Source organism: Saccopteryx bilineata, chromosome 4 (genome assembly GCF_036850765.1).
Source record: "Saccopteryx bilineata isolate mSacBil1 chromosome 4, mSacBil1_pri_phased_curated, whole genome shotgun sequence".
Classification (NCBI taxonomy): Eukaryota; Metazoa; Chordata; class Mammalia; order Chiroptera; family Emballonuridae; genus Saccopteryx; species Saccopteryx bilineata.
The window spans coordinates 107,299,182-107,360,129 of NC_089493.1; the positions used below are offsets into that span (position 1 = coordinate 107,299,182).

A 60,948-nucleotide genomic window follows, 5' to 3' on the forward strand; every position below is an offset into this window, starting at 1 on the left:
CCTATGGACGGAATGAACATAACTACGAGCACTTAGAATACACTGTTGCACAGATGAACGTTAAAAAAGAGTAAGGAATGTAAATTTGTGATTTCCACATTGGGCAGCTGCCCAGGCACCCACCTTAGAGAGAACCCTGATTACAAATGCCATTTTAATAACCGGTTTGCCAAACTCAACAAAAAATTAGGTATTGGTTCTCCCAAACTGGTTCAATGCAGGTGAATCCCACCACTGGTTAAAGCCAATGATTTAAGAAAATCTTAAAACCAATCAGAAGAAAAACATACATTTTATACCAAGAAACAAATATAAGAATGTACACTTCTCTCATCAAACAACATAATCAAGAAGTCAGTGGGGCAATATCTTTAAATAAATGAAAGCAAAAAAAAAACAAAAAAAAACCCCTGTCAACCTTAAATTCTGCAATTAGCAAAAATATCACTTAGTAACAGAGTTTTGAAATATATGAAGCAAAAACTGATACAACTATAATGAGAAATAAATCTATAATTATAGTAAGAAGTTTCAACATCTCTCTCAATAATTGATAGAACAGCCTGACCAGGCAGTGGTGCAGTGGATAGAGTGTTGGACTGGGATGTGGAGGACCCAGGTTTGAAACCCCGAGGTCGCCAACTTGTTTATGGGATCATAGACATGACCCCATGGTCACTGGCTTGTGCCTGAGGTTGCTGGACTTGTGCCCTAAGGTTATGGGCCTGAAGCCCAAGGTCGCTGGCCTGAGCCCAAGGTCACTGGCTTGAGCAAGGGGTCACTCACTCTGCTGTAGCTGGTCCAGGCATATATGAGAAAGCAATTAATGAACAACTAAGAAGCCACAATGAAGAATTGATGCTTCTCATCTCTCTCCCTTCCTGTCTGTCTGTTCTTATTTGTCCCTCTCTTTATCTCTCTCTCTTGGTCTCTGTCACAAAAAAAAATGAAAAACAATAATTATGGAACAAGTAGATAAAAAGCATGAAGACAATGAAGGACTTGAACAACACTGTTATCAATGAAACCCAGTTCACACTTATAGAACAGTCTACCCAACCAAAGCACAGTACACATCCTGTCTTAAGGACACACAGAACATTTATTAAAATAGGCCATATTCTGGGACATAAAACAAGTCTCAGTATATTTTAGGTAATACAAGGTATGTCCAATGACCACAATATAATTAAATTAGTAGTCAACAACAGAAAAATAATTGGAAAACTTCCCAATATTTAGAAACCAATCAACACACTTCTAAATAACTCATGAGTCAAAGAAGAAATTAGAAACTATAACATGCAGCTCTGTAATCTACATTTTAATTTAGTAGAATAAATTTACCCCTCAAATGCTAATTTATTACACTTCTTCAAATCCCTTCTATTTTTTCTGTCCAATCATTTTTTCTTTTTTTTAAAATTATTTTTATTTATTTATTCATTTTAAAGGAGAGAGAGAGAGAGAGAGAGAGAGAGAGAGAGAGAGAAGGGGGGAGGAGCAGGAAGCATCAACTCCCATATGTGCCTTGACAGGGCAAGCCCATGGATTTGAACCAGCAACCTCAGCATTCCAGGTCGAAGCTTGATCCACTGTGCCACCACAGGTCAGGCTGTCCAATCATTATGTAGAAGCAATGTTGTCATGATACCTTTAAGATTTAACATATGTATTTTATTTCTGAAAATCTATTTTCTGTTTCTAGTGAGGAATACTGTTTTATGATGAGTTGTCTTTGTAAATTGAGTTGTAGGATACCAAAACTCAACTTAAACTAGATTAAGTAAAAAAAAGAATTTGTCTAGAAGGATGCTGGAATAGCTCACAGAATTGAGGCATGCCATGTATGATATATTTGTTTCCTAATGCTGCTGTACCAAATTACCACAAACAGGTCAGAAGTGAAAAAGGATCTCATGTGGCTAAAATCAAGATGTCCCAGGGCTCTGTTCCTTCTAGAGGCTTTAGGGAAGAATATGTTTTCTTACCTTTTCCAGCTTCTAGAAACTAGCCACATTCCTTGGCTTGTGGCTCACTTCTCTCTTCAAAGCCAGCAATGTTGGGCTGAGTCTTTCTCATGCAATTAATAACAATCACCTCATCGCATAATTAACTGATTAGCAAACTCAATCCCATTTGCAAATTTAAGGCCATGTGAAGTAACATACTAACAGGTTCCAGGGATTAGGGCACAGATCTCTTTGAGGGCCCATTATTCTGCCTACCACACTATCTAGATTTGAAATCCTCAGGGTATTTTTTTTTTTAAAGAGTTTAAAATGAAAGAGTTTATTGGTGAAGCAGTGAGACAGAAAGTGGGCTACTCCAGAGGTAGAGCAGCCTCATCAGAGTGTCTTTAAAAAAAAGAGAAAGAGGTCCTGGCCGGTTGGCTCAGCGGTAGAGCGTCGGCCTGGCGTGCGGGGGACCCGGGTTCGATTCCCGGCCAGGGCACATAGGAGAAGCGCCCATTTGCTTCTCCACACCCCCCTCCTTCCTCTCTGTCTTTCTCTTCCCCTCCCGCAGCCAAGGCTCCATTGGAGCAAAGATGGCCCGGGTGCTGGGGATGGCTACTCGGCCTCTGCCCTAGGCGCTAGAGTGGCTCTGGTCGCAACAGAGCGACGCCCCGGAGGGGCAGAGCATCGCCCCCTGGTGGGCAGAGCATCGCCCCTGGTGGGCGTGCCGGGTGGATCCCGGTCGGACGCATGCGGGAGTCTGTCTGACTGTCTCACCCTGTTTCCAGCTTCAGAAAAATACAAAAAAAAAAAAGAGAAAGAAGAAGGAGGAGGAGGAGAAGGAGGAGGAGAAGAAGAAGAAGAAGGAGGAGGAGAGAAGGAGGAGGAGAAGAAGAAGAAGGAGGAGGAGGAAGAGGAGGAGGAGAAGAGGAAGAAGAACCAGCAACCTGACCAGGTGATGGTGCAGTGGATGGAGCGTCAGACTGAGATGTGGAGGACCCAGGTTTGAAACTTGGAGGTCGCCAGCTTGAGCATGGGCTCCTCTGGTTTGAGCAAGGCTCACCAGCTTGAGCCCAAGGTCGCTGGCTCGAGCAAGGTCACTCAGTCTGCTGTAGACTCCCCCCCCATCTAGGCACATATGAGAAAGCAATCAATGAACAACTAAGGTACCGCAAAGAAAAATTGATGCTTCTCATCTCTCTCCCTTCCTGTCTTCTGTCCTCCACTCTGTCTCTGTCTCTGTCACACACAAAAAATTACTGATTGATTGATTTGATAGAGAGAGAAACATTAATTTGTTGTTCCACTTATTTATGCATTCATTGGTTGATTCCAGCATGTGACCTGACCGGGGATCAAACCCCGTAATCTTGGCATATTGGGACAATATTCTAACCAACTGAGCTACCTGGCCAAGGCCTCAGGGTGTCTTTAAAGCTGCAGAAAGAAGTATATGAGCACTTTTATATCCTTTTTAGGAGCACTCAAACAAAAGGTTCAATTTTCCTAGAATTGTCTTGATATCAGCAAACTTAAGTTCTACAAAGGACATGCAGAATACTCAAGCTATTTCTTGTCCCTTTAAAATTTATGAAACAATGAAATGAAATAATTGGTACAAAAGCAATTATCAAATAAATGTGCTAGTGGAAGATATTTTCTCATTTGCATTTAATTTGGGCCTTGTTGAGGTACCCAACCAGTGCCATAGTTCTTTGGTGCACTCAGCAGAAACTTCAGTCTAGTCTCATGACATACATAATCACAACACTATAGTAGGCTGACTGATGGTCCCCAAAGATGTCCAAGTCTAAATCTCCTATGAATGTTATCTTATGTTGCAAAAGGGATTTTGCAGATGTAATTAAATTATAGGTCTTGAGATGGGGAGATTATCCTGGATCATCTAGGTGGGATCTAAATGTGATCACCAGAGTTTTTATATAAGCAGAAGGCAAGAAGGTGAAAGGAAGAAGTAAGCAAAAGCCTGACCTGGCTGTGGCACAGTGGATAGAGCATAGGATTGGGATGTGGAGGACTCAGGTTCAAGACCCGGGGGTCGCTGGCTTCAGCAAGGGGTCACTCGCTCCACTGTAGCCACCCCCCCCCGTCAAGGCACATATGAGAAAGCAATCAATGAACAACTAAGGTGCTGCAACGAAGAATTGATGCTTCTCATCTCTCTCCCTTCCTCTCTGTCTCTGTCACATACTCACACACAAAAGTAAGTAGGAGATGTGGAGATTAAAGATGGTGGAGTTATGTGAGGAAGGAGTCATGAACCATTGAATTCAGGTGGCCTCCAGGAACAAAAACAGGCAAGGAAATGGATTTCCCACTGGTGTATCCAGAAGGAGCCAGCCCCGATAACACCCTAATGACCTCTAGAAGTAAGAAAATTGTGTTGTTTTAAGTGACTGAGTTTGTGGTCATTTGTTGCAGAAGCAATAGGAAAGTAATGCAATTACATAAGAGGTTTTTCACCCACATCCCACTGAACTTAGCCACACAGCCACTCCTACCTCTATGGGGACTGGGGATGTAGTCTCTCTGAATGGCAAGGGAAAAAAGGAGGGTGTGTGGCGGTTGGTGACTGTCTGACCACTCTCTTCTACAACCCTTCATGGGAGCTCCCAAACCATAAATCCCACTAGCCAAAAAGAACCTCTTTTAGCACCACAAGAGTGCCAAGCTCCTGCCCCACACCAGGCCTTTACTGTTACTGCAGTCTAAGTCTTGCAGTGAATCCTGTAGCAGGTAATGGTAGTTTTCGCCCAAATTTCTGAGACCATCCCATATCAAGTTTATACAAGGTCCCCATTCAGTTAAAGGAGGGGGAAAATATCTTTAATAATTTAGAATTTAATGTATGCTGCCAAGAGGCCTTTAAAATGAAAATGCATGTCCTGGCCTGATGTTCAGTTGGCAAGAGCATCATCCCAAAGCACAGAGGTTGCCGGTTTAATCCCCTGTCAGGGCACAGATCAATATTCCTGTCTCTCTCTCTTCCTCTCTCACTAAAAAAAATCAATAAAATTAAATTAAAATTAAAAAAATAAATAAAATAAATATACACATGTTCTGACTTTCCTTTTTAGAAACTGCAAGGCAAAGGATATTGTGTAAATAGCAAGGTCAGAGAAGTAACTAAAAAATGTGGTTGTACATAATTGAACGACAAGATAACCTGGACTTGTTATCTTTGAATATATGTATCCTGATTTATTGATGTCACCCCATTAAAAAAATAAAATTATTAAAAAAAATGTGGTTGTAGAATATAAAAGAGTAAATAATTCAGTACATTCTCTTTTTCTTTAAAAAGCTACTTAACACAATTTAAGGATGTATTTCTATTAAGTGTTTTAATATTTATAAAAACAAGTCCTATTTCACTAAGTAGCAAAACCTGGACTCAAATGCAGTTGTCTGACTCAAGTCTTTGCACTTGAAAAAGTCATTCTTTAACTATTCTGCTCAAAGTCAACCTTGCTTTATCTTTTTCAGCTTTAAAATTCAATTTTATTGCAACTTAGTTAAAACTTTGTTGAAGATTCCTTAAGGACTCTTTACTATTCTCCTGCTATGGTGGATTTATCCCTGCTTGCAAGAAGATTTAAATCCTTTGGGAGTTTTGCTGGCCTGGATTCTGTGGGCCCTAGTCCTGAGTTATCTCTACCATCAACTTGGGACGTTTTCTCTAGTAAATGAACCCTCTTCAAATCTCTTCCTTTGAGTGTGATAGGAAGTATGTGATTCAGCTGTTTGAATTCATGTGGCAGATGCAGAGGTGGATTAAGGTTGGTTAAGGTCCTGGGTGCAGAAGAAAATATTGAGCCCCTTAAAAAAAAAGAGAGACAGGGAAAATAAAAATAAATATTATCCATATTTTTAAATAAGTAAAAAATATTATGTACCATTAATGTTTTATTTCTAATAAAATTTGAATATATAATATAATATAACACTGGGGAACAATTTTTTTTTCTTTTTCTGTTGCACAAGGTTTTAGAACTGTTTCTATATATTTCTGCATCACTAATTCCAAATCTGAAATCTGTTTTTTGGTGCATGCTCTAGTTTTTATGCAATTTAAATTTCTTTTTGTTACAGTAATGGCATGCATTGGTTTTTAAATTGGAGTTAAAGGGCAACGACTCTTGGATTGAACATAACCACAAGGCAAATAATGTTTTACAAACATCACTTTTACATAATTGTAGTTGTTTTTAAATGTAAAATATTATATTATCGGATAAAAACATCCTCTTATTTTGTTTTAAGATTGAATCATGGCTTCTTTGAGTAGACGTAAATGTAAGAATAGTCCTGACACCTTCTGTTATATATGTGGCTGTTACACACTTCAACATCAAAGGTGCAATATTTCATCATTTGTGACACATGCATATATTGCCTATTTTCAAGTTCCCCTTGGCTATCAAGACAAGAATTGGGCTCTTTATATTGTGTGTCATAATTGTGAGAAAATGCTTTGTGACTGGACAAAACAAAAATGCAAAGGAATGCCTTTTGGTATTTTCATGGTTTGGCGTGAACCTAAGGACCACAGCAGTGATTGTTATTTCTGTCTGATCCATACAAAGGGCATCGGCAAGAAAAAACAACATATGATCGCATATCCTAATATTCCTTCAGCAAAACGACCTATCCCACACTCTGAGACACTCCCGGTTCCAGTTTTCAATGGTTTTATTTCTTCTGAGGATGAAGAAAGTGAACATGGTGATCAAGTGTATTTTGATAAGATACATGAGGAAATGGTTGTAGAATCTGAAGGGTCTTCTTCTGATTCCAAGCAGTCATTAACCCCTCAGCAGTTTAGCCAACCCGAATTGAATGACTTAGTAAGAATGACATAAAAATTGTCTTTGACTTTCTGAAGTATGAGGAGCATAACTGGATCATTTGTGTGGATCTTAAAATGGGAAATTTCCTTCTAGGACAACAGAGAGATTTCACAAACTATCCTTACTTTCTGTGTTTGTGGGACAGCTGAGCTCAGGAGAAACTGGACACAGAAGGAGTGGCTGAAACTTGAAGCTCTGGAAGTAGGGATGTAAAATATTGTAAATGAACCTGTAGTTAATCGAGACAGGAGGATCATTTTCCCCCCACTTCACATCAAACTTAGCTTACTGAAGCAATTTGTTCAGGCTTTGAATAGAGAAAGTGAATGCTTTCAACATATTATTTCTGCTTTTCCCGCCTTGTCTTTCAAGAGGATAAAAGCAGGTGTATTCAGTGGACCTCAAATTTGAACCCTCATACGTGACGAAGAATTTGCCAGGGAGATGAATAAGGAGGAGAAAGCAGCATGGCAGTCTTTTGTGGCAGTTACAAAAAACTTCCTTGGCAACAAAAAAGCAGAAAACTATGAACTTCTGGTTCAAAGGATGCTGTTGGCTTTCCGCGACATTGGATGTAACATGGGCATTAAGATTCACTTCCTGAACAGTCACCTTGATAACTTTCCCGAAAATCTTGGAACTGTTGGTGATGAGCAGACTACTGCTGCAGCATCAAATGAGATTGTCCTCAACAAGTACACAAACGCAAGAGCTACAAATGCAAATTTTTGCCTGAATAGAATTTAAATAAGTTTTGCGCAAATTTTACGATTAAAATAAGTGTGTCGCCTGACCAGGCAGTGGCGCAGTGGATAGAGCGTCAGACTGGGATGCAGAGGACCCAGGTTCGAGACCCCGAGGTCGCCAGCTTGAGCGCGGGCTCATCTGGTTTGAGGAAAAGCCCACCAGCTTGAACCCAAGGTCGCTGGCTCCAGCAAGGGGTTATTCGGTCTGCTGAAGGCCCGCAGTCAAGGCACGTATGAGAGAGCAATCAATGAACAACTAAGGTGTTGCAATGTGCAATGAAAAACTAATGATTGATGCTTCTTATCTCTCTTCGTTCCTGTCTGTCTGTCCCTGTCTATCCCTCTCTCTGACTCTCTCTCTGTCTCTGTAAAAAAAAAAAAAAAAGTGTGTCAATATTTTGAAATTGTAGGCAAATTTTGATGCAATCATATCTTTTAGTGTATTAGTGTATTTACTGCATTATATAAAGATGATACCCAAGAAGACATTCTACTTCATTATGTTAAACTAAATGTTGAAAATTTTACAATAAGATGAAAACCTAAAATCTTGAATTGCAAAAAAACTGTAGCTTAGAGAAAAACTAATGTCAGATTTGAGATCATCACACTCGAATTAGGTAAGAACAAGTGTTTTTGTGGATGTAACAAAAATTTTATTCCCCAGTGTAATTAATAACAGCATAATAATCACAAAGTTTTGAACTAATAGTTGAACATATGTAAAAGTATAATTATAATTAATGATAGTATTCACATAATAGGAGTAACAATCAGAAATTTGAATAAAAAATCATAGAATTTTTCTTGAAATTAAAATTACAAATGGCTTGACCAGTGGTGGCGCAGTGGATAAAGCATTGACCTGGAATGCTGAGGTTGCTGGTTCAAAACCCTGGGCTTGCCCAGTCAAGGCACATATGAGAGTTGATGCTTTCTGCTCCTCCCATTTGCCCTCTCTCTCTTCTCTAAAATGAATACATAAAGTTTTAAAATTACAAATGTGAAAATATTTAAATAAACTTTTTCTTGCTTTTCGTTTTGCAAATTTATTAACTATCTCATCACAATCAATAATTTTAAGTAAATCGCTCTCTCTATATAAAATAGCCATATTATTTACATATTATTTAGTCTTTCCTCTGACATTGAATTTCTTAGATAATTTTTTACTCTTTTTAGACAAGAAAATGAGTCTTCCTCCAATGTGTTTGAAATGGGCATGGTTAACAAAATTTTCAAAATAATTTCCACATTTGAAAAGTTGCTTTCATATCTAAAGCTTTTTTGTATATATTATTAATTGATCACTTGTCTTCTTCATTTAAAGAGATAAAAAACTGTTCCAACTCATCTTTAAAATTACTTGAATCAATGTCATCTTTATACATTTCTATTAAATTATTAACGCATTTTTCTTCTACACACAATGAAAACACGGAAAACCTCTAAAATTACTTATAACATTTTTATAGATTTTTCCACGTCTGTTTAGTTCTGTTATTAAATGACTGCATATTATGTAGACTACATTGTGTAAAAAAAATTCCTTTGGATTTTCTGTACATGTTCACTTGCGATCATCTTCAAATGTTTTACTGTTAGTTCTTTAACTTCTGATCTGATTTTGTTAAAATTACGTCTTATGTTCTTATGTTTTCATTAATAAAAATTTCTAGATTTTTAATAATGATGCACCTTTAACAATTGTGCAGTCAATAGATTGTAAAGATTTACTTGTTGCATTGATCCTTTCCAAAATCTTATTCCATAGGACTGTCATTACAGCAGTTTCATAATAATTTATTTCTTTAAGTAATGATTTTGCTTCAATAACAATTTTTTTCTTTTGTGGAATTGCATATCTCATCTGATGCCTCTTTTATATTTTTGTAGCCACATTTTTTTTAAAATTTTTTTATTTTTCTGAAGCTGGAAACAGGGAGAGACAGTCAGAGAGACTCCCACATGCGCCGGACTGGAATCCACCTGGCACGCCCACCAGGGGGCAACGCTCTGCCCACCAGGGGGCGATGCTCTGCCCCTCCGGGGCGTTGCTCTGTTGCAACCAGAGCCACTCTAGCACCTGGGGCAGAGGCCAAGGAGCCATCCCCAGCGCCCGGGCCATCTTTGCTCCAATGGAGCCTTGGCTGCGGGAGGGGAAGAGAGAGACAGAGAGGAAGGAGAGGGGGAGGGGTGGAGAAGCAGATGGGCGCTTCTCCTGTGTGCCCTGGCTGGGAATCGAACCCGGGACTTCTGCACGCCAGGCCGATGCTCTACCACTGAGCCAACCGGCCAGGGCTGTAGCCACATTTTAACACTAAAACTGCATCAGTCCTGGCAGACCACCTTGAATCTGACAATTTCTTTAATGTGTAAGAACCTTTACCCAATTTATTGCATAACATGTTCCATCGAAACGTTGTTGCAGAGAAAAAAATAAACAAATATTGCACAAATAAAAAATATCTGGAAGCATTACTACAACTCTGCAGCAACATTATCCACTGAATTAAGTGAATGACTAGAGCATGAAATAAATGTTGCTGATGGAGCACGTTGTCTCATTCTTGCTTGCAGACCATTGTACTACCCAACATATTTGCTGCATTGTCATACGATTGTCCATCGCAATATTTTCTATCTATTGGCAAATTTTGTAAGGTAGATAAACCTGTCTCTTCTAGATACTCTGAATCATGTCTTTCTGTAGGGAAGAACTTTAAAAATCTTTCTTTAACATCTTCATTTGCTGATAAATAGCACACTATAAAAGTAAGTTGATCTGCCTGACTGGGCAGTGGCACAGTGGATAGAGCACGGGACTGGGACGTGGAGGACCCAGGTTTGAAACCCCGAGGTCACCAACTTGAGGGCTGGCTCACCAGCTTGAGCACGGGGTAGCTGGCTTGAGCATGGGATCATAGGCGTGACCCCATCATCGCTGGCTTGAGCCCAAGGTCGCTGGCTTGAACAAGGGGTCACTTGCTCTGCTGTAGCGCCCCCTCCCCCTCACTAAAGGCACATTTGAGAAAGCAAACAATGAATAACTAAGGAGACTATGGACCCGCAATAAAGAATTGATACTTCTCATCTCTCTCCTTTCCTGCCTGTCTGTCCCTCTCTCTGTCTTGCTCTCTCTCTCTCTCTCTCTCTCACACACACACACACACAGTAAGTTGATCCACATGCACATTGAGTGTAGAATCTGAAATACTGCTATAATATTTTGCGCATTTTATTTCTTCCACAATGTGTGCCATAAGAGAATCGGCAATTATTTGCAAAAGTTCATCACAAGTCTGATGCGATAAGTAATTTACATGTCAGCTACCTTGATTTCCATACTTTCGTAAGTGGCAACTTAAAAAAATCGTCATATTGCCCTGGCTGGTTGGCTCAGCGGTAGAGCGTCGGCCTAGCGTGCGGAGGACCCAGGTTTGATTCCTGGCCAGGGCACACAGGAGAAGCGCCCATTTGCTTCTCCACCCCTCCATCGCGCCTTCCTCTCTGTCTCTCTCCCCCTTCTGCAGCCAAGGCTCCATTGGAGCAAAGATGGCCCTGGCACTGGGGATGGCTCTGTGGCCTCTGCCTCAGGCGCTAGAGTGGCTCTGGTGGCAACATGGCAACGCCCAGGATGGGCAGAGCATCGCCCCCTGGTGGGCAAAGCGTCTCCGCATGGTGGGCATGCCGGGTGGATCCCGGTCGGGCGCATGCGGGAGTCTGTCTGACTGTCTCTCCCTGTTTCCAGCTTCAGAAAAATGCAAAAAAAAAAAAAAAAAAAAATCGTCATATTATCTCAAATACCCTAATCTCATCAAGTAATTGCCTTTTCTCGAAGATATTGCACTCTCATTATGGCCTCTAAAAGCAATGCCCAAATTTGCGAAAAATTTCATTGTAGATAACAATTCTTCACAGAATCTCGAGTAATTTTCTTCTTGCAATGTAATTTGCAGATTTTGAACATCGATGTGATTTAACGTAGAGGAGTGCTTGTATAATGTACACATGGAGCGATGTGTTCTGACATTTCATGCTTGGACAAAGTTATTCCAATAATTTTCCAATTTTGGAACCCTGTAGTCAACTTAGACTTTGAGCCTGAAAATATTTTGCATGGGTAACAATAAATTGATTTGGATGTTTTGGAAAAAATTAGCCACGTCCTTTCTTCTTTTCCACCACTTGAAAATTTTTTGTAATAAGGTCTTTACACAATCCTCTGTCGTAAATGCGATCACCGTGTTTATAGACCGATTTAAGTATAGTTATATCACCTATATTTTTTGGCTTATTTGAAATTAGAGATTCAACGATTTCATTAGATAAAATGTTAGGCGAGAAAGCGATATATTTTAGTGTAACTTTGAATGAAATATTTTCCGTTTGTGTTTAAATATTTTCTAATGAACTTTCTTTTAGATTTCTTTCTACTGGTTTTTCACTGGTTCTTGTTGCTTTCTTCTATACCTTGGTTTTCAACTTCAACTAACTCTTTGTTGACTGATGGAAGCTCCTTGTTCTTCATCTTAATTGTTGCTCAAATTATGATGGCCTGAATGACCAGGGTCAGTTATAAATTTGTCCAATGCTCCTTTCTGTTGGTTGGCAAATATATGCTGATAGAAAATAATTTGACTTTTGGTGATGGGCACACAACACAAGAGTTCAAATGCTATAGAAATGTTTACCTGAAATCTATGTACTTTTTTTTTTTTTTTGACAGAGACAGAGAGAGAGTCAGAGAGAGGGACAGATAGGGACAGACAGGAAAGGAGAGAGATGAGAAGTATCAATTCTTTGTTGCAGCTCCTTAGTTGTTCAGTGATTGCTTTCTCATATGTACCTTGACTGGGGGGCTATAGCAGAGCTAGTGACCCCTTGCTCAAGCCAGTGGCCTTGGGCTCAAGCCAGCAACCTTGGGCTTCAAGCCAGTGACATTTCGGCTCAAGCCAGCGACCATGAGGTCACATCTATGATCCCACGCTCAAGCCAGCAATCCCTTGCTCAAGCTGGTGAGCCTCTGTGCAAGTTGTATGAGCCCACACTCAAGCTGGCTAAGACCTAGGGGTTTTGAACCTGGGTCCTCCTCATCCCAGTCTGACGCTCTATCTACTGCGCCACTACCTGTTAGGTGAAATCTTTGTACTCTTATTGATCAATGGCACCCCATTAAATTTAATTTTCTAAGTAAAATTGAAAAATATTTTGTTCTTTAAGATATTTTTCATATCAGCCCTTTTTTATTAATTTGTTTTATCCACTGCTCCACCACAGGTCTGGCTCTATTAACTTACTTAAAAAAACCCTAAAAATGTTATTTTCATATTAAGTGTTCTTTTTTTTTTTGTATTTTTCTGAAGCTGGAAACGGGGAGAGACAGTCAGACAGACTCCCGCAAGCGCCCGACCGGGATCCACCCGGCACGCCCACCAGGGGGCATGCTCTGCCCACCAGGGGGCGATGCTCTGCCCCTCTGGGGCATTGCTCTGTTGTGACCAGAGCCACTCCAGTGCCTGGGGCAGAGGCCAAGGAGCCATCCCCAGCGCCCGGGCCATCTTTGCTCCAATGGAGCCTTGGCTGCGGGAGGGGAAGGGAGAGACAGAGAAGAAGGAGAGGGGGGAGGGGTGGAGAAGCAGATGGGCGCTTCTCCTGTGTGCCCTGGCCGGGAATCGAACCCGGGACTTCTGCACACCAGGCTGACGCTCTACCACTTAGCCAACTGGCCAGGGCTTAAGTGTTCTTTTAAACTATTTAAACAATATTTTTAAGACCAGAGATATAATCTGATTTTTAAGAGCCAATTGATTTATTTTAACTAAATGAAAACTTAAACATATATCCATTAAGGAATTAGCCAAGAAAAAACAGTAATATAATCTCCTAAGGTTTTTTTTTTTTTTTAAACATTTTACTTTTTACTTTGGAGATATCTTTTGGGAATTACTAGTTCTTACTTTGAAAAAATATTTATGTGAAGTTCACTATTCCCTTCCATTTTACCTCTGCTCTTCCCTTGGAACCAATGCATGTCTCTGAACTCCTGGTATGACTTTGACTCTGAGCAAGTCTCTCCCTCCTTGCCTGGGCAATGTTTTGAGGGACCTGTGTGGACCCAAGAAATTTTAACACTTTCATGTAAAAATCCCTATATGTAAATTGTGTCAAAAATACATAGAGCAACAGGTCACAGTAACATTAATTCCAATGTGGTCTGAGTTGAGGGTATTTAGGAAAGTTCTCTCTCAAAGACTTCTTGTCCTTTATTTTTCCCTAGAATCTGTGGTCCCACTGTGCACAAAAAACGGGGCCACATACTAAACCTGACAAGCTCAGGGGATGCCTGCATGGTGGGCCTTACAAACTCAGAGATGAAAATAACCACGTAGGATGGTCTGAATATAAAAATTCCTATCTAAAAGTGAGTCATGGCAGCCTGACCAGTCGGTGGCGCAGTGGATAGAACATCAGACTAGGATGCGAAGGACCCAGGTTTGAGACCCCGAGCTCGCCAGCTTGAGCTCAGGCTCATCTGGTTTGAGCAAAGCTCACCAGCTTGGACTCAAGGTCACTGGCTTGACCAAGGGGTTACTCGGTCTGCTGAAGGCCCACGGTCAAGGCACATATGAGAAAGCAATCAATGAACAACTAAGGTGTTGCAACGAAAAACTAATGATTGATGCTTCTCTTCTCTCTCCATTCCTGTCTGTCTTTCCCTGTCTATCCCTCTCTCTGACTCTGTCTCTGTAAAAAAAAAAAAAAAAAAAATTAATAAAAGTAAGTCATAGCAGGTGGTCACATCTTTGACTTGTAGCTTCCTTGACAAAGGTCAGCCTTTACCTTAAGTGAGCCTGCCTACTGTTCTTTTGCATCTAAGATAACATACCTTGGAAATGTCAGAGTAATCATTGCCAGAACCCCAGGTTCAACTGTTGGCACCCGAGCACAAGCACGAGACCACAGAAACATTCATGGTTATCTTCTTCCTTGAATATTATCTCTGTGTGCTATAAATGTTAATTATTAACTATCCTGTAACACCAGTGTAAAAGAAGTACATTTTTCTATGTATAAGACGCTCCCATGTGCCCTGGCCGGTTGGCTCAGCGGTAGAGCGTCGGCCTAGCGTGCGAAGGACCCGGGTTCGATTCCCGGCCAGGGCACACAGGAGAAGCGCCTATTTGCTTCTCCACCCCTCCGCCGCGCTTTCCTCTCTGTCTCTCTCTTCCCCTCCCGCAGCCGAGGCTCCATTGGAGCAAAGATGGCCCCGGGCGCTGGGGATGGCTCTGTGGCCTCTGCCTCAGGAGCTAGAGTGGCTCTGGTCGCAACATGGCGACGCCCAGGATGGGCAGAGCACCGCCCCCTGGTGGGCAGAGCATCGCCCCTGGTGGGCGTGCCGGGTGGATCCCGGTCGGGCGCATGCGGGAGTCTGTCTGACTGTCTCTCCCTGTTTCCAGCTTCAGAAAAATGAAAAAAAAAAAAAAAAAAAAGACGCTCCCATGTATAAGACACACCTTAATTTGGGGGTCCGAAGTTTGAAAAAAAGACAACAAGTGCAAAAAAGTGGGAAATGCAAGTAAAAAAAATCTACAACCACTGTATAAGATGCACCCAGTTTTTAGACCCCAAATTTTTCGAAAATGAGTACATCTTATACATGGGGAAATATGGTACGTGTCTCTCCAGTTTGCTTTTTATCTAATCCCAGGGATTTCCCTGCTTTGCTTCCTTAGTCTACCTCCAATGGATCTCATGTGACCCTCCTCACATCATCTCTTTCTATTCTAATGTACAATATAAAATAAGCTACAAAACTGCCATTCTCATGAGTATTTTCTCAATTCGTTGAGATTTTGCTTCCCTGCAACTGTCATCATTCTGGCTCAAATAAACTCATAAAAATTCTCTACAGGTTTGGACATTTCTTATGTTGACACCATCCTTAGATGAGTATAATTCTGTCACCAGTTCCCCCAATACCATGCAGTTCTTCATGTCTTACAATTTGACTCAACTCTGACACTATCTATCTGAAGTTAGCACCAGATCCCTCAGGTTAAAGGCTCAGTCTACACTTCAGATGCTCCTGCTTCAGATGCCAATTTTAAGTTCAGGCTGTTACCTGTCCTTCTGAACAACTGGCTATAAGTCAGCCTTTCCCACAACCCCCTCCTTGGGTTCAGTTTTGCTAGAGCGGCTTACAGAACTTAGGAAACTGGTTTACTCATTAGATTACCAGTTTATTACAAAGGATATTTTAAAAGATCATGAACTAAAGAGCTTCTGTCCAAATGGTGTTTGAGGCCTGACACAGTGGCATGTAGAAGCATTCTGATTCACCAACCTAGAAGCTCTCCAAACCCAGTCCTTTTGGGTTTTTATGGAGACCTCATTACATAGACATAGTTGATTAAACCATTGCCCATCAGTGATCAATTGAACCTTCAGCCTTTTTTCTCTCCCTGGAGTCAGGGTGATGGAACTAAAACTTTAGACCCTCTAATCTAATGGTAGGTTTTCTTGGCATCCAGCCCTCATTCTGAAGTGAGCCCAAAAGTCACCTTATTAACATAACAAATGACACCTTTATCATTGTCAGCACTTGGGATATTCCAAGTTTTTAGGAGCTTTATGCTAGAAACAGGGACTAAGACCAAATACATAATAATTATTTTTTTGAGAGAGAGAGAGAAAGAGAGAGAGGGAGAGAGAGAAACAGACAAGTAGGAAGAGAGATAGGTGAGAAGCATCAACTCATAGTTGTGGCACTTTAGTTGTTCATTGATTGCTTTCTAATATGTGGAGGTGCTCCAGCTGAGTTAGTGACCCCTTGCTCAAGCCAGCAACCTTGGGCTTAAGCCAGCAACATGAAGTCATATCTATGACCCCATGCTCAAACCCGTGACGCTGCGCTAAAGCTGCTGACCTCATGCTCAAGCCGGATGAGCCCGCGCTCAAGCCAGTGACCTTGGGGTTTTGAACCTGGGTCCTCAGTGTCCCAGGTCTACACTCAATCCACTGCACCACCACCTGGTCAGGCTACATATTTCTTATTACAAATCACAGTATCACAAGGAGCCATCATTAGATGACTCCAGTATTTCCTTACTAAGCTGTATGTAACCTTGTAAAAAAGATATTGTCGGCCTTGGCCAGTTGGCTCAGTGGTAGAGTGTTGGCCCAGTGTGTGGAAGTCCCGGGTTTGATTTCCAGCCAGGGCACACAGGAGAAGCACTCATCTGTTTCTCTACCCTTCCCCCTCTTCTTCCTCTCTATCTCTTTCTTCCCCTCTCACAGCCAAGGCTCCATGGAAGCAAAATTGGCCCAGGCACTGAGGATGGCTCCATGGCCCCCACCTCACGCACTAGAATGGCTCTGGTTGCAGCGGAGCAATGCCCTAGATGGGCAGAGCATTGCCTCCTATTGGGCTTTCCGGGTGTGCCGCGGACCAGCGCAGCTTCCAAATAACGGTGCGGAATTAAGGAAACACACTTTGTCAGAACAAAACCGATGGGACCGGGAGGACTCTTCAAACTGCCTGGCAGTATCTGAGTGCCTCACAGCCCCAGTTCGCTTTATTATATGGACCTATGCAAATCAAGGACCCTGATACAAAGTTGCACATCAAAGGCTAAGACAGGAACTCTCCCAAGGCAAAAACAGGATACATTAGTGAAATTTACAAACATCTGAAACAAATAGAGTCAGAGGAAGGGTATGTATATTGCTTCCTGCAACCCAAGGAAGGAAGTGGAGTGGGTGCAAACACTCAGCATCAAAGCCAAATATGGAGATGGAGGGGGTAGAACTTAGCCCCCTGCCAAGCCTCGAATCTATAATGGCTTTTTGCCATTAATGGTCCACAACATATCCCCCTTTTCTTTTTAATTTGTGCTGAGATTTGCACTCATCTGATTTTCTAATTTGGAGGAAGATGGAAAAAAATACAAAACAAACACAAAATTAGTATAGCCAATGCTAACAGATACCCAAAACAAGTATACTAATACATCACAGTGATTAAAGCCTTTAAGCAAACTCTGTAAGCTAATAATATAATAAGAATCTATAAAAGAGTAATATCCTTAAAGTGTTCACCAAGTCCAAGTTGGCACCAACACCATTCCAAATCTCTGCAAATGCAACCCAACCCCAGTTCAGTCCATCAAAAATTGTCACAGGAGCAGGAGTCCAGGAAAAGTCCACTTTCAGGAGAAGTCCTCATGGCACTGAAATTGCCGTCACACTTCCACACTCTGCAGTTAGCGTCAAAGTCCCAATGACCACTTCTCCCAGGTGGCAATGACCCAGGTAGACTGGAAAAGCCATCTGCAGCACGCATGAAGACGGAGCTTCCGTTTTCCTCAAACTGGAAAGATGAACCCAGGGGTCCTATACTGGAGCTTTACAGCCATGGAGTGGTGAGGAGAACCTTGGGATACACTAAGCTGGGTGGCAGAGGTAAATTTGTAAATTGGCAAAAAAAGGAAAAAAGGAGTTCTGAATTAGGAGTAGGTCCTAGCCTAAACTATGAGTGGGGCATTGAGGCAGGAGGAATAAAAGAAAGACTATATATTAATCAAAGCAGCAGAAAACAGGACTATCAATACCCACAACAGAGATCTTCAAGGGAAGAATAAAAAACCTGAATATTCAGGCAAGACCTAGTTAAATGACCCTTGTGTAAATGAGACCAGTCTACCAGCTACTTGGAAGAAATACCCCAGGCTCATTCACAGTGTCGTAGAAGGGGCCGACGGCCCTGGGCACCTTTTAGCCTTCAGTGGCAAATCCCAGTATTCTGGGCAAGGTTAGGTCACAGGTGGCTGGAGCAGGGCTGGAAGAGACTGAACCCTCCCTTAGAGGAGTGAGGGGGAAGCCTACCTTCCAGTGTGTCCCTAAGACAGCAGTCTCTATAGTGGAAACAACCATAAGTAAATATCTGCTGTCTGTATATAAATTAAAGGAGGAGTATGGCAAATGCTGAAAAGCCATGATAATGGCATGTAATTCTACTCTTTGGGCTGATTTTAAGGTGACTGTTTCAGTATAAAGTTGTCCATTGATTATTAAGCCTGCTATTCCTGAGCTGGATCCGTCAGTAAAGATTGTAGGTGCTTCAGGAATGGGCTCATTAACAATTGTCTTAGGAAATATAAAGGTAGTAATTAATGAAAATTGAACTATTTTATCAGCTGGGTAGTGAGAATCAATTTGGCCTGTAAAATTTGCAAAAGCGATTTGCCATTTTGTGGAAGTTTCCCAGAGCCATTATTGTTGATCCTTTGAAAAAGGAACAACAATAGTCTGTGGCTCAAAACCTATAAGCTGCAAGAGTCGCCTACGCCCCTTGATAATCAAGGAGGCAACAAGATCAAAATATGGAGATAAAACTTTCTTAGGAGTAACAGCTAAATGAATCCATTCAATAGGACCTGAAGCTTGCCACAATAGTCCTGTTGGAGTGTAACTTGAGGGACATATTAGTAGGGCAATTGATTCCTCAGGATTTATGCGTTTTAGTTGTGCTTGCTGCAAGGCCTTTTCTACAAGCTTTAAAGCTTGTTGTCCCACAGGTGTAAGTAGCCGAGGAGAAGCTGGTTCAGCTGAGCCTCTAAGAATATAAAAATGTGGCTTCAGTTCTCCAGTAGTTAATTTCAAGGAAGGTCTAAGCCAATTAATGTCTCCTAACAGTTTCTGGAAATCGTTTAAAGTTTGCAAATGATCTGTCCTGATTTCTATTTTCTGTGGGCGAATTTGTTGTCCCTCAATAATTTGTCCTAAATAAGAAAAAGGTAAAGATTGCTGTACCTTTTCAGGAGGTATATAAAGTCCTGATTTTTTCAGAGAATATTCTAGTTGTTGCAAAATGGTCAACACAGTGTCTTTATCTGGATGAGCAATAAGAATATCATCCATATAATGAATTATGTATGCCTTAGGGCGTTGCCTTTGTACTGGAGAGATGGCTTAAGCAACATATTTTTGGCACAAGGTAGGACTATTAGCCATACCTTGAGGCAAAACTCTCCACTGGTATTGCTCCATGGGAGCCTGAAAATTAAGTGAAGGAACACTGAATGCAAAACGCTTGCAATCATGAGGGCTTAAAGGAATAGTAAAAAAGCAATCCTTCAAATCAACAACTATAAGGTGATAGTTCCATGGAATGGCAGTAGGAGAAGGAAGTCCTAGCTGGAGAGGACCCATAATTTCCATAGTCTTATTTATTGCTCTCAAATCTTGTAATAGCCTCCAGTTTCCTGATTTCTTTTTAATGACAAGTATAGGCGTATTCCATGGACTATTAGATGGTTCAATGTGCCCAAGCTGTAGCTGTTCCTGTGCCAATTGAGCAGCTGCCCTAAGTTTCTCCTGAGAAAGGGGCTATTGGTCTACCCATATAGGATTATCTGATTTCCAAGTAATTGGGTCTGCACAGTGCATTATTGGGGTAGCAGGAGCTACCAAGGCCCCTATGCAAAATTTTTGATATCCTAATCCATGCCTTCTGGTATTGGGTGCCACTTCTATGGGGGTGAGAATTCCTCGCTGTTCTTTCCCTAGACCCTTAGTGGGCAAAAATCCCTGATCAAGCATTTGAGTGCTAACTAAACTATTAGGACTGACTAGCAATGCCCCCATATTTTTCAAAACATCTCTACCCCACAAATTAACTGGCAATCCAGGGAGCACATAAGGCTGAAAAAATCCAGAATGACCTTCTTTATCTTCCCATTGTAAAAAACTAGAACTTTGTTGAGGGGATTTACTCTGCCCTATACCTTGTAATTCTGTGGCTGCTGCATGAGTGGGCCTGGAAGGAGGCCAATGTAGCTTAGCAATAACAGATACATCAGCCCCAGTATCTAAAAGCCCTTTAAATTTACGCCCTTGTATTGTTAGTTCCATTTCAGGGCGTTCCTGGCCTATTTTTTGAATCCAATAGGCAGTATCAGTGGAGCCAAATCTTTGATTCTCTCGGGGTCCCTTTAGCAGGGTTTGGCCTTGTCTTAAAAGAGGTAAAAGGATTAATTGAGCAATTTTCATATCAGGGGAGATAGTGACTATATTCCTCAAAGTGTGAGCCATTACTTTAATTTCCCCTGTATAATCAGAGTCTATCACTCCAGGAAGAACAAAGAATTCCCTCATAGTTAAACTACTTTTGCCTAACAAGATTCCTACTGTGTTACTGGGAAGTGGCCCAAAAATTCCAGTGGGTATGGCTTGAGGTCCCATCTCTGGAGTCAATACGAATTGGGAGGTGGGACTGAGGTCCAGTCCTGTACTGCCTGTTGTTGCCTGGGATAGTTGGGCAATGTTTGGCCTGCTGGAATCTGAATTTGCTGAGGAAACACTGACATTGCCCCTATTGTTTGATGGGGCCGGGGAGGGCCCCATTGTTCGTTTCCCTGCCCTCCGGTAGTACATTTAGGCCTCCCCTTATTTTTCCAATGTTTCCCATGTCTACAAAGTGGGCAGAGGTCCGGAGCCTTAAGGGCTGGCTGTCCTTGAGGGAGAGGCCGAGACCAATATCCGGGGAAAGCAGGGCAGTTTTTAGCAAAATGCCCCGAACCCCCGCATTGAAAACAGTTTCCACGGGCAAAAGTACTTCCCTGACCTTCCTTCCTTCGCTTGTTCTGTCCTTTATCAAAATTTTGTCCTGGAAATCTTGCCTTATTACCTGTGGTAAAGGCAAGACCTTGCATGTATGAAGGCCCAACATCGGCGCAAATTCTAATATAATCCTCTATATCTCCCTTCTTGCGGTGAGGCCGAAGTGCAGCCTGACAAGCAGAATTAGCATTTTCATAGGCTAGTTGTTTTATTAAAACCTTTCCCACATTTTTATCCCCTACTATTCTTTCAACTGCTTGAATTAGCCGTGAGACAAAGTCTTGAAATCGCTCATCTGCACCCTGCCTAATTTTACCAAATTCTTCTGGTTTGGTCCCTGGAATAGGCAGGCATTTCCATGCCTGTGTGGCTAGCTGATTAATTATATCATAAATAGCTGGTCGATACTCTAATTGAGTTGCCATATGGGCATACTGTCCTTCTCCAGTTAACATATCTACAGTGACAGCAACCTCCTCTTGCTGATTTTTCTCATCCAGCTCTATAGCCTTTTCATGAAAGTTTGACTTCCACAACAAATAATCACCCCCAGAGAGACAAGCACGAGCAATCGCCTTCCAGTCATTTGGGGGAAGAGCCTTTGCACTAATGGTATCTAATAAACCAAGTGTAAAAGGAGCAGTAGGCCCATACTGAGCACAAGCAAGTTTAAGCTCTTTCAGAGTTTTAAAAGGTACAGGTTCATGTTCTCGCACTAGTCTCCCTGTATCATCCTGTCTTTCCACAATAGGAAAACAGGCAAAGCCATCTATTGTTTCCCCTATATTTCGAGCCTGGTCTATAGATTGTTGGAGAGGAGATTTCCCAGATTTTGAGCTATAGACTATGGAATCAGCCCGATAAGGGAACGGAGGAGCAGAGGGTTGAATGTAGGAAGGAGCTGAGGGCAGCAGAGGCCCCGCGGCTAAGTCAGCCATAGCCACGGATTTTTCATCCCCCCTGTCATCCTCAGACTCCAAGTTATCCTTGTATTCACATCCCTCTGTTTCTGGCTTACCCTGATACTCTTCAGACAATGATTTGTCTTCATACAGAAACATTCCTACATAAAGGTCCCTTACTTTTGACCCTATCTGTCCCATATTCTTTTACTCCCAACTACACTTTCCCCAAAAACTTTCTTTACTCACTGTGCGCACTTCACTTTGGGGAGTTCTGTCACCTTCCTTCAGTTTTAGTTTCCTCGTACTCAAGTCGTCTGTTCGGGCGCCACTTGCCGCGGACCAGCGCAGCTTCCAAATAACGGTGCGGAATTAAGGAAACACACTTTGTCAGAACAAAACCGATGGGACCGGGAGGACTCTTCAAACTGCCTGGCAGTATCTGAGTGCCTCACAGCCCCAGTTCGCTTTATTATATGGACCTATGCAAATCAAGGACCCTGATACAAAGTTGCACATCAAAGGCTAAGACAGGAACTCTCCCAAGGCAAAAACAGGATACATTAGTGAAATTTACAAACATCTGAAACAAATAGAGTCAGAGGAAGGGTATGTATATTGCTTCCTGCAACCCAAGGAAGGAAGTGGAGTGGGTGCAAACACTCAGCATCAAAGCCAAATATGGAGATGGAGGGGGTAGAACTTAGCCCCCTGCCAAGCCTCGAATCTATAATGGCTTTTTGCCATTAACAGTCCACAACACGGGTGGATCCTGGTCAGGCGCATGAGAGAGTCTGTCTCTCTGCCTCCCCGCTTCTCACTTCAGAAACAAACAAAAAAACCAAAAAAAAAAAAAAAAAAGAATATTTTCTGCTTGCCCTCCAGATCCACTCTCCACCCTTCACTAGTTCAATGCCTCTGACTTCCAGCTGGGTTCAACCAATGGAGATCCCCCAGCAGAGATAAGAAGAAGAGAGGACAGTCAGCATAGTATTATAATTGTCCAACTTCATTCTTACCTGGGCTGCCTGGGTCCTTTGACTGAAAGTCACAAGTCTCCTTCCGGCAAACGCCATGCCTCCCTGGAGAGTTTGCTCCCTTTCTTCATCCTTCCAGGCTTAAAGTGGGTGCCCTTGTACTGCTATCTCTTGTGGTCTCCTTACACACTACACACATTCTGATACTTTTATCTCTGTGGTCTCCCTATATTTTTCAAACACTTGTGTAAAGAGTACCTTTGTTAAACCTACCTTGAATTACACTAATTTGAGTGTACCATCTGTTTCCTCCTAGGACTCTGACAGATTTACCTTAATAGAAACAATTTACCAAACTATTATTGGCTATAAACATCCAATTATAAATTATGTTTTTTGAAATGATTTATTTTTATTTTTTTAAATTAAATTTATTGGGTGATATTATTTAATAAAATTATATAGGTTTCAAGTGTATAATTCTATATAATCTATATATTACATTGTGTGATTTGACCCCGTTTACTTTTTTCTATCCACCACCCCACTTCCCTCTGGTAACCACCATGTTGTTGACTGTGTCTATGAGTTTTTTAAGTTGAATTTATTGGGGTGACATTGGTTAACATAATTATACAGGTTTCAGATGCCTAATTCTACAATACCTCTCAGTACAGTGGATTGTGTGTTCACCCCCCAAAGTCTAGTCTTCATCCATCACCACTTATCCCCCCTATACCCTTCTCCATCGCCCCTCCCACTTTCACCCCCCCACTGGCAATGATCACACTGTTGTATGTATTCATGAGTTTCTCTCTATTTTTTGTCCTTTCTTGTTCTATCTCTCCAACCCTCCTCACCCAGCACCCACCTCTGACAGCTGTCAGCCTGCTCTCAATCTGAGTCTGTCTCTATTTTGCTTGTTAGTTCATTTTGTTTATTAGATTAAATATATGAGTGAAATCATATGGTACTTGTCTTTCTCTGACTGGCTTACTTCATTTAGCAAATACTCTCCAGGTCCATCCATGCTGTTGCAAAGGGTAAAATATCCTTTTTTTTTTTTAATGGCTAAATAGTACTCTGTTGTGTAAATGACCATAGCTTTTTAATCCATTCATCTACTGATGGATGTTTGGGCTGCTTCCAGATCTTGATTATTGTAAATAATGTAGTATCTATGAGTTTTTGTTTGTTTGTTCATTTGTTGCTTTCAAGTTTTATATCCTACATATAAGTAATATATGGTTCTTGACTTTTTCTGTGTCACTTATTTCACTTAGCATGATATTCTCAAGATTTATCCATTTTTTTTAAAAAAGATTAAAATCCAGTAAGTCTAAACTGTGATGCTGAAAAAGGGGATTCTACCAACAAAGAAGACTGAAGGCCTATTGATCACTTTGAATTAAAGTTACTTAAGAAACTGCGCATGTAAGAAGAAAACCCTGACCTTACTGTCTCCCTAAAGCAGGAGATGAATCTCCTAGGAGATTAGTGCAGCCTATAATAAAATATATTTTTAAAATGTAAAATCCACCTGAGCACAGGACTGGAGTGCATTGAAGGATAGAAAGAAGAAACTGCAAAGTGCTCAAGGGAACTTTGGGGGATAATGAGTGAATTCACTATCTTGATTGTGAAATTAAATAAAAGGTAAAATCCAGTTAAATATTTTTGGGTGGCTTTATTCCATTAATTATTTTTCTGAAATGCAAATTATTTTAGAACTTAGGATATAACAGACATAATTGGTCACATTTAAATAATGGTATCTCGGCCTAACCCGTGGCAGTGCAGTAGATAAAGCATTGACTTGGGGTGCTGAGGTTGTTGGTTGGAAATCCTGGGCTTGCCCAGTCAAGGTATAGAAGAGAAGTAACTAGTATGAGTTGATACTTCCTACTCCTCCTCATCTTCTTTCTCTCTCTCTAAAATCAATAAATAAAATCTTTTTTTTTAACTGAAAGGAGGGAAGATACAGAGATAGACTCCCACATGTGCCCCAACAGGAATATACCCAGTGACCCCTGTCTAGGGCTGATGCTCTGCCCATCTGGGGCTAATGCTTGCAACCGAGCTATTGTTATTGCCTGAGGTGGGGGCTCCAGGAGACATTCTCAGCACCCAGGGCCAACATGCTTGAATCAATTGAGCTATGACTGGGGGAGGAGGAGAGAGAGAGAGAGAGAAAGAGAGAAGGGGGAGGGGTGGAGAAATAGATGGTTACTTCTCCTGTGTGCCCTGACCAGGAACTCCAGGAACTGAACCTGGCACATCCACAAACCCAGAGACACTCTACCACTGAGCCAACAGGCCAGGGCCAATAAAATCTTAAAAAATAATAATAATAAAATGGTACCTCAGACACACTTCTGATTAATGGATCAAGTTGGTACCCCAAAAAAGTCACTGTTTTCTCTTTTGAATGATAAGCCTTCAGAATAGGGTCACTCAATAGGGGAGATACAGAAAGAGATATAGAGTTATATTTAAAGTGTTTCAAATGAAAACATTAAATGCCTGGCTTTCTGAAAGGTAACCAGTAGGGGGCACTGTAGGATTCATAGACTGTAGGGGGAAGGGGAGAAACGCTCTTGGAGGATCCCTCCAGAAGCCTTTCTTTACTTCCTACAAGATACTTTAACCTTATTATGAGTTTGCCTATTGGATGATTGCAAAGTAGTTTTCTCGGTAATGAAAACCAAAATTCCTGAACTCCCAAATAGTCATGTTAATATTGCACAAATAATTTAAAAATAATCCAATGTTCTTGCATCAGCGTTCCCAAACTATTCAACTTGTTCTTTGAATCAGTCATTTAATGATTCAGAATTCCAGCAAATAAGACACGATTATTAGGTTTCTTAATCCTGAACACTGTTGCCTGAATCTGTATAAAGGGTAAAAGTAGATTTACAGTTGTGAGTATGTGAAACATGGAGCTTATTCTTATATTCTTATTAATTAATTATTGCATTATTTGTATCACAACCGTAAGCCTACTTTTGTCCACCCTTGTACATTGCCTGAACCAAAATTCAATGCTGATCTATTTTCTAACCAGCCTTTAATTAACCTGTAAAACACTGATGTGTTCTGAGGAACTTGGCAAGAGAGCAAAGCATGCTCTTTTCTACTGTTGATAAAATGTACAAAATAGAATTATAAATGTCCTTATAAACACACAAGCATAACTAGAACTTCACCAGAAACAAAACAAAGTGTGCTTTAAATACAACAGAGTTCTTCTGGAATTGGTAAGAAAACTAATATTTGTCAAAGACCTAGCATAAATCAGGCACTTGAGAGGTGTTTCATAGACATGATCTTTTCATGCTCCTGTTATCATGCCTACATTACAGCAGAGGAAACAAAAGTTGCCTAAGGACAACCAACTAGCTAGTGGCAGAGTGGAAACAAACCCAGATATTTCTGACTCTGTGCCTTTTTTTTTTCAGGAGAGCTACGGTGATCTGTGTTCAGTTAGTTTGTGATGCTTTTTTTCTGGCACTTTCTGGGACTGCACTCCACAGTGAAATCCATTTTCAGTGATTCCTGCTTGTCCGTATTTTGGAATTTGCCTGTTGCTTGCAATATGCCATCTGTTATTATGAAACTGCCCCAGAATAGGGTAATAGAAATTTAAAACAAACAAACAATAAAACAGAACTTTTTTGTAGGGGCTGAATGGTGGGAGAAGGTTGGGCAATGGCAGTGAAGGAAGGCTTTTGTTTTGTACTCTGTATACTTCTGTAATGTTTGAATATTTTATGATCAGAACATATTGATGCATTATTTTTTCTTTAGAGAGAAGGAAAAAAGAACCTTTTCAGAAACGTGAAAAATACAATGTAGAAAGAGCTACAATGCCGTATATGTTCTATTTTTATATTTATAGTAATTTGAAGATAAAGATCTCTTTTGAGAGAGGAAAAAAAGGGGACCAAGGTTTCATTATACAGCTATTTTCTTCTCTTAGTCCTTCATACCCTACACTCAGAAACACAAACAAAAGCCTCTTATTCTTTCTCCTGATGGAACAACGATGACTAAGTGAATAAATCATGCAGTCACCAAAACTTCATTCCCAGATATTTGACACCATTTAGGGAATACTATGTTGGAAATGTGCAGCTGTTCAAATCCCCACCAGCACCCCCCCCCCCCAAGGATTAGATGATCTGAAGAACAGGAAAGAAGTAGTCAATACTACAGGCTCTAAATCAAACTATAGATGCTTCACTTGTACAATTATGCCATTAATCTGATGGGGGAAATATGCTTTCCCTTTTCTTCTTCATAACTCCTGCACAGACTATTTTATAATAAATCGAAGAAAAGAAAGTTTAAAAGTTTTAGAGTAAAATTTACAAACTAGAACTTGTGAAATCCATTCACGGTCCTGTAAACAACTCTAAAGTAAGGTTTGTAGTGGTAAACTGAAGTACTATGGGGTTAATTTCTTAGACACCAGAAGGGTTTACTAATCTCTCCCAATGATTCAGTACCTGCTGAGAAGAGTTTATGCAGAGCATGACACTGGGAACAGTGTTACGACATTTCTCCTCTGTTATTACACTACTCTGAAACCTTATTAAAACTGATGCATTGTAAAAGTTCTATTAATACTAGTTACTCTGGCATCAATTCCATTGTTAGGTGGTAAGAGCACCTCAAACCTCTTTTCAGTCTTGAGTAATCTAGACCCTGCTTTTTCTTGTTCTTCATACCTGAGTAATAAGAAATGCTTATGTGTTCATTGGTGCTTCATGGGTGGGACAAATTTTGTCTCACATATAGTGTATGTATATAGTATGCACATGGATATATATACACATATATGTGTGTTGTGTATATGTATGCATTCATATATACAATATGCAAATATATGTATATATACATATATAATATCAATGTATGTACTTATTGGTCTTAAGAAACTGAGGGACTATATAACAGATTTTCCTTTTGCCTGACTTTCTGAATTTTCTCTTTTTTTTCCTTTTTTTTTTTTTGGTGACAGACAGAGAGAGACAGACAGAGAGAAGGACAGATAGGGACAGACAGGAGGGAGAGAGATGAGAAGTATCAATTCTTCCTTGCGGCTCCTTAGTTGTTTGTTCATTGACTGTTTTCTCATATGTACCTTGACTGGGTGTTGGGCAAATAAGTTTGTAAAATGTGATTTTTATGCTCACTTTGTTAAAAATGGTACTGCCAGATGAAACTGCTAATTACCTTCCTGCTTGGGAAGGGGCTTTGTTATGCTAATGTGTGCTGGAGGAGGGGTTTTTGTATTGAAAAGTTTTAAGAAGAAGGAGAAAGGAGAGTAAAGAAGCTATTTTTTTGCAGAGAAGGCAGCCAAAATGGTAGGGTGTTGAAGGAGAAGAGAATTTGTGCAGAGAAAAGGAGATGGGGAACCAGAGGTAACTGAGCTGGTGGGGGCCTTTGATTCTAGGAAAACCCAGATGTGTCAGTAGCTTTGTGAGCACTGAATGAGTGGGTTTTGGAGCCCTGTGTGTTTTTACTTGCCTGCTGGGTGCAAGGCTAGAATAAAGGTATGGCCCATCAGTTTTTGGCTCCACAGTTTCTTTACCATCTCTCTAAATCTAATGAGAACCTGCATGTGAATGGCCATGATGGCAGCGGTGGCCCCTGGCATTATAGGGGAGTTACAGCAGAGCGAGTGACCCCTGCTCAAGCCAATGACTTTGGGCTTCAAGCCAATGACCATGGAGTCTACGATCTCATGCTCAAGCTGGTGAGCCTGTGCTCAAGTTGGCGACCTTGGGGTTTCAAACCTGGGTCTTCCATGTCCCAGTCTGATGCTCTATCCACTGTGCCACTGGACAAGGGTCTCTCTGATCTTTTATAACCATTCAGTTACTGGCTGACAGGCTAAATCTCCATAAACTTCCAAATATAATTATTTGTATAAGATCTATTTAACTAGCTTAGTGAATTTGCTGTAGTCATTGCTGCTATATTATGTTCACTTATTTTTATTTTTATTTTTTAGTGAGAGGCAGGGAGACAGAGTGATAGACTCTCTCATGCTTCCCAACTGGTATCCATCTGGCAAGCCCCCTACGGGGTGATGCTCTGCCCATCTGAGGCCATGCTTGCAACTTGGCCAACTTGCTCAAACCAATCGAGCCATGGCTGTGGGAGGAAAAGTGAGAGAGAAAGAAAGAGAAGGGGAGGGGCAGGGGTTGGAGAAGCAGATGTTCTCCTCCTGTGTGCTCTGACCGGCAATCAAACCCAGGACATCCACATGCCCGGCTGACGCTCTACCACTGAGTATACTGGCCAGGGCCTTATTTGATATTTTACTTTATTCTCTTGGCTCTTAAGACTTCTTGGTGCCCTGGCTGGGTGGCTCAGTGAATAAAGCATTGACCTGGCATGCCAGAGGTCCTGCGTTTTGCCCCTGGTCAGGGTACATAGGAGAAGCAAAGAATGAGTGCACAACTAAATGAAACAATGAGTTAATACCCACCTTTTTTTCTAAAAAAAAAAAAAAGACTTCTTGGTAAATATGCATTTTAAGAGACTATCTTAATTCATCTATTTAAGTTGCCTCTTGTTTTAATAGCATGGAAATTTATTATTTTACATAACAAGAAGTCCAAAGGTGTGTGTGGGGGGAAAGTTTTGCGGTTGGTTAAGTCAATGGCTCAATGTTGTCAAGGACACAGATTCTTTCCACTTGTTCCCTGACCATCCCAACTGAATTGGCTTTTTTTTTTTTTTGCCCCAGCTTGTCCATTCACCGTATCCTCAGAAATTTATTTTACTGAGGACACTTCTTGGATTCTGTTTCCAGGTTTACCTGAAGGAATTTTGCCTCAGGAGATCTGAGTTACAGGGCTTTGAACCTGTAGCTTAGCCCCCACTCTGCTTCTGAGAAAGTCACTTGATTGGACTACAGCTGTCGTAACTATGGGCCCCAGGATCCCTTTCCTGGCCTGGTCCTGAAAATTAATTTGCATCTAGAATAAAAACCATAAGCAGCACAGGCGCGGGCTCACCAGCTTGAGCGTGGGATCATAGACATGAGTCCATGGTCACTGGTTTGAGTCCAAAGGTCGCTGGCTTGAAGCCTGAAGTCACTGGCTTGAGCAAGGGATCACTTGCTCTGCTGTAGCCCCCCAGCCAAGGAACATGAGAAAGCAATAAATGAACAACTGAAGTGTCACAACCACAAGTTGATGCTTTACATCTCTCTCCTTTCCTGTTTGTCCCTGTCTATCCCCCTCTCTCAATTAAAAAAAAAAAGAAGGAAAAAAAGACATATTGGTCTGTCACCTGGATATTTTGTTATTAGTTTGACTTGAATATGCCCCAGACTGAATGCCCTGTTCCTTCCCTGCCCAGAGCTGTCATTATGCAGATGCTGTTAACATTTTTTATTCTTTTTTTTTTTTTTTGTATTTTTCTGAAGCTGGAAACAGGGAGAGACAGTCAGACAGACTCTCGCATGCGCCTGACACGCCCACCAGGGGCGAAGCTCTGCCCACCAGGGGGCGTCGCTCTGCCCCGACCAGAGCCACTCTTGCGCCTGGGGCAGAGGCCAAGGAGCCATCCCCAGCGCCCGGGCCATCTTTGCTCCAATGGAGCCTTGGCTGCAGGAGGGGAAGAGAGAGACAGAGAGGAAGAAGAGGGGGGGGGGTGGAGAAGCAAATGGGTGCTTCTCCTATGTGCCCTGGCCGGAATCAAACCTGGGTCCCCCGCACGCCAGGCTGACGCTCTACTGCTGAGCCAACCGCCCAGGGCCAACATTTTTTATTCTATTTAAATATGGGTTAAAGCTATGAACAGAAAAAGAATGGAATTATATTCAGTACAACCCACTTTTTTTAAGTACATGAGTCAGAAATGAAGATGACGAATTGTAGGTTTTAATTTGAAGCCCATTTAATTTTGAGGCCCATTGGTGTAAAGAAAAATTAAGAGGAAAATAATTAGCTTTAGCTCCAAAGAGAGAAGGGCTGAATTTCAGAGTGATTGGGTAAGACATGACAATTAAATACCATGTGTGATTTTTTTCTTTTTGAAGTCTGTATTTTTATAAACAACCTACAAACGGTATTTTGAGGACATTGGGAATATTTAATTACGGACTATGTATTAATAAGACTAATGCATTAATGTTATATTTACTGAGTGAGATACTTATTCTATGGTTATGTAGGAGGAATGTCCTTGTTGTTAGGAAATACACGCTGAAGTATTTTGGGATGAAGTGTCACAGTGTCTGTAATTAAATCTTAAATGGCTCAACAACAAATAAAAAATAAAAGAACAGAAAAGGAGAAAACCAATGCACTGAAATTCAGTCAATAAATCTAAGTGAACAGCACATAATATCTATTGTACTACTTGCAACAGTACTGTATGTTTGAAATTTTTTGAAATAAAAAGTTGGGGGAAGCCATCACTTTTCTGATTCAAGGACTGTGTGTGTGTGTGTGTGTGTGTGTGTGTGGTGTGTGTGTGTAGAGGGTATCATGGATTAAGTTTATATTTAGATATTTTGGAAGTACAATCATTCAAGAAAGCAAATGTGATCATTGTCTATTTAAAACCATTAACAGTTTGAACTGTTCCAATGTGTGGAAGGGCTGCTTAGGCATGCTGCTTCCTGAACATGAGGTTGTGTCAATCCCCTCCCTGAAGGCCTCCACCTCTTGGCAGAAAGCCCTGTTCACTGGACATATGTCTTGTGAAGGACATGGGCTGCATGTCTCACTGAAGTAGCCGTGCTCAGATATAGGCACGGCGTGCTTCATTCTGTCCTGTGGGCTGACTTGCCATGGGAGGTGGGAAGTAATGCATTGATCCTGCCAGTTGTAAGGCTCTGTTCTAGGCTTCCACACACATCATTTCTTGGCATTTACACCAGTTCCTGGTGAGGCAGGAATCATCATTTCCAGCTACAACTGAGAAAATGGAGCTCATGAGTGGTTAAGTTTTAGCTCAAAATCTTAAGGCTGGGCAGGTGGTGGAGCTAAGATTCAGACCATTTTTTTTTCCACTTGAGAAAACCAAATGATTATTACAAAGTTGGTCTCCCTGACTCGACCCTGCCTCGACTGGAACATGATGCCTAATTCTTGGATAGCTTACAAAATTTTAATCTGATTGTGGGGCCAATGTGCCAATTTGCTATGGAGAAACTGAGGTGTAAGTCTGTGCCGATCGAGTGGAGGGTTATCCAGGTTTCAGAGATGGCCACTATGTTGTTGACACGAGCCCAATCAGGTTGGCTAAATTATTTCCTGCTCGCAATCATGGTATTAACAGCTCTGAGGGACTCTGCTGCTGCTGCATTCAGTATGTAACTCTATTCAATGCTTACTTTCTCATCTCTCTGTGAGCTAGCAATCTTAGGGTTTTATTTTTGCTTTTTAGAAGTGACTCAGTAATTAATTTCCTAGCATTCAATTTATCTTACTTCCTACAGTTGATCCTCCAGATCCTGTAGTCCTCCACATTTGCAAAATTCTGGTGACTTTGTGTGTGTGTGTATGACAGATCCAGAGAGAGGGACTGATAGGGACAGAAAGGGAGAAAGATGAGAAGCATCAATTCTTCATTTCAGCACCTTAGCTGTTCATTGACTGCTTTCTCATATGTGTCTTGAAGGCGGGAAGGGACTACAGCAGAGCGAGTGACCCCTTGCTCAAGCCAGCGACCATAGGATCATGTCTATGATCCCTAGCTCAAGCCAGCGACCCCGCGCTCAAGTGGGATGAGCCCGCGCTCAAGCTGGCAACCTTGGGGTTTCGAACCTGGGTCCCCTGCATCCTAGTCTGACGCTCTATCCATTGTGCCACTGCCTAGTCAGGCTCAAAGTTCTGGTGATTAAACTCATTTTCTTTTCTTTTTGACACTATCACTGAAACTAGATGTAGGTTTAATCTTTATTTCTTCTTTCCCAAGGAAAAGTATTTTTTAAAAATTTAAAAGTGGTATCTTTATCAAATCAAAATCTGGAACAAGTGCTGTTTATTAAGATGGCAGAAATTATGCTACGTGATTTATGTGCATTGTATCATTTGCTTCTTGCAACAACCTTGTTGGTGGGTATTCTTCTGAGCCTTAGGGAAGGTTAGGTAATGTGCCCAAGTCACTGAGCTCCTAGGTGGCAAAGGTAGAGCTAGAGTTGGAAATGAAACTTAGACCTAGCTAACACCAAGGTCCATGTTCTTAGTTATAGCTGCCTCCTACTTATAAAAACATATATGATTATTGTAAAAATATTTGGAAAATACATAAAGTCTGAAAAATAAATCCCCTCAAAATCCTACCAAAATAAATCATCAGTAACATTAGCATCAACCTTTTTCTTTACTATATATTAGTCCCCCTTATTCATGGGGGATATTTCAAGACCCCTAGTGGATGCCTGAAAGAGATTAACAACAACTAATAATGAAGGACAATTATAAAAATATACTGTAGTAAAGTTATGTGAATGTGGTTCTACTCTCTCAAAATATCAAAATGTACTGTACTTACCTTCTTTTCTTGTGATGATGTACAATGATAAAATACCTACCTGATGAAGTAAAGATGAGTTATGCAGGCATTGTGATGGAGCCTTAGATTACTATTAGGGTTACTTGAACACAAGCACTGCGATACCAGGAACAGTCTTTTGTCTAGATCTAGTCTTATACCCAGATGGCTACTAAGTGAGTGACAGGCTGGTAATGTATGCAGCATATATAGCGTGGCTTCACTGGATGAAGGGATGATGCATATCTGGGGCAGATGTAGTAGATTTAAGAGATTTCAAAACAACAGCATGCAATTTAAAATTTATAAATTGCTTATTTCTGGGATTTTCCATTTAATATTTTTGGACCAAGGTTGACCGTGTATAACTAAAACCAAGGAAAGCAAAATCTTGGATTAAGGGGAACTACTATGTATCTTTTTCATGTGTATACACTATACACATTTGCCAATAAAGTTAAGTGGAAATCAGAAAACAAAACTACCTTGAATAACCCCTTTTTAAAAATATGTGGAAATGATAAGACTTCTACCCCACATTCATCATGGTTTTTAAATTTAATATTACATAATGAATGTTTTTCAGTATCATTAAATGTTACTCAGAAACATGATTTTTATTTTAGTTTTTTATTACATGTTGGGTGACATTGGTTGATAACATTATATAAGTTCCAAGTGTAAAATTCTATGGTATAGCACCTGTATGATGCAATGTGTGCCCCCCACCCAGTCTCCCTACATCACTATATATGTCTCCCTTTACCCTTTTCATCCTCCCCCCAAAACGATTTTTAAGTGGCTACATATTTCATTGTTAATTTCCTATAATTTAACCTCTGTATTGGTTCTTTTTCTTCCTATTACAATAGTATTAAAATTTTTGTTGTTCTTATGAATAATCAAATATGTATTAAGTGCGTACTATGTGCCAACTACTGTTCTAGGCACAGGAGAGACAAGGGTGAGCAAAAGAGGCATGGTGCCATCCTTCAGGGCGTTAGCAATCTAATGATGGAAACTAACCCACATTAATCCACTGATCATAAAATAAAATTGTAAACACATACTATGATGGAAAGGGAAGGCCTGTGTTGTTGGCAGAATACACCACCAGAGACCTGCCCTAGTCTGGGGGTCATGGAAGGTCTCTTGGGAGAGTATGAGGCTTGAGATCTTAGTGAAATGTTGGAGCCAGATGAGCAATGAGACTGTATCAGAGTATTCTAGGCAGTGGAAACAGTGAATGCAAATGCCCTGTGAGGGGAAGGAGCATGAGCCACTGGATTTGCTGTAGCCCAGAAAGCAAGAGGGTGTAGGAGCTAGAGAGCTGGGGCTGGTAGCAAGAGGGTAGGAGTTGGGCCCTGCAAGCCTCATTGTTGATCATTATCCTAAGTTGAAAAGAGACTGAAGGACTTTAAACAGGATGAGCTCTGAATTCGGGCAAGATTCCTCTACCCAGAGTGTGGAGGACAGGCTGGAGATGGGCCAAGACTAAGGAAACTGAACAGTGATCCCAGTGAGAAGTGATGGCAGCCTGGGCCAAGGGGCATGGAAAGAAGTGAACAAATCTGGGAGATATTTTATTTTATTTTTTTTTATTTTTTATTTATTCATTTTAGAGGGGAGAGAGAGAGAGAGAAGGGGGGAGGAGCAGGAAGCATCAACTCCCATATGTGCCTTGACCAGGCAAGTGCAGGGTTTCGAACCGGTGACCTCTGCGTTCCAGGTCGACGCTTTATCCACTGCGCCACCACAGGTCAGGCAAGATATTTTAGAAGATAAGATTTGGAGGACTGGTGATGGATTGGCTCAGGGATAAAGAAGGAGGTATCAGGATGTTGCCTAGTTTTTGACTTGCGGAACTGGAGGCATAGTCCCTACATCAGGGATACCAGCAAGGAAGCAAGTTTGGAGGAGGGGTTACAATCAAGAAGTTGAGTTAGATGATCTTTATTTTTCTTTTGTAAAGAACCAATTTGTACAGTCTTGGTTTATTGAAAAACAAATAAGAGTTGTTTAATTTCCACATTAAACAACAAAGAATTTCTTAAAATTCCATTATTAATTTCTAACATCACTGTGATCAGAAAACATGCCTTGCTTCATTCAATCTGATTCAAAATAGAAAAGCAAAGACAATTCTTTGTTTCCCCTTTAATCTTCCAGAACTTGGAAGATTGCTGCACATGGTGATGATAAATAGAAGGACCACAGTATCATCCCACAGATTAGTAAATTGGTCAAAGGAGAAAACACAACTTTGTAATGGCAGGGGTCAATCTTGGCCTCATTATCAGTGGGGGCAACCAAGTATGTGTGCATCTTATGTGATCCAATATGAAGGACACAGCACCACCTATGAAGTATTCTTGCCAAATGTTTAACCTGAATCTAACCAACCTTTCAGATATAACTGCCAGCTCACAGGAACTAGAGGAACAAGGGAAATGACATCACAAGGAAACCATTGATAAATACACAAAGCAGGACATTCTACAGAGTATACTGACTGAATTTCTCTAACTCAATGGCATTAAAAAAAAAGTGTGTTGGAGACTATTCTATATTACAAGATGACTTATGAATAAAACCAAATGTAATGTGTGGACTTTGTTGGACCATGGTTTGAACACACCAGCTGTAGAAAGACATTTTGGGGACAACTGGAGAAATGTTAATGTACATCAGTAGGTTATATTAAGAAATTGTTGCCTGACCAGGCTGTGGTGCAGTGGATAGAGCATCGGACTGGGACACAGAGGACCCAGGTTCAAAACCCTGAGGTCGCTGGCTTGAGTGTAGAATCATAGACATGACCCATGGTTGCTGCCTTGAGCAAGGGGTCACTTGCTCTGCTGTAGCCCCCTGGTCAAAGCACATATGAGAAAGCAGTCAATGAACAACTAAGGTGCTGCAATGAAGAACTGACGCTTCTCACCTCTCCCCCTTCCTGTCTGTCCCTGTCAAAAAAAAAAAAAAAAAAAAGTTGTTGATTTTGTTAGGTGTAGTAATAGACTCTCTCTGATGCACAGCCAGGACTTGGAATCTCAAGTCCAGGTCCAGTGAGATGAGGCAGTAGCCTGGGGGGCACAAGACCCCACTCTTCACCTGTTTTATGTCATGGTCCAGGGAGAAACTGACCATTCCTGTTGGCATTTCTGGTAAAACTTCAGCTTTGGTCAGTTCTCTTTCACAACTCTTTTGTCGTATCTCCACACAAAATGTGAGGATGTGAAAAGGGCTGAATTAGTAATTAAGATTTTTTTTTTTTAATTTGAACTATTTGAAAAACACTAGTTGAGAAAGGTTCCATTTTATTTATTTTTTCTTTTCCTTCCGAGAGAGGGATAGATAGGGACAGACAGACAGGAACGGAGAGAGATGAGAAGCATCAATCATCAGTTTTTCGTTGTGACAGCTTAGTTGTTCATTGATTGCTTTCTCATATGTGTCTTGACCAGGGGGCCACAGCAGACCGAGTAACCCCTTGCTCGAGCCAGTGACCTTGGGTCCAAGCTGGTGAGCTTTGCTCAAACCAGATGAGCCCGCACTCAAGCTGGCAACCTCGGAGTTTTGAACCTGGGTCCTCCACATCCCAGTCTGACGCTCTATCCAGTGCCACCGCCTGATCAAGCTCAATAAAGCTGTTTTTAAAAAAGAAAAAAAAAGAATAACAAGTCTGTTGGATACAGTTTGTACCACTTTATTTATTTATTTATTTAATTTTTCTTAAGTGAGAAGTGGGGAGGCAGAGAGACAGTCTCCCACATGCACCTGATGGGGATCCACCTGGCAAGTCCACTAGGGGGTGATGCTCTGCCCATCTGGGGCCATTGCTTTGTTGCAATTTTAGCGCCTGAGTCAGGGCCATGGTGACATCCTCTGCACCCCATCAAACTTACTCCAGTAGAGCCTTTGCTGCGGAAGAAGACAGAGATAGAGAAAAGGGAAGGGAGGCCCTGGCCGGTTGGCTCAGCGGTAGAGCGTCGGCCTGGCGTGCGGGGGACCCAGGTTCGATTCCCGGCCAGGGAACATAGGAGAAGCGCCCATTTGCTTCTCCACCCTCCCCCCCCCCCTTCCTTTCTGTCTCTCTCTTCCCCTCCCGCAGCCAAGGCTCCATTGGAGCAAAGATGGTCTGGGTGCTGGGGATGGCTCCTTGGCCTCTGCCCCAGGCGCTAGAGTGGCTCTGGTCGTGGCAGAGCGATGCCCCCTGGTGGGCAGAGCATCGCCCAGGGGCGTGCCGGGTGGATCCCGGTAGGGCGCATGCGGGTGTCTGTCTGACTGTCTCTCTCCGTTTCCAGCTTCAGAAAAATACAAAAAAAAAGAAAAAAAAAGATAAAAAAAAGAAAAGGGAAGGGGAGGGGGAAGGGGAAGGGGAGGGGGAAGGGAAGGGGGAGGGGGGGTAAAGCAGACTGTCAATTCTCCTGTGTGCCCGGACCAGGAATCAAATCTGGGACATCCACATGCCGGGTCCACGCTCTACCACTGAACCTACTGTCCAGGGCCTTATTTATTTTTATTAAATTAAAAAAATTTTTGGCCCTGGCCGGTTGGCTCAGCGGTAGAGCGTCGGCCTAGCATGCGGAGGACCCGGGTTCGATTCCCGGCCAGGGCACACAGGAGAAGCGCCCATTTGCTTCTCCACCCCTCCGCAGTGCTTTCCTCTCTGTCTCTCTCTTCCCCTCCCGCAGCCAAGGCTCCATTGGAGCAAAGATGGCCCGGGCGCTGGGGATGGCTCTGAGGCCTCTGCCTCAGGCGCTAGAGTGGCTCTGGTCGCAACATGGCGACCCCCAGGATGGGCAGAGCTTCGCCCCCTGGTGGGCGTGCCGGGTGGATCCCGGTCGGGCGCATGCGGGAGTCTGTCTGATTGTCTCTCCCTGTTTCCAGCTTCAGAAAAATGCAAAAAAAAAAAATAATAAAAAAAAAAAATTTTTTTTTTTTTTTTTTACAGAGACAGAGAGAGAGTCAGAGAGAGGGACAGATAGGGACAGACAGACAGGAACAAAGAGAGACTAGAAGCATCAACCACTAGTTTTTTGTTGCAACACCTTAGTTCAGGGGTCGGAAACCTTTTTGGCTGAGAGCCATGAACGCCATATATTTTAAAATGTAATTCCGTGAAAGCCATACAATGACCCGTGTACATTACGCATTATCCAGTAAAAATTTGTTGTCCCGGAGGACAGCTGGGATTGGCTCCAGCCACCTGCAACCATGAACATGAGCGGTAGGAAATGAATTGGTTGTAATACATGAGAATGTTTTATATTTTTAACATTATTTTTATTAAAGATTTGTCCGTGAGCCAGATGCAGCCATCAAAAGAGCCACATCTGGCTCATGAGCCATAGGTTCCCGAACCCTGTCTTAAATTGTTCATCGATTGCTTTCTCATATGTATCTTGACTGTGGGGCTACAGCAGACCAAGTGACCCCTTGCTTAAACCAATGACCTTGGGTCCAAGCTGGTGAGCTTTGCTCAAATCAGATGAGCCCACGTTCAAGCTGGTGACCTCGGGGTCTCGAACCTGGGTTCTCCGCATCCCAGTCCGACTCTATCCACTGTGCCACCGCCTGGCCAGGAGGCCTTATTTATTTTTAAGTAAGAGAGAGAGAGTGACAGAGAGACAAATAGGGAGATGAGAAGCATCAACTCTTCGTAGTGGCACTTTAGTTGTTCATTGATTGCTTCTCATATATGCCTTGAACTGGGGGGCTCCAGCAGAGCGAGTGACCCCTTGCTTAAGCCAGCAAACTTGGGCTCAAGCCAGCAACCACGGTGTTTGTTTTTTTTGACCATGGGGTTTTGAACCTGGATCTTCAGTATCCCAGGTCGATGCTTTATCCACTGCGCCACCACTTAGTCAAGTCAGACAAGTCCTGTTGAACATAATATAGACCAGCTTGGTTGTCATCCAAATCTCAGGGTACCTTATACCTGGCACAAGTGGCATACTAGTCACATAGCAGGGCTGTCATCAGGCCATGACAGATTGGAAATTATAGGTACCGTGCTTCACCACAGACGTTTGAAAAGCACTAATCTATACCATATGGACTCCACTTCATCTCTTGTTCAGTTTTTAAACCTTTTCTGGCATCTGCTCTGCTTTGCTAAAAATGCCAATGGTCTCTGACCTCCTTATGGCCAAGTTTGGTGGATTCTTTTGTCCTCATCATAAGTGACATCTCTGTACCAGGTCACACCCTTCGCTTCTGTAACATTACAGAAGTGTGTTCCCTGACCTACCCGACAACTCCCTTCTTTCTGTCTTGTTTTCATGCTTCGCTCCTTCAACCTGCGCCTCGGCCTGCTTTTCCTCTCATGCTACACTCCCATGGATTATTGGTGTTCCATGGCTTTATTTTTGACTTTTTTAAAAAAGATTTTATTTATTGATTTGAGAGAAAGAGGGGGAAAGCTGGGGAGGAGTGGGAAGCATCAACTCATAGTAGTTAGTTGCCTCTCACATGTGCCTGGACCAGGAAGCCTGGGTTTTGATCCAGCAACCTCAGCATTCTCGGTCAATGCTTTATCCACTGTGCCACCACAGGCCAGGATTATTGTTGACTTCTAAATTTCTATTTCCAGAGTTATAAACTCAATGGTACACTGATGAGTTTAAGAAATCTGTTTTAAGTTATAAAAGTAAGATAAACAGAATCGTCCTTTTCATTTACAATTTTCAAAATTATACATTATTTAGCTCCAGAAACCACTTTTATTCCAAATGAAAGTGAGCCCTATCCATTCAGTCTTTTACTTACAGAGACTTCTCAGGTAATTGCTATAATAGTAATTTCTTAACCTGGGATCTCTGGATGCCCAAGGGATCCATAGAAAAAAATTCAGGGAACCCATGAAAACTTATATCTTTATTTTATTTAATTTTTAGATTTTATTTATTCATTTTTAGAGAGGAGTGAAAAGAGGAGGAGCAGGAAACATGAATTCCCATATGTACCTTAACCAGGCAAGCCCAGGATTTCAAACTAGTAACCTCAGCATTCTAGGTTGACATTTTATCCACTGCGTCACCAGGTCAGGCTGAAAACTTAAATCTTTATTCTAATAAACCACTACTTGAAAGCTACCAGTTCCTTTAAGTATAAATATAGGCCATAAACCACCCAGTAGTATCAGTAGTATGTATGGGTTCGTCAGAGACATCACAGCCACATTCAAGTTATTGTTACTATTCAAAGGATCACTTATGGTCATCACTACTTATTATGATAGTTATTACTCTGCCACTAGATATTGTTATGCAATGTGTTAAGGATACATAAAGTATCACAATTTTGACTGAGAGGTAACTTGTATATTATTTATATTAAAACATTATTCTGAGAAGTAATCCACAGGCTTTATTATACTGCCAAAGGAATCCATGGCATAATGAAAGGTTAAAAACCCCTGCCTGTAGAAGCTCTGGGCTCCATGACCATTACCCATGTGGAGCACAGAGCTCCCACAGTTACTTTGGCCCTGGTCTTTCTCCTAAATGATTTTATGGAAGTGTTGACTGAAAGGCCATTTTTGCCCTGATGTTAAGGAGATATGCTCAGTGAAGAAAGAGCCTGTTGGAACCTCATTTCAAATAATAATTCTGTATTTGAAGAGAAAATGTCTTGATTTTCAAAAAACATTTTTCTCTAAGTTCTGTTTAAAACTCTCTTCTAGGAAACCTTTTCTTTTGATCCTTCCTATTTCTTGTATTCCCGTAGTACTTATTCAATTACATATCACTGAATATTTATCAGTTCACAGGTCTATTTTGTCTCACCAAGTGGATTATAAAAGTGCCCTTGAGAAATTTATTTCTCAGTATGGTCAGAATAGTTCTACAAATAAACACTCACTAAATGCTTCCTGATGAGTGTCTTTCCAGAATAGTACATTTATTTACCATAAAAGCAATATTAAAAATTTATAAGATTAAGTAATGTTATTATAAGGTGGTATAAAAAAAAGGAATCTTTGATTCTGGATATTATTTGTAAAAGGAATTAAGACATTATGTTTATAAATAGCTTTTATTTACTAGTAGGAATTAAAATTTTTAACAAAAAGTGATCTTTCAGATGACCTGAAAATTCCATTTTCTATCAACCAGCAGAATGGCCAGACTTTCTCTAATGAGCAGATTATGTGATGAAAAACACTGCAAAATTCCTTCTAAAATCTTTTTTTTTTTCAGAGTTAGGACAATTTCTCTTCATTAACTCCATTGATTTCATTCATTCACACACACTCTCTCTTTCAAGAAAGTATGTGACTAGTGTATTAACTATATTTTGTTTTTTTCTGTATTCTTTTTTTTTTCTTCTAAAATCTTTGATCCATGAACTTAGCTATGGCTTATAGGTGGACAGACAAGAATTTTACAATAAAAGCTAACACACAGAATATATAATACAACTGTGATTTTTAAAACTATAGGATATTCCATTTCAAAGATGCTATAACTATGGTAGTTTTAAATTTCTTTTATCTATTGAAACCAGTTTATGAAAGTTACTGCAAACCAGGCTTGTAAATCTAACTTTAAATAATATATAGAACTGTGACTTTTTAGTCAATGATTTCATTTCAAAATGTTACCTTTACTAAAAATGTGGGGTTTTCCTATCACACTTACAGATTTCCTATTGCTTTTTCTGGGCCAATCTGATGCTTATGACTTCAAATGTCAATACTAAAAATATAGCTAACATTTTCCAAATAATGATTAAAACCTTACACTTTCTCATTTAATTATGAAATCAATCAAGTCCTGTCTATTCTCCTATACACCTCTCAAACACATTTGCTCCAAATGTACTTGACACTGCCTTAATCCAGGCCTCCTCTCCTGTCTCCAATTTCCTCACCCTCCCATGCATTCAACATGGTAAGATTTGTGGTTCAGAAAGATCATGCTGCCTGACCAGGTGATGGCGTAGTGGATAGAGCATCAGCCTGCAGTGCTGAGGATGCAGGCTTGAAACACCGAGGTCGGCCCTGGCCGGTTGGCTCAGTGGTAGAGCGTCGGCCTGGCGTACAGGGGTCCCGGGTTCAATTCCCAGCCAGGGCACACAGGAGAAGCGCCCATTTGCTTTTCCACTCCTCCCCTCTCCTTCCTGTCTCTCTCTTCCCCTCCCGCAGCCAAGGCTCCATTGGAGCAAGGATGGCCCGGGCGCTGGGGATGGCTCGGGCGCTGGGGATGGCTCCTTGGCCTCTGCCCCAGGTGCTAGAGTGGCTCTGGTCGCGGCAGAGCGACGCCCCTGGTGGGCGTGCCGGGTGGATCCCGGTCAGGTGCATGCGGGAGTCTGTCTGACTGTCTCTCCCCGTTTCCAGCTTCAGAAAAATACAAAAATACAAAAAAAAAAAAAAAAAAAAAGCAATCAATGAACTACGGTGCCGCAATGAAGAATTGTTCTCATCTCTTTCCCTTCCTGTCTGTCTATCCCTCTCTCTGTAAAAAAGAAAAAAATAAAAGAATGTTACTCTTTTATCTGATCCATAGGTATTTTACAAAAAATGTATAAACCATAATTTAATCCTTATGTATAAATCTTTTCTACTTATTTCATAAAGTCTACATCTCTTTCATATCTTATTTCTTATGTGGTATAGCAAAGTTTTATGATTTCTAAAACAATAAATACTCTGCTGTCATTTTAAACCAAACTGTGTCTAATTATACTAATTTGGGAACTGCCTTTCTTTTTATTTGGTGATTTAGTTTGCAGCTAATTAAACAAAAAAGGCCCATCAGCTCACAGGAACACATAGAAGGCTTTGGGCTCTATGCCCAGGAATTTTCTGATTCATTCAGTAACTTCTCAAAGGCAATACTTAAAATTCCACTATTAAAAATATGTAAAACAAGGAAAAAAGTGCTACAAAATAGCATCATTTATATAAGCGCTTTTTCATTTCTGTGAGAAATTTGTATCTGAACAAAAATCTGTTCCAAAATTTTATTCAAATACATTACCAACATGTTCTGTATACATAAATTAGCTGTCAGAAGTCAAAAATAGAAAATATTTATTTAGATTTATAAATATTTATATATAAGTATATATTTATATACAATAAATATATATTTATATATAGTATTTATATCTCTAGTCAGGACTACTTCCAAGTTAATGTGTCTAGGGTATATGTAAAAAAAATCTAATTGGCTAAAAAGAAGTCAATTGGAATTTTACATTTTTAAAGATTACTTTGCTTATCTTTCAACAATTTAAAAAAGTTGATCAAGTATACACCTTTAAAAAATATATATACCTTTTAAAAATAAAGCATAAACCTTCTTTCTCTGAATAATGGAAACAAACTTCCTTATGTACCTTTAATGATACAGGAACAGTCAAAGGCAAATAAGACTTATTTACTAATATTTTAAACACCTTGCTGAGATACAGTAACAGATCCTTGATCTACAGCTCAGCTGTCTTACATACCTTACTTATAAAAAAAATAAAGCCAAATCCCAGGAAATACACCAAAGTTCTTTAAACAACCAAAAAAAAAGAAGGTTCACATCCTCAGGCATTTTGCTCTCAAGGTAACTTAACTCTGAGTCTATTCACTTTCTTATACACAATTCTAAAAACTTGTTTTTCCAAATTCACGAGATGAAAAGCAACAATTATGAGAAGTATAGGCAAAACATGCTGATAACTGCAAAATGCAGTATCTGAGAGTTTACAAGTATGAAAGTCAAAAGAAAAGTTACAGAAAAAAGGAAACTAAAGTTGACCCTTCTAAGGTTACTTAAGAGTAATCACATACAGATTTCAGGAGACTCAAGTCAGCATGCAATACATTATATAATTAAAATTAATGATGACCTGGAGTCTTTCCTACAGTTCCTTCTGTTTAAGTACTACATTTTAATTTTAGCCTACTTCTTGATAGGGTGACCACATCTGGTTTTGGATTTAGCTCAGTGTAAGCCTGTTGTTCTGGCATAATTACCAGCTTTCCCTTGCACTCTCAAAGTATCCTGGGTTGGGCTATTACCTTTAGGGTCATCCTACTGATTGTTTACTATGTACCAGGAACTATTTATTCCAGGTGCTTTTATTATCCTCACAATCCTATGAAATGGGGTACAATTATTATACCCTTTCTATAGATGAACTAAGATTCTGAGAGGTTAAATGATTTTCCTAAGATCAATCAATTACTAAGTGTTAAAGGCATATATGTGAACAATCCAGACATCTGATACCAAAATCCTAGTACTTAAACACAATCACACACAGTACTATCTCTCTTTAGAAAGATGGGAATTAAATAAGGGGAGGGAAATATCCAAGTTTTTATAGAAGGATTAAGAAATATAGAAAAAAGAAACCTTAGCTTTCTGAAAGATGTCTATACAGTCCTCACGGTTTCCAAAATTCCATAAACTTATAATACTTTATTTCCTCTTTATTTTCCACCTCAAACCTATTTTGGGGAAAAAAGGTATCTGATTGGTCACATGTGAAAAAGCAAACTACACTAAAAAAACTAAGAGAAGTTATGAGTATCAACTCACAACTTCATTCTGAAAAAGATGCTACATATCAGCTAATCAGTCTTTAAATGGTGAGATTAGTTACAAAAATAAATGTTCAAAAACTTACAATATTTATTTTTAACATGGTTTATAAAAACAATTTAACTGTACATACTTACCTATTTTCACTTGTGACTTTGGTGTTTCACCTTCTACCCCAATTACTTATTTTTCCAAACATAATTCTCTCCCTAAAAGAAATGATCTTGTCTGATATATCAAAAAATGTCATTTAGAATGAACAGTTTAGATAAATTACTACATTTACACAGCATTTTCCAGTTTTGCAAATAGCATTTCCATATTTGATCCTTAGCAACCAGAATTTTTTAATATTTTTAAATCTCAGTCATTTATTTTTTATTTATTCATTTTAGAGGTGTGTGTGTGCGAGAGAGAGAAAGAGAAAGAGAAAGAGAAAGAGAAAGAGAGAAAGAGAAAGGGGGGAGGAGCAGGAAGCATCAATTCCCACATGTGCCTTGACTAGGCAAGCCCAGAGTTTCGAATTGGTGACCTCAGCGTTTCAGGTTGACGTTTTATCCACTGCGGCACCACCAGTTGGACCTCATTCTCTTATTAGGAAGAAACTGAAGCTCAGTTTCTTTGAGTAGTATGAACGTTCCTGTACGTCCTCATGCCTCCTGACCATCCAGAGTATGATTATTTTAAAAATGTGTAAGGCAACATTAAAAAAAGGCAAATGTATGTTCTTATTTCCATAAATTGGTTATCAAACAAACATGATTTTAAGATAAAACTGGAATTGGAATTAATTTCATTTTTTGAAAAATAAACAAAAAACAAAAACTCACTTCCAGGGGTCAGCAAGCATGAAAAAAACTCACTACTCAAAGGATTAATTTACCCAAGTGCTTTATGATAAGAAATTAAAGTGGAGGGATGACTGACTCCCACGGAAAGAAAGCAATTACTTAAACGCTTTAGAGCAAAAGAAAAGCCTCATATTCCTTATTGCCTGAGATAGAACAGCTATAAATTTATGCTGTCTGAAAAGCAATATTCACTAGAGCCTGCCTGTACTTCTCTAGTAGCTTTATAGAAAAACAAATATTCATGTTTATTTTGCATCTCAAACTATTAACATTTGCAAGCAAAAACAGGACCTATAACAAGCAGAACTAGATTATTTTTTCAGAATGGCAAAGATAATGAAAGGTGTTACTAACCCCCTCTATGATTTACCACTGCTGAGATTATTCCTTAACAAGTAAACACTTTAAAAACAATTTTCTCCCAAAGCTCATTTGCCAGATTCCATAAATTAGCTGCTACAAAAGGATCTATATATGAGAAACTCCAAATTACTAAGAGACTTTTTTCCCTATCTACTAAAAAGCATATTAAATACACAATGCTGGCTACGTTATTATACATAATGATGGAAAACAACAGCTGATAGCCAGTTTGGGACAAATGCCAACTGTTCCCATTTGTCTGACAATATTAAAATTAATTGCTACAACACTCAGTTTTCAAAGAATATTGTTATCTCTAAATGAGAAAGTACGCTCAACTAAAATCCTAAAAAGGACTTAAGATAATGGTGCCTGATTTGCAATATTAGTTTTAAAAATTTTAATGTTCTCATGTATAAGTAAACACATCTCAACAGCTTTATATATTTTCATATATTTTATTTTTTAACACTTATAATTTTGCAAGCTAGCAGTAAAATATTGTCCTCAATATTTTACTAATTAGCACCGTATACCTTTTAAAGCTAACTGGAACATCATTTAATTGTAAATGATTGTAAAATAAAATGATCACTTCAAATGCCAGTTTAGTCTCAAGTAAGATGTGAACCATTAATTTTATCATTATTTTTGGCTTTATGCACAAAAATGTACTTCAAAGATGAAATAATAAAAGCAGTTCTATTAATTTAACAAATCAAAGTACCACTGTTGAAAGCAATATTTAATCTCTGAAATTATGTAATTAAAGAGGCATATAAGTTGAGAAATCAACTAAAGAAACTATAACTTAAGAGTTTCTTACTTTTTAGAAGAATGAGGAAAATTCCATGGTACAAATACCAGTTACAAATACGGTTTAGTATATGTATCTTCGTGCTTACTTAGGAGTTTGGCCTTACCAAAAAGCCATCAGAATGTTCAGGGTACAGGCACAGCTGGAGGCCTGAAATAAAATTGCTCAGTGCAAAAGATCCCAAGCCATTCATGTACTTTAAAATGGAAGCCTAGACATTTAACTCCTTTTTCAACTAAAAAATCTTTTGAAAATGTGAAAAAATACCTAATTATATTAAAATTACTTCCACACATTAAAGAAGGGGGATTTTTCATTTCTTGTTTTGTAATTAGAGCATTCTTCAGAGCTATGGGGTTAAGTTCTAAGTCATGACTGACTGCATACTAGCATGCCTGTTTTGCATACCAGTAGAATCCAGTCCAGTTTTGCCATTTGTGGATAACTATGACAAGATACAAAAGCATGTGTTTGCCATAAATAGCTCTGGCTAACAGCAAACTGCTCTCACTGAGTAGATCAAATTCTCTATAAGGAGAACAGTCTGAACCACAGCCAAATCCCTAAAGTTTAAAACTGCTCTATCAATTATTTCTTTGCATTTTGCAAAATATATTAATAGCAGCTGAAATGAAAGTTTGTAAATATAATATTAGTAAACTTGTGAAGGACATTTTACAAATTATTTTCATTATGATCAAATACACAGTAAATATGAATTAAAATGTAACTACCCTAATTTAACCAGAGAACAAATCAGGTGTGAATATTTATGTCAAAGTGCAAAAAAATAATTTCTAATTTCCATATTAACACATAATAAACTAATGCTTATAAAATATTACTGCTATAACATTTTATATTAGTTGGCTTTAGAATAGTGTATTTTCTAAACCCGACTGGAAAATATCGTGTATGAATATTGTACAAAAAAATTCTTAAATGACCAGTGCAGAGATTAATTATAGCTGTTTACACTAAAAGTTATTTCATGTAACTTTGCAAAATGTCCAAGGAAAACAAGGCAACGTTCTGTAATATGCCACAATTTTTATTGCAACGTGGCTATTTTTGTGAGGGTAGGGAGTTTGATCTCAAAAACAACGTTCCATTTAAGGCTCTTTTATACAGAAATTGCCATCATGACTGATAAAATATCTTTAGTGTTGCAAGACTTACATGGTAAACAAAACTACACTTACTCAGTAGTGTACACTCAAAGGAAAACAAGAAGGCATTAGTAACAACTACTTCTTTTAAGAAGATAGGCAGGTAACAGGAATGAACACTGAGGTACTAGGATAAGTTGATGACACCATTAATACAACTTAATTGGCATTCCTTTTGGGGGTAGGAAGTTAAACTCAATACAAAAAAGTGCTTTCAATGCATAGTGTTATATTCGTGCTGCCATGTCACAAAAATAGGCTTGCCAAGGCAGGTGAGGTGTATGAATGCTGGAGCCTCACAGAACTGCAATCAAATGCAACCATAAATAATACTGAATAAAGTTTACCATCTGACCAGTGGATAATACTTTCAAGGCATTCAATTAGCTTACCCTTTGCGGTATTCTAAGCTATTCACACTGACAATCACATTTATTGTAGTGCTTGCTGCAAAGGAGGTATAACCAGTTTTTTTGGCTAAAATATCATGGGAAGGCATTCCTTGGGTTCTATATCAAGGTAACAGTATTAAATAGTCTAATGGCAATCACTGATAGGCTGCTTATATGAACGATAGTTCACTCATTCATTTGTGTTGGAAGGACCCAGTGGGAAAAGGGAAAAGAAACAAAACAACCCAAAACCTAATACTATTCCAATTGACTAAGCTGGAGAAATGGAAGCTCCTTAAGATCCAGATGGCACTTGGCTGTCATTTTACAAGGGTTTTCCTTCAAGTGAAACTACTACATTGCCTCCCAATTTCTCTCCAAGTGTCGAACGGTCCTTTATGTCATCCAAACCATTTACTTGCCACTCATGCTTAATACCTAAAAAGAAAAAGAAAAAGATTATCCCATTACCTTATTATAATTAAGAAAGTATAATTCCTCTGCACAAAATAATCAATGTTTGTACCTGTAAATTTCTTTTTAATGGCATCTTTAGAGCTAGCATAAATCATCTTGCTTTTTAATGGTGCACTTTCAGGAGCCCTACAGAAGAAAAAAAACCAATTGTTGAATCCCACTTAAAAGAAAAACAAAAGCAAAACTGACTATGTTAATAATAATCCTTGCATTTTAAAAGTACTTTTTTCTTTTGTTTTTACACACCAGAATATAAATACTAGGTCTTCTTTCTTAGACTCTTTTGTTTCGTATGTGGCATCGTACAAAGCATATCGGCAATCATTCAGAGGTAGCAACTTCACAAAGGATGTGTAGGGGTCCTCTACAGTATCACCAATGTCACCCACCAAGATCTGCTTTGCTTCCTCTACAATTATTTGTCTTTTGTCATCACTTAAACAGAAGAGAACTGCTTTCTTTCTTTTTTTGATCTCTTCTTGTGTAGAAGATTTTCTTACTTTCATATCATTAAAAACTTTGATGACTTCATCATTCACTGTAACTCCAGAAGCCTAAAAATAATAATAAAAAAAAACAGTAATTCAGAATAAGTGTTTTGGTTTTAACCAAAATTACTATTTGCATAGTGAGGATTCACTTTATAGTCTCATCAAAAACTGCACCTTTCCATGCAAGCAGTCCAATTTGTCACATTTTAATTATTAGTATATGATACCCCCTAAGGATTCTAACTCATCTGGCCCCATTCATCCTTTTTGCAAGTGGTTTGCTGGCTGAAGTAAATGGAACTTAGAGGGAAATGAACAAATACAGGTTGTCCCATCCTGAAATGTTTCCTCTTTTCACTGGGTGATGTCAGAGCTTCAGGAGCAGCAGCAAAAATACCTTCTGTATTGTGTCAACTCTGTAGGCCTTAAAAAAACACTTTTGGATTTCAGTTAATGCGTCTACTATTTTTTTTCTTTAAAGTCATCCTAGTCGGTGTCGTTTCCTCATAAGGAAAGAGAATCAAGTGTGAACTCCAAACCGCCCACAGCTGCAACATAACTGCCTCACAGCGCAAATGTAGACACCAAAACTAAGGATCTATTGTAAAAAGCTTTTTTTCTCACCGCGAGAAAATATTTTAAGAAGACTTTTCCCACCTCCCTAATCTTCCCCCAAAGATTTCTATTACAGGCTATCCAGACCCTCACCAAAAGCCCTCTACAAGGGCTTTACAGCACGTACCAATTTTAGACCGCGCGTATTCAGAAAAAATAGGCAGCTAAGGGCAAGCGCGACACGCGCGGGGTGAGCTCCGCAGACTCTCCTGCGTCGCCGATCGCCGCTCCCTGGGTCGCGGCGCCTCCGGCCGCCTCCCTCCCGGCTTCGGCCCCGGGCCCCGACCCCCGACCCGCGCCAGGGCCCTTTTCGCCCTCAGGAATCCGAAGAGCCGCAGGGCCCGGCCTGACGGCGGGAAAGCAGGCCGGCCGCCCCGAGACAGAGCAGCGGGGCCGCGCAGAAGCGCCCACCTTTAAAGCCAAAATCAGGTTAAAATGGCGGCTTCAGTCCCAGGCCCTGTAGGGCCGTTAGCGCGCCGCGCCCGGGCCGCCCGACCACCCGGCCGGCGCGATCGCCTTACCATAGTGCTCGCGGTTGTGGCTGCGGCGGCGGCTCGGGCTCCGGCTCGGTGGCACTGGGAGAAGGAGGAGGGGCGGGCAAGCGGGCGCGGCAAGTGCGGGGCACGCCGGGAGCTGCAGCCCGAGAGGCGGCTGCTGCACAGGCGGCGGCGGCGGCGGCGGCTACGACGACGACTCGGGGGGCTGCAGGCGGCCGGCGGGCGGTCACGTGCGCGCCCCGGACTGGCCCTTCCGCCTCCCGGCCCCTCCGCCGCCAGGCCCCGCCCGCGTCCTCGACTTGACCCTCGGCGCGCGCCCCACAGGCCCAGTTGACTACGCGGCAGTGGCCGGAGACTAGGATCCTGGCTGAGACGCCTCTAGCGCGCGGGCACCACCGTCGGCCTTCGGGGGAAGGCGCCAGGCCCGCCGAGGGGCGTCTCCACGCTGCCTTCCGGGGGCGCTGCTCTCGGGTTGGCTGTGTGTGAGGGGAGCGCTCACCGAGATGTCTCTTTTATTCACCCGTGGTTTACACCGAAACGGGCTGGATTCCAACGTTCTGAATCATTTTGGAAAGCCCCCGTAGAGACGGTGTGAATTGTCAGATCTGCTTCTGCTTACAACAATTAAATGTGATAAACACACTAGGGGGTTACCCAGTTGATTGAATTACTCCGGAAAAAAGCAAAATGATAAAGCGGTGGAAAATCACTTTCCAAAGTCTGGTTGCAATAACAACGGGAAAAAACTGGTAGTAACATCCCTTGGCAATATCTGTTTATATATCAGACCTCATAGGAAATGGACTGTACTCTGCCAGGTTTTTCTTGATGAAGTCCCAGCTATGACAGCTGACATCAAATAAGTGGACCTAAGAGCAGAGATTTCTCCCTCTTCTTGGCAATCATAACCTCTTGCAGCAAAACTTGTATAACTGAGACAAAGATCTTCACTAACATTTTTCATACTTAACAAGTATGCCATTTGTCATAGAAAAAATTGTCACTTTATACTTTGAGGAAAATTTTCATAAAGATTTAAATTAACTTTAACCTGACCCGTGGTACACAATGGGTAGATCAGGGGTTGGGAACCTTTTTGGCTGAGAGAACTATGAATGCCACATATTTTAAAATGTAATTCCGTGAGTGTCATACAATATGTTTAACACTAAATAGAAGTAAATGTGTGCATTTTATGTAAGACCAACACTTTTAAAGTACAAAAAGTCTCTGAATTCTTTTTAATAACGTTGTTATGCTGTTGCTAACCAATGATGAATAAAGTACTTCTTACCATTAATGCGACTTCTGGTGCTGCATGGTTTTGCTGATGGCTTTGTAGTCTGGTTGATACAAGGTAAGGTTAAGCTTCATGCAGGCATTGAGACTTTCATCTGTTCAACGTGATTGTAGGTTGGTCTTAACATTTTTTAGACGTGAGGAAGACTGCTCATATGCGTACGTAGAGCCAAACATTGTCAGTACAGCAATACTCACACGCTGCAGTGTGTGGTATGTGACCAGAAGCGCATTTCAAGTTTTGACAATCAGCTGGTCCGCGGGTTGAAGTTTTTTCATTTCTCCCACTTGTGTTTGCTCGCCAACTCTGCTTGCTGTCATGCAAGTCTTTCCAAATCTTCATTCAGTGACTTGAACTTATTCACCCACATGTCTGAGGTCTTCAGGTCAGCAGCTTATAGCTCAAAATCTCTGACGGAGACACCGAGGATGTAACTCAGGTCGGTGCTGTCCACTACACACTCTTGTGGATGGGTGATGAACTTAAAAAGATGAGCGCGCTCATGAAATTCTCCAAAATGCACTTTGAATGACTGCAGGAGATTAGGTGTGAAGCCCGCTAGCTGCTGGAGATCAAGATGTTGAGCAGGGTCACTTGCTGTGCATGCATCTTTAAACTCTCCCAGTTTTTCCAAAGTGTAGTAAACGACCTGTTTCAATGTCTGCAACGAAGAGTTCCAGCTTGTTTTCAAATGCAAACACTGTTTGTTGAAGGGATAAGACTGTATTTCCAACGCCTTGCATTTTCACACTGAGCTGGTTCAGATGTTCAGTCATGTCCACGAGACAGTAGAACTTCAGGAGCCACTCAGTGTTAGCTAACTCAGGATGCTCAATGTTTTTCATTTCAAGAAAAGTCCAGATTTCGCTCAGACAAGCTGCAAAAGAGCTGGGCACCTTCCCTCTTGACAATCAACGCACATTGCTGTGCATAAACAGACTAGGATAATTATTCCCAACTTCATCCAGCAGTGTTTTAAACTGGTGATCATTTAAAGCTTGGGCAACAATAAAGTTGACCACCCGAATGACCAGTGACATCACCTCACCAAGCTGCTCGCCACAAAGCACCTCCTGATGTAGAATGCAGTGAAAACATACGATGAGTCTCTTTTCATGTTTACAAAGAAGCGCTAAGAATCCTCTCTTTTTCCCCACCATGCACGGAGCAGCATCAGTACACACCAAAATAAGTTTATCCATCGGTAGATTTTTTTTCTTTAGCGAACTCAGTGAAAGACTTGAATAAATCCTCCCCTCTTGTTATCTCTTTCATAGGCAAAACAGCAAGACTTTCCTCATGTAGTGTGTCACCGACAGCATACCTTGCAATCACACTGAACTGGGATAAATGGCTTACGTCTGTTGACTCATCCAAAGCGAGGGAAAAGAATGGTGCTGCATTTATTCCTTCACTTGTGTTGCCTTGATTTGATTTGCCATCATGATGGTACGATCGTGAACAGTTCTTGCTGACAGAGGCATGTCTTTTATTCATTTGATTATCTTGTCTTTATCCGAAAAGTCGTAAAAAGTTCATTGGCAACATCAAGCATGAATATTTTGGCATACTTCCCATCTGTGAATGGCTTTCCGTTTCTCACAATTGCTAAAGCACCAGCAAAGCTAGCCAAATTCCAGTCACCTTGTTGGGTCCAAACACGGAGTTGCTGCTGACTAGCTTGCACTCTGCACAGTAGCTCTTGACATGCTTTCTTCCTGCTGTCCCCCGCTGGATACTTCGATGCAAATGTAGTATGGCGTGTGTCGAAGTGTCGCTTTATATTTGACCGTTTCATCGATGCAATTTTATCATTGCATATTAGACACACTGTAGAACCTGCTCTCTCCACAAAGGCAAATTTCTCTGTCTATTCCTGCTGAAAAGTACGATACTCCTCATCTTTTTTTCTTTTAGCCATCTTCTTCTTCAAAAGGGTTTCTGCAATTAGCTAGTTGACTACTTGATTAAAAGGAGGGAAGTTTACTTCCTGACCTCACAAGGACCCGTGTACCTTACGCATTATCCAATAAAAATTTGGTGTCCCAGAGGATTGCTGTGATTGGCTCCAGCCACCCGCCACCATGAACATGAGCGGTAGGAAATGAATGGATTGTAATACATGAGAATGTTTTATATTTTTAACATTATTTTTTTTAATTTAAGATTTGTCTGTGAGCCAGATGCAGCCATCAAAAGAGCCACATCTGGCTCGTGAGCCATAGGTTCCAGACCCCTGGGAAAGATTGTTGACCTGGAACGTTGAGGTCCCAGGATCCAAACCCTGAGGTTCCAGATTTGAGTGCAGGCTCACCAGCTTGAGCGCAGGCATGGTTGTGGGCCTGAGCATGGGATCATCCACAGAATCCTGTGGTCGCTGGCTTGAGCTTCCCCCACCACCACTCCCCGTCCCCCCTGCATCCAGGCACCTATCAGAGGCAAGCAATGAAGGACTAAAGTGCTGCAACTAGGAGTGGATGCTTCTCATCTCTCTTGCCCTTTTTGTCTCCCTTGCTCACTAAAAAACAAAAACTAAATTCTTAATGAGTTTATAATGAAAAGTTATAAATGAAACACTTTAGTGTTATCTGTAATGAAAAAGATTTAATTGTATTTACTTAGGGCTGATTTATGCTACCTTTTCTCCTAAATGTTTACGATTTCTACCTTACTCTCTTCATTTGGAAAATGACTAAAATTAATTTAAAACTCTGATCAATAGTTAAAATTATTTTGTAAAAAATACTTGCTCTAAAAAGATAGAATTGTTATTGCTAAACACTGTTGGGAACAAAATAGTAAGTCCAGCTAAACTTTGAAGCAAACTAAGAAGTGCAGTGTGCTGGCAGTTTGGGTATTAATCTTGGCACTGTCCCATCTCTAACCTCCAAGGGCTTTCAACGCTGACAGACCTCAGGTGCTTCATCTGTAAAACAAGTTCTGATTAAATTATCTTTAGTCCTTCTCAGCTTTAAAATTCAATTTTGTAGTATATCAGTGTTTTTTAAGAAATGGTTTGTACATGTTTTCAGGATTAAGTAAATATAGGGATGGAAAATCCTAATGAGTAGGAGTTGTGTCCTAGTTTGCATGATAAATTCTTGCATCCAAAATTTAATATGATTTAAATGGAAACATGTTAGGTATTGCCTATGAAACCATAGACCTAGTTTTTATGCCCATAGCTTGTGTTTAATTAATTAATTAATTAGGGCCTTGATCAGAAGGACTTGGGTCTCCCATGCATGGTGCAAGGGAGTGGGTCTTCCATACTGTTCATTTTCTTAATGGGAAGATTGACGTAGTTTAGAGACAAAAATTGAGAAGAAATTTCCCAATGCCTAAGCATGAATCCCAAGCAAGCAGATAATAATACTTTAACATTTAGCTGGTATCATGTAGTTTATGAAACCTTTTACTTTCTTAACTCTTTAGGAATTCCAAGGAAATCATGGAGAATGGCATTCCAGGACTCCTATATCTACCTTGTGTGGATATCAGCAACTCTTCTTCCTATACTTTTCCTCTCAGAGTCTCCCTTCCTTCTGAGCCTTGAAATTTCCAGCAAAGAGATTCCACAGAGGCCAAAATCCTGGCAGAGACAGGGACACCTAGACTAGATGTCAGAACCTCTCCCACCAAAGCTGGGGATTCCAAAGATGTTAGGCACTCCCAGCTGTGACATCAACCCCTCTCCAAACTTCTCTGTCTCTTTCAGAGTTCATCCTCTCATGTTCTAGGATTCTCGTCCTGAAGATATTCTTGTCTTTGCATATACTGTATCTTGTTGCCTTGGAATAACTTGTTTATGTCTTTTGCCACCCCACTATACTGTAAACTCCTTAATAATCTGAGCCCTACTCATCTTTGAATTGCTGGAACCTGGCCATAATAGGTGCTCAATAGATGATGAAGTAATACATTTAAGATGCTTTAGTGCTATAATGCAGTGGTCCCCAACCTTTTTTGGGCCACGGACTGGTTTAATGTCAGAAAATATTTTCATGGACTGGCCTTTAGGGTGGGACGGATAAATGTATCACGTGACCGAGACAAGCGTCAAGAGTGAGTCTTAGATGGATGTAACAGAGGGAATCTGGTCACTTTAAAAAAATAAAACAGCCTGACCTGTGGTGGCGCAGTGGATAAAGCATCGACCTGGAAATGCTGAGGTCGCCGGTTCGAAACCCTGGGCTTGCCCGGTCAAGGCACATATGGGAGTTGATGCTTCCAGCTCCTCCCCCCTTCTCTCTCTCTGTCTCTCTCTCCTGTCTCTCTCTCCCTCTCTCTCTCTCCTCTCTAAAAATGAATAAATAAATAAAAATTTAAAAAAAAAATAAATAAATAAAAAATAAAACATTGTTCAGACTTAAATATAAATAAAACGAAAATAATGTAAATTATTTATTCTTTCTCTGCGGACTGGTACCAAATGGCCCATGGACTGGTACCGGTCCATGGCCCAGGGGTTGGGGACCAGTGCTATAAAGAGAATAAAAGAAATCTGAAGATTATGAGGCCTTTCTACATATCCTTGCTCTTAGAATCTCAGGGTCAGTAGCAACTCCTCTTCATAACTGTTATTTTTAACACCTACCACCACTGATGTGGTAAAGGGACAGTACGTTCAAGCATTGCTGAATGAATTTTGGCCCCTGTGTAGTGGAAGGATCTGAATGTCAGGCATCATATATGTTAGTTTCTACTCGCTGCTATAACAAATCACCACAAATTAGTGGTTTAAAAACAACACAGATTTATTGGCTTACATTTCTGGAGGCCAGAAGTCAGAAATTCTTCTTCTTTTTTTTTTGTGTGTGTGTTTTTTTCTGAAGTTGGAAATGGGGAGGCCCAGCATGCCCACCAGGGGCGATGCTCTGCCCATCTGGGGCGTTGCTCTATTGCAACCAGGGCCATTCTAGCACCTGAGGCAAAGGCCATAAAGCCATCCTCAGCATCCGGGCCAACTTTGCTCCAATGGAGCCTTGGCTGCGGGAGGGGAAGTGAGAGACAGAGAGGAAGGAGTGTCGGAGTGGTGGATAGCAGATGGGCGCTTCTCCTGTGTGCCCTGGCCGGGAATCGAACCCGGGACTCCTGCATGCCAGGCCGACGCTCTACCACTGAGCCAACTGGCCAGGGCCAGAAATTATTCTTATGGGACTAAAATCAGCACTTCATTGCTTTGAGAGGCTGTAGAGAAGATTCCTTTTCCTTGCCTTTCCTAGCTTCTGGTGGCTGCCTGTTCCTTGATTTGTGGCTCTCACACAGCAATTGCCCCACTTCCACCCCTGCTTCAGTCATCAGATCTCTCACTCTCTCCCCTCTGCCTCCCTCTTCCACTTCTAAGGACCACTGTGATTACTTGGGACCCAATGGATAATTTAGAATAATCTCCCATCTCAAAGTTATGTTGATCATGTGCAGTCCTTTTTGCTATATTCTGGGTTCTGGGTTTAGGACAGGGATATATTTTGGGGGTCATTATTTTTCCTACCACACCACATCTGTTCTCTTTAGCATTATCAAGCCCAAACAAACGGTTAACAGGTGGGACCCTGCGCAATCCACTACTAGAACACACATCTAAACTATAATTTTCCTTTTGCTGGAGACAGGAATAGCAGGAAAAAAGAATCATTAGGAACTAAATGATAGTAGCCTCAAAGAGGATGGGTCTGAATGGAATCTCAGCTCTGGCACAGTAGTGTCATTTACTTAACTGCTCTAAGGTTGTTTCCTCAGCTCTGACACAGTGATATCATTTACTTAACTGCTCTAAGGTTGTTCCCTTGTGTGTAAAATGGGGATCACATTACTTCTTTCCTCTTGGGATTATGGTGAGGATCATGTGAGATAATGTATATAAAACTCCTTCCAGCATAGGAACAGGAACGCTGGAGCTGTTACCACCAGTGCAGAAGGAATGAAGTTGAAAGGATGATTTTATCCTCACAGGCAAATCACAAGCATCCACAGGCTCATTGGTGTTGATTTGTAAGACTCAGCTAAAGTTTGTTTACTTAAGATTCTTCAGAAACTTGGAAAAGAGAACACCTCCTAATGCATATTCTCCCAAGAAACAGTCTAGATGGAGTTTCTGTGGCCATGTAAAAGTTTAACATCATTTTTCAAGTCCTATTTGAAACAATAGATTTGGAAGATTATGCAGAAAAATTCTGTTTGAGCCCCCACTCCTTGTCAAGACCATCACTCTCAGCTCCCCTAGCCACTTCCTGACAAAGACCAATGTAAGTGTGAGAACACTCACAACTTCAAACTGTGCCTTTCTACCCATGTGCCCTCTGATACAGTACTCCCCTCCTACCCCACACCTGAGCTAAAACACTGGTCAGGTGGCAAGTCACATACTTTTCTAAATTCAATTTGAACGTAGAACTAGAAAATAAATGTAACGGGAGATGTGTGTTAGAGTTTAATCTCTGTGATTCACTCTCTGAGCCACAAAACTCACATTAGGTCTTATATGTCTCATCTCTAGTTCATTCTCATTTAGGAACATGAGCTCACAAAAAAGGAATTTAGCAATCTATGTCACGTGAAGAGGTAATGAGCTAGAGCAGGGGTAGTCAACCTTTTTATACCTACCACCCACTTTTGTATCTCTGATAGTAGTAAAATTTTCTAACCGCCCACCAGTTCCACAGTAATGGTGATTTATAAAGTAGGGAAGTAACTTTACTTATAAAATTTACAAAGCAGAGTTACAGCAAGTTAAAACATATAATAATTACCTACCAAGTATTTGAGGTTGGATTTTCGCTAAGTTTGGCAGAATAAGTCTTTATAAAACAACTTACTATAGTTAAATCTATCTTTTTATTTATACTTTGGTTGCTCTGCTACTGCCCACCATGAAAGCTGGAACGCCCACTAGTGGGCGGTAGGGACCAGGTTGACTACCTCTGAGCTAGAGGATAGCGGCAGTGAAATGCAGTAAGTAGTGAAATGTAGTTTAAAACAGTTTCAGATTCTTTTTTTTTTCTATACAAGAAAATTTATTTAGAAAGTCACAGAGGTAGAAGAAATGGGCTTTTGGAAACAAGTTACAGAGGCAAAAGGAGGGGAGCTTAGGGGACGAGAAATACTCCTTGAGAGAGAGGGGAAAAGAATGGGCTTGCTCCTGGAGGGAGAGTTTTAAATTCCATATTTATAAATGCCGGTTTCAGTTTATTAACTCAGACACATTTATCAGATCCACTATCAGTTACTTTGATATTAATTCAATCATGATTAATAAGTAGCAACCAGTTACCTACATTATACAAACCATACAAAAACAACATCTGAGAAAAGCAACTTGCTAGTAATTTATTTAAGGTGAAAATCATTTGTTTAGCTTACTTTAGTATAAAAGCTATATATTTTTTGTTTTTATTTTTTATGACAGAGAGAGGGACAGATAGGGACAGACAGACAAGAAGGGAGAGAGATGAGAAGCATCAATTCTTCGTTGTTGCTCCTTAGTTGTTCATTGATTGCTTTCTCATATGTGCCTGGACTGGAGGCCTTCAGCAGGCTGAGTGAGTGACCCCTTGCTCAAGCCAGCAACCTTGGGCTCAAGCTGGTAAACCTTGCTCAACCCCAATGAGCCTGTGCTCAAGCTGGCGACCGCTGGGTTTCGAACCTGGGTTCGCAGCTTCCCAGTCCAGCGCTCTATCCACTGCACCACCACCTGGTCAGGCTAAAAGCTGTAAGTTTTTAAAATCCTAGACCTAGACAGAAATTAACAAACATGAAAAATGTAATGTGAACCCCCCCAAAAGTAACATGACAGCTACATGTCTTTTTAGAATTTTTTAATGTTTAATTTATTGTGTTGACATGGTTTCACGTGTTCCATTCAATTTAATACCCTCAGCTCTCTGCATAATGTTCCCGATGCCCAAATGCAAAGTCTCTTTCCATTCCCTTTTTATCCCTTCGCCCCTACCTCCATCCCTCCATTTCTTCTGGGACTTGCTACCCTATTGTCTTTATGTGTTATGTGTATATAATTTGGCTAATCCCTTCACCTTTTTTGATCCCGTCCCCACTTCTCCCTTCCTTCTGACAGTTGTCCATCTATTTCCTGTGACCCTGCCTCTGTTTCTGTTTTGTGCCTCAGTTTATTGTGTTCATTAGATTCCACATGTAAGTGAGATCATATGATATTTGTCTTTCTCTGCCTGGCTTATTTCACTTAGCATATTAATCTCCAGGTCCATCCATGCTGTTGCAAAAGGTAAGATTTCCTTTCTTTTCATGGATGCATAGTATTGCATTATGTAAATGTACAGCAGCTTTTTTATCCACTTGTCCACTGACAAACACTTGGGCTGTTTCCAGATCTTGGCTATTGCAAACAATGCTGCAATAAACATGGGGGTGCTTATCCTCTTTTGAATCAGTGATTTGGGATTCTTAGGATATATTACTAAAAGTGGGATAGCTGGGTCATAAGGCAGTTCCATTTTTAAGTTTTTGAGAAAATGCCATACTTGTTCTCCACAGTAGCTGCACGAGTCTGCATTCCCACCAGCACTGCAGGAGGGCTCCGTTGTTTCCACATCCTCACCAGCATTTTTTGTTTGTTGATTTATTAATAAAAGCCATTCTTGCAGGTGTGAGGAGGTGGTATCTCATTGTGGTTTTAATTTGTATTTCTCTAATGATTAGTGACACTGAACATTTTTTCATATGCCTATTGGCCATCTGTATGTCCTCTTTATTTTATTATTTTAAAAAATTTTTATTATTGATTTCAGCCAGAGAACAAGGGGGAGAGAGAGAGAGAGACAGGACTATCAATCCATTCCTGTATGTGCC

The 60,948-nt window shown here is 40.7% G+C and overlaps 1 protein-coding gene across 1 annotated transcript; it reads right to left on the reverse strand.

Annotated features, from left to right (window-relative positions):
- Positions 1–48,066: 48,066 nt before the first annotated feature.
- On the reverse strand, positions 48,067–51,206 carry CFL2 (cofilin 2). Its single transcript, XM_066277704.1, has 4 exons — positions 50,847–51,206; positions 49,466–49,773; positions 49,269–49,345; positions 48,067–49,180 (listed from the first exon to the last, which is right to left on the reverse strand). Exons 1-4 carry the CDS (start codon positions 50,847–50,849, stop codon positions 49,068–49,070), a joined length of 501 nt encoding a protein of 166 aa, XP_066133801.1. The 5' UTR covers positions 50,850–51,206; the 3' UTR covers positions 48,067–49,067.
- Positions 51,207–60,948: the final 9,742 nt, after the last annotated feature.

What these genes read in the sequence shown, in the direction of transcription:
- CFL2 (XM_066277704.1), bottom strand. An exon ending in GACCTAGTATTTATATTCTG is followed by an intron (nt 49,346 to 49,465) that starts GTGTGTAAAAAC and finishes TTTCTTCTGTAG; the next exon opens with GGCTCCTGAAAGTGCACCAT. An exon ending in CATTAAAAAGAAATTTACAG is followed by an intron (nt 49,181 to 49,268) that starts GTACAAACATTG and finishes TTTTCTTTTTAG; the next exon opens with GTATTAAGCATGAGTGGCAA.